Raw genomic sequence first — 72,089 nt, 5'->3', positions numbered from 1 at the left:
TGAGCCAATGGCATTGGTGTTCAATCTAGAACCATCCCATAGCACCAGCAGCAACAGCTCGCTTCATGAAAGCACAGACACCGCACTTCCCAACCTGGCAGACGGTACACAAGGAACCTTGTGGTGCACAGGAGGCATTCCAGAGGCTAAGACCACGTTCTTTAAAAGGTGTGTGTTCCAAATGTTCTCAGATCAGGGTTTGTTTATATTCCCACAGGGAGCACACTTTCCCCCGAGACAATGAGATGTTTAGGACCCTAAAAGCACCACTGCAGATGGATTGCTTTACATTTGCAATGTAAGAAGGGTAGCAAAGAAGGCGATTGCAAATGTATGGTGTGGTGTTTCAACCCCATAAAAGTCCTCTGCCCTAGTGACTCCTGGTTGGATACAAACCTCCAGTGGGCAGGCCTTTGAGGAGGAGGGGGACACAAGGGTGAGGCAGGGTGATGGAGAGGAGTGTCTGACAAAGCATAGAGCTTCTGAAGTCCCTGGAGGAAAGGGTATCGGTCCTTCACCCACACTCTCTGGACTTGTCATTGATACTGTCCCAGGAATGGCCCTCCTTTGAGGTGGGTGCCTTGGCGTTTGGCAGGAAGGGAGGGAGGGAGGGAGGGAGGGAGGGAGGGAGGGAGGGAAGGAGGAAGGAAGGAAGGAAGGAAGGAAGGAAGGAAGGAAGGAAGGAAGGAAGGAAGGAAGGAAGGTTGGTTAAAACAAGAATGCAGGAAGCATCCCTCCAGCTGTCCTACAGCTGGACAGCTGGAGGGGCCACAGGACAATGTAGTTTTCCTTCCTGATAAGGGCGCTAAGGCAATGAGGTTGAGAGAATGAAGAAGGAACCACATCTGGAAACATCTCCAAACTGATTCAGATCAGACCTTCCTCTCACAGCCCAGTTCCTTCTCCCAGCCCTGGCTCTCCCTAGGAGCTGGCTGGAGGCATTGTCTCTAGCTAGTATTTCACTCTTTCTCCGGAAGTTCAGTTAAGTGGAGCTGGCAGCCTCTCATGGAACTCCTACCATCTAGTCTCCAGGGAGATGCCTGCTGAATGAAAGGATCTAAAAAGAGATACACACATTTAATACACGCCCTCCTATTCTCTCAGGCACCAGAATATTTTCTGCTCTGGACTCCCACACTCAGCAGCCTCATTATCTTCTTTGAGATCTTCCTTTCCTTCCTGATACCACTGCCTCCGCCACCACCCCCACCTTACACAGACGCACGTACGCACATGCGCACGCACGTGCAGGCACAATGTATGTGCACTGTCACCTCTGATGGCTAGGAGAGCCACTGAGCAGAGAGGAGCATCCCTACAGCTTCATTTACCTCGCAATTTTGCCGCGAGGTGTGACGACTAAGAAAGCCGTTTCCAGAAGCATGGGAGGGCACATAGCTCTTTTCCCCCCTCTTGTTCACTGCCCGCAATATCACCTCCATGCATCAGGGCGCTCTCACTCATTCCAAGGCTTCAAACTTAACCTCCCTCAGCCAAGACAGCCACAGCAGCTTACGGCTCAGCCTCCACTCCTTCCTCTCCACTTGCTCCAACCTCCCATGGTCTGGGAGACTGTGTCTGGCTTTTTTATTTTTGCCATTGACAAAATACAACACTAAGGGTGTTCAAAACGTCAGGTAAATTTGTTTGTAAACAGTATTTTAGTTATATTTCCAAAGAATATGGCGAATGTCTTTCTTCAACCTCCAAATCTCTTTTCAAGTGAAGCATCTCTCAATGTAATACAGTGAGTCCGGTTGTACAATAGAACAGTACAGGAGTTCCTGAAAGTCTGGAAATATAAAGACAATAGTGTGTGTCTACTGTACTTTTTTCAGATTAACAATTAAAGCCACTGTCTTCAGATGAGAGATTCCCCATCTGAAATGTAGTCGAAAACCAAAACATATTGAACATTCTTCAACTGTAAATAGTGTGCTTTTAACACGTGTTTCTCCTATGTTTGGTGACTTTACCAGCACCCTGCATAATGCCCTGCAATTTAAGACACTTAACAAGTGCGCAATAAGATTAGTAAACATTCTCTGTTCAGCCTTCCAAGCTAATTGGTTTAATATAAGAGCCTACGCATCAACCCTTCCATGAGAATGACTAGTTCAAATTCTGAGTAAGCGTATAATATATTTACCAGAATATACAAAAACATGAGGATGATTTTGAGTTTTGCATTTTAATAAAATCCTGGGGCCTCCAACGAGAATAAAGGGTATAAAGGGTCACAGCACCCTATTTCTCCTTTTCTCTAAAAGTAGAATTCTCATTATATAAATATTCCATTACACCACAAATCTAAGTAAGTGAGAGAGAACTTTTACGCACCATCCCGTCACCTCAGCAGAGCTAACTTTCCATTGGACGCTGGGCCCTTCCAGCCCTCATGGGCAGTCGCAGTGAGCGCGCTCTCCTTTCTCCGTTAGCTGCATCTCAGAAGCGTGCTTCATGTTGCTGCGTAGTCTTTGTAATTTAAGTTTCAATGAGTACACCATGTTTTTGTTACTCCCCTACAGTCAGGCACTTATTTTGTGATATTTCCTACAATAATCAATGCAGCAGCTAAACTTTGTATACATTTACCTTTTTTCCTTTGTGGATTATTTCTTCAGAATGCATAGCAAGTGGCAGGATTGAAGGTCAATCTGGATGTGAGGAGGTTCTTTTTTGACCCAGTGACCATGGATCTCTGAGGACCTCGCCACAGCCTCCTGCCTTTTCCTTCAGAGACAGCCAATTCCCCACCAAAGGTTTACCCAACGGCTGTAGCCCCAACTAGCACCCCCACCAGAATGCTGGGACAGACTCAGAGTCCGTTTCGGGAAAATGTAAGCTTAAATACTATAACATTGAATCCACATGAGCTTGTTCTATCTTGTTTCCACATCGTTCTCACTTTCAGATCATTGCTTTTACCTTAAGATTTCACTGAAAAATAAAGTGTCTGTGGCAAGGTAGTGCCATTTAAAGAGTTGTATGTCCCTTTCATAAGTGTAAAGCAGTTCTCATTATTGTTTTAATTTGCATTTCTTTTACATTAGTAAGGTTGAACTCCTTTCTGTGTATTTGCTTAATAGTTATTTTTCTCTTGAATAAAGCATCTATTTCTTTCTGTGTATTTACTTACAAGGATCTAATATTTTTGTATGACAATTTTATATAATATAAATTTTAAGCCTTTTTAACATGTGCTAATATTTTCTAGTTAATTTTTTCTTTGTAATGTGATTCTAAGGCCTAAGATTGTCTTAATGAGCTATATCCACCTCCAATTCTCACAGAATTGCTTAAGAAAGCTTTGGATATTGGTTTTTCTTCATACATGTTTCCAGATATAATACAAAATTGTCAAATGTTGGGATTTTTCCAACATACCAGGCATAAGTGATGAAAATATCTTTGGTCAATGTCAAATGTATGTAGTAACTTTTTGTGGGGAGGGGGGAACTGTACAAACATAATAGTTGGTTAAAATAGGTTGGGATTTGGGGGAACCTCAGTGTAGATAATGGAGTTAGGGCCTTTGGAACATGGAGAAGCAGGAGCTGGGCTTTTGGGGGATGGTGTAAAATAAGGGTGTGTGGTATGGAATGGACAGTGAGGGTGGACTGGGAAGAACTGAGGTGAGAGAGGTTTCTCCTTCTTTCTCTGGCCTTCCCCATTCCCTTTTCCTTCTTCCTTTCTGATCACTAGTTCAGATTTCCATAGGAAGTAGTTTGCAATTATTTCTAGTATCTCTTTTCTCTGTTACAGTCCTTCCCCAACTCGACCACTCCTTCCTTATCCCTTTCTCTTAGGGCATTTACCACAATTACACTGGGATAAGACAAGCTAGGTCCAGGCCCTGCCATTGGTATCCCCTCCCCCCTTGTGTGTGGGGGATACATTCCAAGACTCCTAGACCTCCAGTGGATGCCTGAAACCATGGAATATATATATATATATATATATATATATATATATNCTGGGAAGAACTGAGGTGAGAGAGGTTTCTCCTTCTTTCTCTGGCCTTCCCCATTCCCTTTTCCTTCTTCCTTTCTGATCACTGGTTCAGATTTCCATAGGAAGTAGTTTGCAATTATTTCTAGTATCTCTTTTCTCTGTTACAATCCTTCCCCAACTCAACCACTCCTTCCTTATCCCTTTCTCTTAGGGCATTTACCACAATTACACTGGGATAAGACAAGCTAGGTCCAGGCCCTGCCATTGGTATCCCCTCCCCCCTTGTGTGTGGGGGATACATTCCAAGACTCCTAGACCTCCAGTGGATGCCTGAAACCATGGAATATATATATATATATATATATATATATATATACACACACACACACACAAAATACACATACCTAAAAATGTGTGTGTGTGTGTGAGTGTGTGTATATATATATATATATGTATATATATATTTCCCTATTCATACATACTTTTGCACTTAAAAGAAGCACTTTACATGTTCTTTTTGGCATACTGAATTGCCAGCATCACAACTCTTGTGCTTTGGGGCATTATTCAGTAAAAGTAGTGTTACTTGAACTCAAGCACTGCAATACCTGGACAGCCCATCTGATAACTGAGATGGCTACTAAGGGACTTAACAGGCCAGGAGTGTATACAGCGTGGATATGCTGAGCAAAAGGATGACTCATGTCTGGGCAGACCTGAGTAGAATGGTGCAAGATTTCATCATGCTACTGAGAATGACATGCAATTTAAAGCTTATGAATTATTTCTGGGACTTTTCATTCAATATATTTGGACCATGGTTGGCCACAGGTAACTGGAACTGTAGGAAGCAAAACTGCCAATGTTGTTTGACTTTTGCCAGGTTACTCCTGAGCCTCAGATGCTTCATCTGTAAAATGGAGACAATACTAGTACCTATTTCTAGAATGCTGACATGAAGATTAAAGAAGAAACTATAATTGAATGCTTAACACAATGTAGTAGACTATTTTATTCACAGATATTTGGTGCCCCTTCCTTGGGAAGGATGAGCTTTCCTTATCTTATTGATGTTAGCCTGGGCCATAAGATTTGACTTAGCTAATGAACTATGAATGGAAGTGTTATATGACACTTTGAGGAAAAGATTTAAGAGCCAGTACATCGTTTGCTGTGGTCTTTCTCTCTGCCATCACGACAAGGAATGTTCCAACAGTGACTGTTCCATCAACTTGAGTCTCAAAGTAAAGAAGGTGCATAATAGAGTCAGAGTCAATGGATAGTGAACATGTAGCATAAGCCAGAAAGATAATTTTGTTATTTTGATTTACAAGTCACTGAGCGGTGGGGGTTGCCTATTATCATAACACATCCTAGCCTAGACAGACTAAAAAATGCAGTATTATAGGAGTTTGTATAATGACTGAAGAGCTATAAGCCATTTCCAGTGCTCGCATAGGCCTGGCCTGGGACTTTCAGTTCTGATCAGCCCGAATGAAGTATTTGTGATGACACCTAATAACAGGGCTTCAAAATACATGAAGTGAAAATGAATAGAACTGTAAGAAAAAATAGATAAATCCACAATTATAGTCAGAGATTTCAATACTTCTGCCTCATAAGTGATTGAACAAGTAGACAAAAATTAACAAGGACATAGAATACTTAAACAGCAGCCAAGTTGATCTAGTTGACATCTATAAACTATTCCACCCAACGATAACAGGATGTAGATTCTTCTCAAGTGCACATGGAACACTCATCAAGAGAGACTGTTTTCTGGGTCATCACATAAATCCCAACTGAAATCATTCATGGGATAGATATTATCTGACTACAACCAACATCAGTAACAGAAAAAAAGCTGGAAAATCCATAAGTATTTGGAAATTACACTGCACATGTCTAAACCTGTACGTCAAAGAAGAAACACAGGAAAATTAGAAAACATCTTGAACAAAATAAAAATGAAAGCATAACATATCAAAATTTGTGGGATGTGGCAAAATAAGTGCATAGAGAAAGATTTATACCTTTAAATGCTTATGTTAGAAAAAAAGAAGGGTACAAAATCAATAATCAAACCTTTCAACTTAAGAAAGTTTACAAAGAAGAATTTAAACCAAAGTAAGCATAGGAAAAAAATAATGAGGATAAGAAGGATAAAAAGGAAAAAAATAATGAGGATAGGAAGTCAATGAAGTGGAACACAGACAGCACAGAAAAATCAATACAACCAAAGCTGTTCAATAAAGTTGATAGACAAGAGGAAAGAAGACACCAATATTAGGAACTAAAGTGGGGACAGCACTACCAGTTATATAAATATTAAAAGCATAATAAAACAAGGTGAACATATCTGTCAATGAATTTGACAAATTAAATGAACAAATTCCTTAAAAGACCTACATAATCAACAATGATTTAAGAAAAATAGAAAATCTGCTTAGTGTCATATATATTAAAGAAATTACATTTTAAAAATGGAGATCTTAACCTGGGCCTAATTCTAGACCCAGATAGCTTTACTGGTTAATCTCATCAAACATTTAAGGAAAAATAATATCAATTCTCAAAGAGCTCCTTCACAAAATCAAGCAGGAAGGCACATATCTAAACTCATTTATGAAGCCAGCATTACTGATACCAAAACCTGTCAAATACATTATAAGAAAAGAAAGCCATTGAACAATATCCCCCATGAATATAGATGCAAAGATTCTTTGCAAAATATTAGCAAATTAAACACAGCAATATTTAAAAAGATACTATATCATGGTCCAGTGGGGTTTAGCTCAGGAAAGTAACATTGATTTTAAATTTAAAAATTAAAACTAATATAATTCACTATATTAATAGAATATAGGAAAATACAGTACGATCATCTCAATAGACACAGAAAAAACATTTGGTAATGTTTCATTTATGATAAAATTTCTCAATGAATCATGAGTAGAAAGAAACTTCCTCAGCCTGAGCAAGGACATTTACAAAAGCCTGCAACTAACACCGTGCTTAACTGTAAAAGACTGGATGAGAAAACATGAGAAAAATCTTTCTGAACTTGGGATAGGCAAAAATTTCTTAAAATAAAAATAAGAGCAAATTGCTTAATGATAAATTGAACCTCATAAAAATGAAAGACAAACAAGCCAAAAACTGGAAAGAATATTTGCAAAATATACATTTGACAACAGACTGGTATTAAGAATATATAAAGAACTCTTACAACTCAATAGTATGAAGACAAAACACTCTGATAAAAAAGGGGGCAAATAATTTGAACAGATACTTCACAAAAGAAGATTTTATGAATGACCAGTAAACACACGAAAAGATGCTTTATATCATTAGTCTTCAGGGCAGTGCAGAGTAAAACCACAATGAGTCACCACTACATAACCACTGGAAAGGCTGAAATGAAAACGATTAAAATGCCAACTGTTGGAAAGAACAAGAAGCAATGAGAGCTGGCCTATTTTGCTGGTGGGAACATAAAATACTTCAGATGCTTTGAAAAATAATTGGACAGTTTCTTACAAAGCTAAACATACAGTTAGCATACAACACACCAATTCCACACCTAGGTATTCATCCAAGACAAAGGAAAGTGTAGTCAGTGTATATCTGTGCATGAATGTTTGCAGCAGCTTTGTTCATAGTAACCAAAACTGCAAACGACCTGGGCTCATCAGCAGATGAACTGATAAACAAATGATGAAATACCCATGCAATGAAATACTACTCAGCTACTAAAAGGAACTACTAATGTAAGGAACAGCATCAGTGATCTCAAACAGTATGCTGAGCAAAAGAAACTAGATGCAAATACTGTATGATTCCATTTATATGAAATTCTAAAAGGAAAAATCTAATCTGTGGTTACAGAAGGCACATTAAAGCTTGTCTAAACCTAGAGGTGGTGGGTCAGGGAGCATGACCAGCAAAAGGATACCAGGGAACATCCTAGGGCGACAAAAATGTGCTATTTCTTGACTATAATTATAGCATGGTTGCATTCACTTGTTAAAGCTCATTACACCATAACTTAAATTGAGTGCATTTTATTTTATGAAAATTACACCTGAACAAAATGTATCTGTTAAAAGTAGTTACAACTAGTGCTTTAAGGGTGTACCCTTTGGACCTGTCAGCCTGGGTTGGAAACCAAGCTCCAACTCTTACTAGCCATGTGACCTTGGACAAGTTACTCAATCTCCCTTTGCCTCAGTTTCATTACTTGTAGCATCAGGATAGTAGTAATAGTACCTGCCTCATAGGGTTGTTGTAGAGATTAAATAAATTAGCACACCTGAAGCTCTTAGGTCAGAGAGCAAGTATGAATAAATAGTATTGCTGATGTTTGTATTGCTTGCCTGGCCATTCACCAAAAGGCACAAAAATGTTCAAATATGGGCCACTTTGTGGTTCATGCTTGCTTATCGGTTGTTCATTGTTCATCACCAGTGTTGAGCACAGAATAATACATAGGGTGAGTCCTTGATAAATATGTTTTTAGTAGATGAACTACTTATTTAATGAATAAACACTTATGCCACATGCTACATAAAATATACCTACTGATACAGAGTTTCTGTTTGAGGTGATGGAAAAGTTTTGGAAATAGTGTTGATGGTTGAACAATATTGTGAATGTAGTTAATGCCATATTTTGGTTAAATGGCATATTTTATGTTATGCATATTTTACCACAATAAAAGAAAATTTGCATATGTAGAACCTACAGCCTTGGATTCCAGCTTTGCAGAGGTAACTCAGAAGAGTTACCACAGTTGTTTTTTTTCTGTGGTTAAAATGCAGAGGAAATTTTGTAGAGTCCTTTAAGGTCTTAAGATGAGGATGTTTCTGAACATCTTGACAGGAAAAGTTAAATTTTGGATCTATGGTGGGGTACATTAAGAATGAAAAAAGCTTGATCTATCAAGCGTTTGTCTAGTAAAATAAAATTTCTACCAACTAAAGTACAGCTTGCTTCCTACACAAAAGCTATTAAAATATAAGAGATTCAGCTCCTGCTAGCAAATCTATGAATTGAAATATCTTGACTTCCGGTGTTCAGTTGCTCAATGACTGTATGATTTACATTCTTCTCTAGAACTTATGTAACATGATTTGCTTGTATATTTTGAACACCTCTATCAAAGCACTGATTTTGTTGATAATGGTCAGATTTTAGGAAATGTTCTCAAAGTGTGGCAGCTCAAAAAGTATTAGTTTATTTTAGACATTTTTAAAGCACATGAGTGAGTGTTCATTTTTATAGATATAAAATATTTACATGTTCTTCCTTCCCTTGATGGAAATTATTTAGGAACTCATGGTGTCTAAAATGATTAAGATCACATAACAAGTACAGAGGAAAAATAGAGTTTTAGTGTTTGAATTAGCTTTAGTAGTACGCAGTGTTACTTCCTATCAAAAAGACAGGATAAAAAGATACCCCGTAGTTCCATTAAAGAGAAAACTTTTATTCATTTCTTTCCTCTCCGTTTCTCTCTGTACTGCTGCATGGCAACCATTGGAGAAAAGAGGAGGCGTGTTAGGTTCTATAGTGGCATCTGCCAAGATGTAGAGCGATGCTCTGCCGTCTGTTCATGTATTTTGGTTCTCTGGTAGACTGTCTAAATCTTGACTACCTTGTATCAAAATTCCACCATGATAAGTTTCTCTCTCCTAAAGAATCTGATTCACTTTACAGTTATTAATCAGTGAAGAGCTGCAGGGAGATGGTTATAAAGAGAAAGGATAAATGAACACTGTGTATTATTTTCTTTACAAAACACATATGCTAAAGCTTTGAATGGAGTATCAGGTGAAGGTTTGCAAGATATTTTAAATATTTCAAAAAGCCCAGTGAAAGTTCTATCTGTATTAAAACAAAGCCACTTATTAGTTAAATTCTCTAATTAGGGGTTATATGTGTCTAGGAATTTCATATGATTAAAAATGGGAAAGTAAATTATCATCTGATAAATGTAGTTTGTTTACCAAATAAGTGTTGTTTTTTTTAAAATATGAGGCCATTGTGGGAAAAGCATTATGAAACAAATCCTTATTGATGAAAATATTGGGAACCATGAGTCTATGGCAATCATTTGGCAATCAGTTGTCTTTCTAGACTGCTGCTGCCCAAGAGAATATTTCTCATTTATCTGAGACTTATACCCTACCTGTTTCTGAAAGCATTTACATTGTCTCATGCTAACTAAATATTATTCTTTCCCTATTTTGGTTATTCTCTTACCCTCCCACTGAGATTGTAGAACCCTTAAGGAAAAGGAGCACCAGGCATTTTCTGTACAGAGTGAATTGTTTCCCCTTTTCCTACTCATTGACCAGAGGGTTCTTGGTAAATTTTCTGGTCAAATCCATTTGGTGCCCTTAGTCAGCAAGAATACTTACTGAAAACCTACTGAGCCAATCACTGTATCTAATGTCAAGTGTAATTAGGCAAAGGGAATACACATAAAAGGAGTCGGCAGAGAGTGTTCAAGGAAAAGGGAACAGTTTATGCAAAACCTTAAAGCGGGAAAGAGCTGGGCTGGTCCCAGGAACTGAAAGAACACCAGGTTTAAGCTCTGTGGGCGAAGAAGAGAATGGAATGGAATGAGATGAGCTTGGAGAGGCTAGCAGAAGCTAAATCATGCATGGCCTTGGAGGCCATAGGAAGAAGTTCTTTAAAGTTTATTCTCTGTTCTGGGTCAAGAGATTGAGGTGGCAGTAAGTGGAAAGAGGTATAATCAGAGAAATCAATTTGGAAGCCAGGTTTTGGCTTAGACCAAAGTGATAGAAGAGGAATAAAGATAAGCACATTTGAGATGTTCTATGAAGGCAGAAACCATAGGGATTAGAGACGGATTAGATGTGGGCAATGAGGACAAGGAAAAGGTTCCTGGCTTGAGCAATTACCTGAAATGTAATACCATTGACTAAGTTGGGAATATTGGGCAAGGACTGGTTGACCTGATAAGTTTTGAAAGAAAATCAAGAGTTTGCTTGGGTCTATGTTATGTTTGAGATGCCTGAGAGACACTGAGAGAAAGACGCCAAGTTAGTAATTATGTTTACAAGTCTGGAGCCTCCTCAATACACGGTGGCTGAGCATATATTGATGGTATTTTGAGATGTATTAGAGGAGCTCTGTATTAAAGAGATGGAAGAGGAGAATGTGAAGAGGTGGAGAAAGAACAGGAAAAGGAAGTAGAAAGGAAACCAGGATGTGTAATGCACTAGAGGTCAAGAGAGAATGATCAGCTGAGAAGTAGGTGCTCGAATGCTGCTGAGAAGTAAGCAGGAGGAGAATAAAGTGACTATTGAAGAATAAAGTGACCCTGACTCTGCCAGGGTCACCAGAGGCCTACGCCAGGCTGTGTCAGGACTGTGAAGGGCCCTGAAGACAGGTTGGGGACTGTGGTGAAGGAGAGCAATTTGAGACAGTATAAGTAGATAACTCTTTTGTGGGGAGTTTAGGAGAATGTATAATAACAAAATTCAAGAGGAAGAGAAAGATTTGGGGCCAAGATAAACTTAGTTTTGGGGGATGGTAAGCTTCAGGTAGCTACAGAGTATTCAAGTGAAATTATCATATAGAAGGCTAGCTTACGAGTTGAGAGAGAACTTTGGAACCATGTATGTGCCACCAAAGTCGGGACAAGTCTCTAGGGCCCCGATGCCCTTTTAACATATTCCATCTCTTTTACAGCGCATGATCAAGGTCCTGATATAAGAGAGGAGCTGCAACACGTAAGTCCCTTTCCAGACGTAAGTCTTAGGCTACCCAGCTCAGCTAGTAACCACTGACTCCATCCTGTTCTAGAATCTATAAGCCACTTTAGATCTTTATAGGGCCCTTTGGTTTTTTCCTGTGAGGGAAATTTCTAGAAGTAGCATTTCTGGACCATGAGGTATGTCTTATTTGACACGTCAGAGGCAGCTGTGCACCTTCCAAGGGACTGTGGGACATGGGGAAAAGCTGCATGAGACCTGCTGTGTCTCTCTTCCTGCTCTGAGTAGCACTTTACTGCTTGGTTTTGGTGGCCTTTTCTAAATAAATCAGGAAATTAATCTTTCCCGGGGTCAGATAGTGTGGCCATTTGGGCAATTCCATAGCCCATGACTTTCTTTTGATATCAGGAAGAAGAGAATAGCTATGAAAATCAGGAGAGGTAGAAGGATTTGGGGAAGTGGAACACATTATGTGTGGCTGCTGAGAATTTTTCTCAGCACTTTGATAAAGACTGTTTTCAGCTTTCTCCTGGGAAGGCTTTTTTTTTTTTTTTTTTTTTGTGAGAGTAGCATGCAGGCATATTTTACAGGCTTTTTTTCCCTTTTTTCAAAATAAGTTTAACTTACACCTACTCAAATAAGTTACCAGTCTTGTATGAACTGACTCATTTGTCAATAATAACTCCAAACGCCAGTATGGGGGCCGACTACTCCATCAAGAACACAGAGTGTTTCAGCTTAAGTATGTCAAGTGAACTTTTTCTTTCTGTTCTAATGGCACCCATTGACTTACACATGGTTTCTTGGTGTTCTGAGAGAGACTGTAAGTTCAATGCAAAGGGACAGGAACACAACATAGGCAGAATGTAAGAGAGAGAGTTTATTGCACACCATAAAAGAAATATCTCATCGTATCAGTTATATCATTGTATTAGTTTCCTGGGGCTAAGCAAGTGCCACAAACTGGACAGCTTAAAACAACAGAAATGTATTGTCTCCCGGGGCTAGAGGCCAGGAGCCCAAAATCAAGGTGTCAGCAGGACCACGCTTCTTCTGGAACCTGCCAGAGGATCCGTCTTTGCGTCTTCCTAGCTCTAATGGTTGGCCAGAAAGCTCTGCTACCCCATTGTTTCCAGCTGCACAATGCTAATCTCTGCCTCCATCATCACACGGTGTTCCCTGTGTCTGCACATTGCCAGACATCTTCTTTAAGGACACCAGTTATATTGGGCGAGAGGCCCACCCTACTTCAGTATGATCTCACCTAAATCACATCTATTGCCAAGTTTTTGTGACTCTGTTTCCAAATAAGTTCATCTTCTAAGGTACAAAGAATTAGGACTTCAATGTTTCTTTTTTTGAGGAGACGTAATTCAATTCATAACACTCACTTTCACGAAGAGGAAAGGAAAGAGGAAATGTGGTGTTTATGGATAATGGGTTGGGAAGCTGGTTGTCTCTATTATTGTTTCCAGACCACTACTTTCCTACCCTCTGACAGTGAGAAATTGCTTCCCAGAGGTCCCCTCTATTTGGCTAAACTACCCTCTCTTTTTTCTTTTGATAGATACTGTTATGTACCAACTAGAAAGTTACCTCTCTCCGCTAAATAGTGAGCAGTGGTGCTCACACTTTGTTGTAAATTCCAGAGTACTTGGGAGCTTGGTAAACATAGACACAAGTTCAGGCCCTATCCTACTTCAGCAAGCCTGTCTTTATATCTTCCAATGGCTTTCTCGGTCATTCTAATACTCTCCAGAGTTTCAGAACCATTGGCCTTGGGCACATGGCTTGCAGCCTTTCCACCTCAACCTTGGTCAGCACTGTGGAAGAAGACTTCACCGTCCACAAAGATGACACAGCCAACACCCTATCTCTCATATTTTGGCCTCTTCACCCTCAATGACTCTCCATTCCAGTCCATCAGAGCCAACCACTCCCAAAGCCACACTCTGGTCCTTGTCATTATTATTTCACTAATTTGGAGTAACTGGTATTACAATGAATGGGCTGCACTCTACGGAACAGAATTATAAGGCAAGTTCTTTTTTTTCCTCTCAATTGCCCTTTCAATTCCTAAACTAGTTTTTGTTTTGTTTTCCTTGTCCTTAGGATAGACTGATAACTCTTTCGGCTACTTTAGGTCCTGGGAACTCTCAGTCACAAGCTTAGTCCCAGTTCAATCACTTAAGTGTTCAATAGAATTTGAACTACATTCAAAGCTCCTCTTTCCCCCCACTGTGTTACTGCTGCTGGCTGGAAGGGAGTACGGATGGCAGCATCTTTTTCTTTCCCATCCCTAGTTTGGCTACCTCTTCGCATTAGGAGGAGAGAGAAGAGGTTCTCAAGGTTTTACTCAATTGGCATAGAAACAACCCACCATGGCAGCCTCTGGAACGACAAAGTCCTACTGCTCACTCTTTCCTGCAATAAGTGCTTTAGTGAATTTTGAGGAGAGACTCCCTTCTTGAAACACTCCAGTAAGTTCCCAGGATGGAGGCGATGTTTCTTGCCTCCTCCTGGCTTCCTACGATTTCTTCCTCAGCCCCTGGCCATCAGGTGGCCACTCCCTCCAGAGCACCAGGGGGTCAGAGATGGCTCCAGGCGGGCTGCTCCCACGCCTGCGCCACTGCTGATGGATGCGTAGCTTGCATCTAATGAAGCCTTATATCTCCAACCCCCCACCACCTAATGTGTTCAGTTTCTCTTACCAGTCCTTAGACTCTTCCAACTCAAGGAGGCGCAGCTGAAGCTCTTCAAGTGGTTTCCCTGAAGTATCTCTCTCACTCGGTTTAGGGAGAGAAGAGCACCTCTCCCTTCGCCTTGAATAAGGGAAAGAAAAAGCTTCACTCCAGCAATTTTCCAAAGAAAACTTCTCTGTCGGTTTTTCAGCTCCAGTTCTTGTACACACTCCAGGTAGATGATGGATTAAGGGTTGCAACACCAGTCTGACCCTCTCTTTGCAAGTTCTGTATTAGGCGATATAGCCTCTCATTGTATTTTAGCACCTATTATAGACTTCCTGGTCTGGAGGGCCTCAACCAAAACTAAGACAGAAAGAGCCCCGATGGAACATCCTATTTACAAAGAACATGCTCTCTGATTTAGGAAATGGCTAGTTTGCTTGTTAAACAACCCTCACTAGGACAATTACATGCCCTCAGGAGGACCCTTCCTTCGTTCCCGGTTCCCTTTACTTCTCTCAACACTAGGCCTCTCTTGCCTCCCTCCTGTTCAGGTTAGGTTTCATGGTCCATACATTCTGCAATTCTCTTGTCAACATCATAAATTCCCTTGTTTCTTTATCTTTTCCTCACATCACTGGAAAAACCTCAATCTTGGATGAACTTAATAAACTGCATCCTCCAGGTCTGAACCCAGGCAGCTGGACTCCACAACCGAGAAACACAAAAGGACAAACTGATGTGATTATAATTTTAAGGTCACTGGCCTGGGGCCCTCAGCACTGCCAACAATCCAGTTACATTTCTTTGGCCAGCTCATGCTCTCTGTAAGGCCATTTCAAGTCTTCCCCACTCTCCTGAACCTCCAATCCCTGACCTTGCTACTCACAACCCTTTTATTTCTTGGAGAATACAGATGTCGTTACACTATAATACCTTCTCCCTAGCAAATTTACCACCCAACCGATACCTGCACCCATCCTGTTCTCTTTCCCTCCTGTTAACATAGAAATGTTCCTCCTTTAGTCCAAGACCACTGCCTCTGTTTCTTCCTTGGATCCCATCCCCTCTGACCTTCCTAGGGACCATATACCATTAATTGTCCCTTCTTCTAACTTCAACCTCTCTCTTTTGAATTCTTATCAGAATCTAAACATAATGAAGTCTTCTCTATCTTAACAAACCTGTAAAGCTTACACTTAATTACTATGTACCACTATTGTTCTGAATATTTTGTATGTGCAGCTTAATCATATTACCCTATGAAGTAGGCGGTATTTTATCTCCATTTTTGAGAGAAAACAAATTCAGAGAGGTTACATAACTTGCCCGCAACCACACAGTGGCTGAATGAGGTGGGACTCCAATCCAGGCAGCCTGGTTCCATTGCTTTTTCTATTCCCAGTTGGTCTGTTGTTATTAGCAACTGTTTCACTTGGTTTTTGATTGCATTGTCTTGTCTCTTCATGACTTCTTTCTCCACTCAAAGTTTTATGATAAATTTGAAACTGAAAGAAGAGTTGTAAGAATAGTACAGTGGACATCTATTCTATACACTGTATCTAAATTCACATACATATCTACACACACACACACACACACAGAGGCATGTGACATGACATTACCCAATGACATGATTCAAATGTCAGTTACCATGGCATATTAATTTTAATTGCATAAAGTACAAACTTCACCACCAGAACTTCTGTTTTCAAAGCACCAAGTAAATCACAGATGCTCACGATGATCAGTGACCCTGAGCCATCACCACACTTCTTTCCAAATGTGTCACTGACTGCTTGCCACATGTCCATTATCTAGTTCATGCACAGACAGCGAGGCACGCAACTGTGTTGGCTCTTTGTCTCCCAGTGATAAACTTACATGACATTTTATAAAAATGAAATTTTGAAAGAGGAATTTGGCCAAAAGAGATGAACATGCAGGAAAAACATTAAACGTGACAGTGCCGAAAGTGAAATTAGAGTCAAACATAAACGGAGTTACAGAAGAGACAGCTGGCGGGGTACCGACACCACCACCATTAGGGACACTGGCTGTGCGGCCAGAGGGACCCACAGTTCCCGTCGCTGTGCAACGACGGGAACTCACCGCGATCAATGAGGAAAGCAGATTCGACAAAAAGATTGAAGACGTCTTGGAGGAAGGGACACTGACAAAAACTTCACATTCAATAAACTTTTGGAGATACTGCATGACATTATAGGTGTGAATGATAAAATGGTGCAAGCTGACTCAAACTTAGAAAGGAGTATGACCATTTGCAAAGGCGTAGAAAAGATGCTTGATCCATCTAATTAGTTACACTCTCAGAGGAACTGCTCAAACTGTCCTTTAAGGTTTTACAAAGAAATAAAATACAGTAATCCTCAATGTCTCTAGTGTTTTAAATCATAGTGTACTAAATAAAAAATTGTTCTACTAGCTTTTCATTTTCCTGCATTTCTAACCTTAAGAGAGTTCATAATGTTTTAACAAAGATGTTTAAAGGTCATTCTGCTGCTTTTTTTCTCTTTTTCTCTCACGACACTGATATTTTTTAAAGAATGTCCCAACTATTTCAACTTCTCTGATTGGTCTTTTGTGCTTAGAGTTGGATAAAATATTATGTTGTAGAACTTGTTTCCCCTAACTGCCTTACTCCACCTCCTCAACCAGGGCCCAGGTAACTATATGGTAAGTTATGGTGAAATTTCTGTAATGTTCTTCTCTTACTTTCATTCCTTTTCTATCTTTTTAACCAACTTACAAACAAGTGACTAACCAATTCTCTTCTCTCCAAAAAAACAAAAAAACAAAAAACCACAAGCCAAACCCCACAGCTCTCTCAACCCTCCCACACATTCTTAAAAATGCCTGAAATTCCATCATCCATTTTCTTCATTCTGCTATTCAGGGGGAGTTCCTTCTTTTACCCCCGGGTGCCCCAATGCCCTCATGTTTTCTATCCCAATTAAAAACTCTCAAGAAAAAAAAATCAAAAACTGTAACACTAAAATGGAAATGGCTACCAGTGGTTTAGAAGACCTCTCCCAGAAGAGGATGTGCCTTCAGCAAAGTTCTGTGAAGATCTATACACGCCTGGATCCCAGGTCACCAGAGATTCTCCATTGAACTGAATGGACATATATGGGGATGGCCCAAAAGTCTGTATGGTTTTTTCCATAAAATGAAAGACACATTTTTCATGTTCACCAATACTTTATTGATTTAGATATTTTGAGTATGTCAGCTATCTACCACATGACATAATGTTGATTGTTCTCAATTAACGGTTTGATTTGATCGCTATCAACTTCACTTGGTCTACCTGACTGTGGAGCATGGTCCAGCCAGAAATCTCCAGCACAAAACTTTATGAACCACTTTTCACACATTTGATTAACCACAGCACCTTCTCTGTACACTGCACAAATCTTTTTTGCACTTCAGCTGCATTCTTACCTTTCTTGAAATAATAAAGCATAACACCCTCAAAATGTTGCATATATTAAAATGGCTACACAAAAATTCACCAATTTTGGAAGGTTTTTTTAAATGCACGTTGATATGACACCTATCACAGTACAATGTAACAAAATTGTTTCAAATGATGTTAAAGACAACTAAACTACTAGAACCATCTTATGGAAAAAAGCAAGTGAACTTTTTGGCCCACTCAATAGTTCAATGGTTAAAATCAAAGATTTCCAAGTCAAACTCTGTCTTCATTAAAGCACTGCTTTCAAAATGATAACTATTTTTACTGATAATAGTTCATGCCAGAGCCCTGGCTGGTGTGGCTCAGTGGATTGAGCACTGGCCTGCGAAGCAAAGGGTCATTAATTTGATTTGTACCTAGGGCACATGCCTGGGTTGTGGGCCAGGGCTCCAGTAAGGGGCATGCAAGAGGCAATCACACATTGATGTTTCTCTCCCTCTTTCCTCCTCCCTTCTCCTCTTTCTAAAAAGAAAATAAATAAAATCTTTAAAAAATAGTTTACTATAGCCAAGTACTGGAAGCAACCTAAGTGCCCACCAGTAAATGAGTGTATAAAAAAAACTATGGTACATTTACACAATGGAATACTACGCAGCAGAAAGAAAGAAGGAGCTCCTACCCTTTGAAACAGCATGGATGGAATTGGAAAGCATTATGCCAAGTGAAATAATCCAGGTAGTAAAAGACAAATGCCATATGATCTCACCTATAAGTGGAGCCTAATCAATAAAGCAAATAAGCAAGCAAAATATAACCAGAGACATTGAAATAAAGAACAAACTGACAGTAACCAGAGGGGAGGGGGAAGAGGGATAATGGGGAAAAACAGGGGAAGAGCCATCACAGAACATGTATAAAGGATGCATGGACAAAACCAAAGTGGGTAAGTTCAAGGGTGGATGCAGGGATGAGTAGGGCAGGGAGCTGTGATGGGGTGAAAATGGAGACAACTGTACTTGAACAAAAATTTATAAAAAATAAAAAACAAACAATTTCTGTCAAAAAATAGTTTATACCAGAAAGTGCTAGAATCTTGGATGACTAGGTAGAAGTTTGAAAAAAATCTTTGATTGAAATATTATTGTTTTAATCTTGGCAAATAAAATAACTCTTGTAATATAATTTTCATGGATGGCTTGTCTCACCAAGTAGTGTATAATGGTATTTTAAGGTCTTATTCTCCATAGCCCCTAGCATATGCCTTACCTATAATGAGTTCAGCAGATACTTGCTGAGTTTAAATACATATCTTTTTTGACTAGAGTGTTATATTAATGATGGTTCGCCCTCCTCTATTCATCATATCAGAAGGTATATAATGTCTGTTAGTGGGAATTTTAAGTTCAAACACTAAGTTAAGGTGACACGTATCAGGTTTTTCTCTAATCAGATTACCTCTTTGCTTTTGTTATAAATGAGTAATGCATAAGGAGATACTTGGAGATTATGTGAATATCCTGTTTTCCAACCTGTCCCCCAGTGGTGTTAATACCCATTGATAATCCTTGCCTTTTCAATTATTTTTGCTGGCTACGAAAATGATGATTTTGTGATTCCACCAGTGGATCCACCTTTACTAGCTGGCATTCTCGTGTGGAAAAGTCTCCCTTCTTCTGCACCCTCCCTCCTTTTTGACTCTTTTTATTGGCTCAAAGATTTTTTTTTCATTCAGTGTGTTAGAATGAATTACCATCATTTTTATCTTTCCCATTGCCCTATATTTGGCAGTAGGAGGATCTTTAGTCTGGTTCCTGCGTTGTTTCACATGCCCCCTCAGTTTGTGAATGCTTATCTGGTCGTTTTTAGTTGAGTACCATATACTGCATTCAGGTAATTGTGAAAACAATTTGAGGTCAAGGATAATATCATCTTTCTTCAGCGAAGATTTGCATTTGCTTCTGGCAAGAGGTTAAGGCTACCAGCAATTTTAGGTCACCTTAATCCAATTGGAGAACTTGAGATGATTTGAAACCTGGAGGGCTGGCCTACCTCTGGTTTGTCCTTACTCCCAAGGTAGTTATTTGGGTCTCAAAACCTGGATTCACTCCCCTTGACCTTTCTCAAACTTTATTTTTTTAAAGATTTTACTCATTTATTTTTAGAGGGGAAGGGGAGGAGAAAGGAAGAAAAACATCAATGTGTGGTTGCCTCTCAAGCGCCCCCTACTGGGGACTTGGACTGCAACCCAAGCATGTGTCCTGACTGGGAATCAAACCAGTGACCCCTTGCTTCACAGGGTCTACTGGTGTGGCTCAGTCTAGCCATACCAGAGAGGGCTCAAACTTTAATTTTATACCTCTATTCCTATTAGTTTGTCAAAAGGTCTGTTCAGCTTCCCAGCCACCTATTATAGAAGAGCAGCTTTAAATGTCCCACTCACCTCTTTGTGTTTTCTTCTCTCAGATTTTGTTACCTTATTCTTCCATTGTCATGTTAGCTCCTGGAGTGATTTCTAAAATATTTTGTCCGACTTCTGTGGGTTTTCTCAGTATAAGTGTTAGCTTGAATTACTCAATCCATTACTGGAAATGAAAGCTTTTCTTACCCCAGAGTTGACTTTTAAATGTGATATGGTTATGTCATTTTCCTAATTAAAACACTTCAATGACTGTCTGATTTTCTTCAGAATCCTTTACTGGGCATGAAGGTCTATATCCCCAAATCATCTCCGGCCATCCTCCTTCTCATTTCTACTTTCCAGACTCACTGGGTCTCTTCCGCATGCCACACCCTCACAATTCTGGCTTTGTACTTGTGGTTCCCATCTCCTGACTGCTGTCAACTTCTCCCACCCGTCTCCCTCTGACCTAGTTAATGCTTACTCATTGTCAGAGTTCAGGCAAATGTTCAGCCAGGAAGACGCCCCTGCCTTTCCCAGCCTAGGTAGGTCTCAGTCATTGCACCCTGTTCTTCTTCAAACCACTTACTGAAGTTTGCAATTATGTTGATTTGAATGGTTATTTGAATAATATCTGTCTTCTTCCATATGCTACATGAAAGGCAGGGATCATGTGTTCTGCTCACCATTGCATGCTCAGCAGCTACTTGTAACAGGTGTTCAATAAAATGTAGGAAAGAATAAAAATTATTGTTAATCAAAAATCCTTTTCTGGGTCACTTATCTATGCAGTTAGCCCATTTATTTCCAGCAACAGCTCCACATCGGGGGTTTGTAGATGCAGCTCTGATTTCCTGGATTTTAACTTTGAGGTCTGATTATTTAAAAAAAAGTTTCGGTTTCTATTTCTCCTATGGTCACATTGATTTTACATCAATACAGCAGTTATTTTTAACCAAACAAATGTTGCTTTTTGGGAACTTTGTAAAACTTTGGAACAAACCAAGAAGTTACCTTGGTTTCAATGTAAACACACTGGTCATTGAGAAAAAGCCACTCAGAGCCTGGATTCCCAATTTGGCTAACTGCTCAGAAAGTGAAAACTAAAAGACAGAGTCTCAGGCAGGTGATAGAGTCAAAATGACACAGCAAATAATGTTGCAACTATGGTATGTTCGTTTGCTTAATATAGATTTCCCTGGTAGAGTAAATGTACATCTGTTTTGCATTTGAAAATAAAAGATAGCTGGTTGTTCTTTAAAGTTTGCAGGTAAGAAGGCAACATATTATGGGAACTTTAATTCATACTATAGGTTTTTGACATTTGAAAGCTGTAAGGTTTTATTAACCAATAAGTTCAATTAAAAATGCTATATTTTTTGTTTTGAAACCAGATTTAGGCTTACATTGCTAGAAACCTATATAAGCCTGTACCAAATTTGTATTTTCTCTTTTGATACAATTGTCTTGCAGTTGGCTATTTTTCTTTCTCTAGGCCTGTAGAACACACAAACAACAACTGTTTCACTTCTGTAGCCTCAAAGTCATGTCTTAGTCAGCTTTCCTGAATGGGGTCTTCACGGACAAAGTTGGGTAATGGTGACTGTAAGTTAGCTTAGGTTTACAGGAGTTACAGTTTGCTCCTGCTGGAGAAATATGAAATGAGCGGACACACCACGGGGCAGTGCTTCACTTCCATGCTTTGTAAAACTTAATCTTCCTCTCCAAATGGTGAATACAGCTCACTACCCTTTTTTAAAAGAAACACATTTAAGCCCTCCTAATTAGCCCTCTTGTCAAAGGGAGGAAACAATATGTTTGCTGTATAGGCGTAGAAATGGGGATATTGTTAGACATGGTAACGAGCAGTCCCAAATTTTCCCCGAAGCTCCTGCCCTCATTATCCAACTGCCTACTAACCATCTCCACTTGCCTATCTAATATATCTCAATCTTATCATGTCTAAGAGTGCACTTGTTTCCCCTTGCTCTCAAAAGCCTGCTTCCTGTAACCTTCACCACCTCAATAAACGACAATTTCATTCTTCTACTTGCTCAAGCAACTGAGGGGCCATCCCTGGTTCTTCAGTTTTCCCAGACCCCGTGTCTAACTCACCAGCCAATCCTTTCAGTTCTTCCCTCAACAAGTGTCCAGAATCTAACCACATCTCACCATTGCCACCGCCATGCCCCGCCCCCAGTCCAAGCCACACAGAATCTCTTGCCTACACTATTAACTGATCTTCCCAGCCTTCACTCTTAACGTCCTACAACGCTCCTCCTCCACACGCACGCCAGAGTTATCCTTCCAAAATGTAAATCGTATAGATTTTTGTCTCAAGTTAGAAGCAAAGTCCTGCCCATAAGCCTAAAACATATGAACACCCTTTTTGTGCATTCCACTCCAATTTAACTGGCTTCTGTGACTTGCCTCTACCATACGCATCTCGCTCCTACCACAGAAACTCTGCATACGCTATTCCATCTATCTAGCATGCTCCTCCCTGAATAAGCTCATGAGCAGCTTCTTAATCTTCTTCCTCCAGCGTCTACTTAGATGTTCCCATTCAGAAAATGCCTTTCCTGAACACGCCATTTTTAAAAGCACCTCATCCGCTTACCCACAGGAGTCCTTAAGGCCTTACCTAGAGTAAGGTTTATCCTGGTTTCATCTGTATTGTCTTAACATAATAATGAGTAATTACCCTCAAAATATCCTTGTTTGATAAATCATGTTGTCGCACACCTTTGCCGTGTTTTATCTTTATAGCCGCCACCACCACCTGATGCCACCCGTTTGTCTCTCCCCATTTGAATGTTGGTGAGAGTCGACCATTTGTTTTATTTCCTGCAGCAACCCTATTACTTGGAAGTGCCTACAACACAAAGACTAGATAAATATGTGTTTAATGAATGGGGCCATTAGCTACCCGATCATGTTAATGGCTCTCCTGGGAACCAGAGAGAAAAAAATAAATGAGATACCCTGTTCAATAATACACAAATGATTTGATCGATCTTATAGAGACTGGAAACAGGGTTTCAAACAGGTCAGGTTGAAAATCTATGGTCCAGGAGCTATCTGCCTCATGGGGAAGTCAGAGATGAAAGGCAGGTGGGCACAGGAACTTCTTCCTCTTCTCTGGAATGACCAATCCGCCAAAGTAACCGTACTGAGTGTGCCATGTATATCATCCTGCCCAGTGTGGCTATCCAGGGCTAATGATGAATGAAATTCCTAAATTCTATTTTTGTCACTGGAAAAAAATTTTACTATAGAGTATTGACTTTGCAGAGCCTAAGCAACAAAAACAGGGACTACTTTGGGCCCCAAATGTCTTATGACAAGGTGGGAAGTGGAGGCAGGGAGGCTGTATCACAGAGAACTGAGCACTTGGACCCAAGTTATTTGCTTCAGGGAACAGCTTTGCAACCAAACTTGTGCAAATGACCCTAATTACATCCTTAGGATAATATCACACAAGTTAGAAATGCTATTAACACTGATGTTCTCTGCACATGATTTTCAAAATTATCTTTAACCACGTGGGAATTCATTTTTTTAAAAAGTGAGCTTTTCCCCCTATTAAATTTAGGTATTTTCAGTAGAAACAACTGAGTTACCTTAACATTCCAAGGAATAATAATCCTAGATACTTCAAGAAATCTGCTACACAATTCTCTCCTCTGACAACATAGAGTTACGCTTACTTCCTCCTCTCTATACTATATTCTTAGTGTCTTCCTGATATGCCTCTGATATAGTACTTACCATTCAATAGTGTATTTATATGTTTTCTTATTTGGCCACCGTCCAAGTTCCCTTTCCCCTCCCACCCTACCTCCAAGTGTTTTAAAAGATTGTGAGCTCCTAATGCAGCAGTACCTAGGAGACATCTTCAGAGCGCAGAATTCCCTGCCCTCTCAGATTTAATTTGGGAGGTCTAGGGCAGGGCTGGGGAATCTCTAGCAGGCTTTCCCAAGTGACCTTGGTGGTCAGTTTACAGAGTTCACTACAAGAAAATGACAGAAAGTAGAGACTATCCTAGTCATCATTGCACAACTAGTGCCCAGCACATACACACCCAATAAATATGTGCTGAATCAACAGAATGAATAGTCTGAAAAACATCTGGGGACTTTCTAAGAGAATCACTTCATACAGAACCAAAACCACAAAATAAACTAATGAGCAAGGTAGAACCAGAGGACTGGAAACAAGGAACAGAGTGGCAGTGACCAGAGAGGAGGGGGGTGGGGAATAAAGGTGGAAAGAAAGGGAAGGGACTGGTCAGGGAACATGTATGAATGACCCATGGATATGGACACCAGGGTGGGGGTTGACTGTGGAGGTGAGCTGGGTGAAAGAGCTCAAAGGGGGGAAAATTGGGACAGTTATAATAGAATAACAGTAAAATATGTTTTACAAAAAGAACCAGAAGACAGTCTGTTAGGGCACAAACCTGCTGTCCTCAGAATGCTAGCCATCTGGATAAAGCCTCCTTAAAGATGCAATGACTGTCTCTGCTTATCGGGTATGGCAGGCGGCAGGCAGTGCAAACACCAGCTTTTTCTGTTTCATATTTTGGTGACTCCACATCGGTACAGACTTTGGGACTCTCCGAACTCTCCCCTACAAGTCTGCTACGTTCTTCTGAGCCTGGAAATACAGTGCTAGTCAAACCTCGGAAGACGGCATCTCCAGAAAGCCACCTAGAACAAAAGGGACAGAACCTTGGGATATACGCATCACCACCCACCACCATGGTGAAGTTGGGCTGAAATAAAACCTTGCATTCATCACACCAGAGTAAAGAAATCACCAGAGCAACAATGGACCACCGAAACTCAAGAAGACCTGAACATCATCTTTCGAAAACAATGACATATTCTTTTCATTACTTTGTGTTTAACCCTGTATTATAGAGAACTTGTTCCTGTCACACAAGATAAAACTATTTAGATATACTTAGCAAAAAATGTTGTAAACATCTCTGAATTTTGTCTTGCAGGAGGAACTTATGTTGAACATGCTTTCACTCCATGTCTTATAGGTGTTTGTACTCCCCTGGGAAGCCTTTGGAATTATACTTTGTTTAAACATATCAGTAAGACCAAAAAAACCAACCAAAACCAATTCGATCAGACAGCACTTTGCTTATATGCCGTGGGAGTCACCCAACAAATGGGTCCAAAATAAGGGGGTTACAGAGCTATCTTGTCAAGATAAGAACAGTCCAGCAGATAATTAGGCAGTCTGCAAATGCAAATCATAGGTAAACAGAATACAGAGGGTCTCAATTTATGATGGTTTGACTTTTGATTTTTCTATTTTTATGATGATGCAAAAGCTGTCTGCATTCAGTAGGGACTGTACTTCGGATTTTGAACTTTGATTTTTTTCCCAGGCTAGGAAATGTGATATGTGGGTACGATACTCTCTCATGGTGCTGGAGAGCAGCAGCGAGATGATTTTGCCCACTTGTCAGCGAATGTAGGTGTTCTGAACATGTTTAAACTAGGCCACGAGAAGCTCCCATCTTACAATTTTTCAGCTTATGACAGGTTCGTCAGGACGTACCCCCATTGTAAGTTAAGGAGCAGCTTGAGTTCAGGATCTCCTCTGACAATACAGTTATAATGGCATAAGCACTTTAGAACCCACCCTACTCACATTTTATCTGTTTCATTTTCTACTAGGCCTTGTACCCTCACCTTTTCCAGACAGAAGCACCTTGTTTCTTCATCAGAGGCAGAGAAAAGTGAGTTTCCAGAAAGAGGAGTTTTTAACTGAGAAATGTTTTTAAAAGTCAGAAATGGTCTGCAAGATGAATGTTCTATCACTTTATGAAGATGTGACTATTAAGTTCACATTTATCAGAGTGTGTTACATCATGTTCTAAACCGACCCTCCTCTGAACATTTAATTAATTCACCCCTGATTCATGCTGATTAAATTTTCTACCATTTGTTGCTCTGACGTATTCTCTAGTGGCATTTTCCGGTCTTCTCCCGAAAACATCATATTTAAAACCCACTTGAAGTGAAATAAATTCAGCCATTTTTTTTCTTGCTCTAGAAACCCAAGAGTACAGAGCTCCCTCTCCAAGAAATAGGCAAATTTCTTTTAGATAAGTTCCCAGAGTTGGTCCAATAGTAACAGCATCAAGACAGAATTTTCAATTATAGATTGTACATGTTTAAAACCAACAGTCATTCAATTGCTTAGATAATAACAGTTGGACTTTTCCTTTACTTTGGATATATTCTATATGTGCACATATGAATTACTTTTGAGTTAAAGAATAAGTTGTCTTTATGTATATATAGTCAGAAAACATTATAGCTTGGACTTAGCACTCACTGATAAGGAATTTCAGCCTGCCATTTAGACAACTTGGCTACATTCTCCTTGTAATCTCAGCATAGCATTGCTAAGAGACAAAGCTTCCGTTTTAAAATCTCAGGTCTTTCACTGTGCTCTCTGAGTCACATTAGTCACTGTTTCCTTCTTGGTACAGTAACCAGAAATGATTATCCTTCCACCAGAAGAATGTTGGGGAAATAACTATTACTAATAATTATGAAAACAGAAAGCAACAGATATTGATACTTGCACTGTACCGCATGTATTCTGTGAATGAACATGAAAATGGGAGGCCTTGAGTCACTTGAAATCTCAAGTTAAGTTGTCTTGGCTTTGCATTGACAAGTTGTTCACTGGGAGTACCCTACTGCACTGAGCAGTGACGCTGAGGCAAATCCTAAGAGACAACAGAAACAGAAACAGCAATCAAAGGAATGCGTGCAGAGGAAACTAGAATATTTCAGTCCTATAAGCATATTTTAAAAGAATTAAATGGCTTAGGGCCACATATAGAAAGTATACATATGCATAACTATATACGTTGCATGTATATATTAGTACCTCTTATTGTTTTGAAGAGCAGAGAGGAGACACTTGTTCATGTATGAGTATTTATAATATTTTATCCAATTACTTAAGAGTTTCAGATACTCAGGGAATAAATGATTTTTAAAAAGTGAATTGATAGGTTCAATGACAAGGAACCAGTATAACTTGTTATATTTATTTGGAATATTCAACAGCTGTTTGTTAAAAAGACTATGTTAACATGGAAAGCTGTTTATGATATAATAAGTTAAATATGAATATACAGTGATGTTCTAACAATAGAAAAAAACTTTGAATAAAATAAAACAGACTGTAACTATAGAAAAATGCTAAAATGAGACTTTAGAAGTATTCTTATGTCTCCTCTCTACTTTCTATTTTTACTTTAATGAACATGTTTCTTAATCATATAACTTGGGATAACTGTGGAATTAGCAAAAAATGCTATAGGAGTTGATGTATTGCTTTATGAGAGTTCTGACATACTAGGCCATATTGCTATCCAACTGGTAGAGCCTGCAAGCAGGAAGGCTAATTAGAAGATAACTTATGGTGGTCTAGGTGTTAGCCAAAAAAATGTTTAGCTACACATAACAGAAAACCAGCTGGGGTTTTTCAGACATAACAGTAAGCCCAGATGTTGCCAGTCTAGGACTGCTACAGCAAAACTCCAAGATGTCAAGAATGTCCCAGACTTTTATCTTTCTGCTCCAGCATCCCTAGCTTGTGGATCCCATTGTCATGTTTTCTGCAGCATGCTCACCTTCTTTTTTGCCATGAGGCTCCATCTCTATCTTCATGTTAGTATTCTAAGAGAAAGAAAAAAAAACAAAATGGGAGGGTGTCTATATATTAGGAAAAGAAATGTTTTCCTGGAATTCCTCACCCTATGTCTAGAACTATATCCCATTAGATTCCAGAACTGTATGGGATCTAATGAAATGAGTTTTTTAGCTGGCTCATTGCCAGCCTTCCTACTCTCCCCCACAAAAGTATCAGGGTATTTCTAACATATAGGGGCAACAAGCTTTGTTGCCCTTTCTGCGCCTTCTTTTTCATATACAGAATACACTCATCCTCTCCCTAGAAGAAACAATCCCAAAGTCTCACCCACTTACTACAATGAACTCAGGTCTAGAATGCAGAAGTTCTGATGATGTAGGGTATTTCCCACTAAAAGTGTGGATTTTCATGTTCTGACAGCCAACATTTAAGGAAAAGTTATCTGCCTCAGTACTCCTAATAAGAGATGATAGACAGACAAGGTACAGAATGTCAGTAAAACTCCTATTCAGGAAAGGGGGAAATAGAAAACACAGTACTCTCTGTCCACAGAAATCTCAAATCCTACTGGATAATTATAGCAAGGAATCCATGCCCTTGGTCTGTCAGTTTCTGTTCTGTTTTGTAGGAAGATCTTTCTAGTCCATTGACTTCCAGGGGTCACACCTGAGTTGGCCATTGTGGAGAATACATTTTTGGAGCATTAAAGCTCCAGCAGTTTGAAGAGACTAAATCCAAGAGTGGTGAGTGAGTAGAGTCTGGTGCCCTTTTACCTTCGGAGGCAATTGGCATTCTGAAAATGCTAGTGGAGAGGATGCAAAGTTTTCAAGGGGCTGAGTGGGAAGTGGGGGGAAATTTTGAGATGAAGACCCAAGAAGGAAAGATTTTGCATTGGAATTCCAAAGATCTACACCCTGGAAGTAACTTTTAATTAATCCCTAATTGGATTAAGGTGATCTGTCCAGAATAAAAATGGCCTCCATGAACCGAACCTCCCAATATTCATGGCCTTGTGCCTTGGAATCTGTTAGTTGTGTGACTTGCTTCAGCCAGTGACACATTAGGAAGCAAAGGCTTGTACACTATGGCTTGTCTTCTTGGAATGCTCCCTCTTGGAACCCTCTTGGAATGCTCCCTCTTGGAATTACCATGCTGTGAGGAAGCCCACGTTAGCCACGTGGAAAAGCCGTGTAGAGGAAAATCCGGGAATCTAGCCAACAGCCAGGACAGAGGCCCAAGACATAAGACCCTAGTTGAACGGGGCTCCGGCCACCTGAACCACCCCAAGTGAGGCCCGAGACATCATGGAACAGACATGCATCACGCACTACAGTCTGACTAAATTCTTGAGCCAGAGAATCTGGAATCTTGAGCTAACAAGAGTTGTTTTAAGTCATTAAGTTTTGAGGTGGTTGGTACACAGCAATAAATAACTGAAATGCTATAAAAGATAAAGAATGTATGCCGAATAATCTAATTGTTGGGAAAAATACACTTTAAAATACTTAACCCAGAGGAAAGCATGAAAAGACATAAAACAGAACAGATAAGATAAATAAAAGGAAACAGCAAAATCAGTTTAAACTCAGATACTTGCTTCTAGGCAATTCCATGTAGGTATGAGTGGCATAGATGAAGGTCTTGTCTCAGTACAATTTTTATGCTAAAAAATTCTTGTCTCTTCTTCATTAGCCTCTGTATCCTGTTCATATCATTTTCACTTTAGTTTAACTGATGCAGTTTGAAATAAGCCTGCTGGGGAAATATTACTTTTAATCTACTCTCTGCTAAATAACATTTAGAAGACTTCAGTGGTCTCCAATCTGGTTTAGAAGATTAAGAAACGTTTGGAACCATTTATCTATTACAACCACCTCTCAATTTTATTTTGATAGGATTCCATGTCTAATAAGGTAATAGTTGGAATTTGGGGACAATCCAGAAAGTCCCCAGATTATGGAATAAGCCAGTTTATATTACAGGCCACACGCAGAAAGCATCTCTCTGCAAACGGCATTTTGTTCTCCCTGCCAGCAGTTGTAATAAAGCCATACTTAACTTCTTTTATTTTGATCGGGGCTTCGCCACCTCCCCCGCCCATAGATAGTGATTATTTGAACTTCTCATTTTCTTCCTCCACCACTGAAAAACTATTCAATATATGGAGTTACCCTAAAGACCTTTTACGATCCAGGAAATATAGCAAATTCTCACGGCCGTGGATTTTAGAGGTGAGTACGTGGTGGTCTGCACGCTTCATGGTGGGTTTCGGGACTGATCAGGGCTGTAGTAACACACGCCTGCCACGCAATTGGCGTTCATCAAGTATTGAGTCAATAAATCACTACGGTGTTTGTGGGCTTTAGAACACATCTGTAAGCGATTTTATCGCCAGAACCCCAAAGCTAGGTTTCCCCTGAAAGAGGGATGCCTGCGATCCGGTTGGGCAGATCGGGGTGCGCAGCCGGGTCGGCCCGTACGGTACGGGGCGAGCGACCCCGTCTGGCTGCAGGGGCAATAGCAGCTATTTGCCTCCTCTTGGGGATTCGCGGCGTCAAGGACAGGAGGCGTCTTTTGAGGAGGCAAGTAAACAAAGCCAACGGCACAGAAACGGGTCGTTCTGTTTCACATCCTCCTTCGGGAGCCTGGGTTTTCTCGGAACAAAGTGACCCTCCAGCTACCCGCAGGCAGGTGGAGCCCGCCCCACGGGAAGAGCTGCTCTCAGCCGCGCGCTTCCTGAGGCGCGCAGAAGAAGACCCTCCGGTCACCAGCTGGCCCGGGAGAGGACACGCCCCCGCGGGAGCGCGCGGCCGCCGCGCGCCTCCTCGCGAGCGCGCACGCGGGGCGGGTTTCTTTCTCGGCACCCAGTGAGCGCCCGGCCCCCTCACCCCACCCCACACCCCGCGGCCGAGGCTCCACCTCCGCGGCCGGGCTGTGGAGCGCAAGCGACCGGAAGCCACTTTAAAGCAGAGCTCGAGGTGACAGGCGGGCGATCAGGATCGGGAGTGCGGTCGCGGTTCTCTGCGCTCGCGGCGGCGGAATGGCCCGTGTGCTGCTCCCGTCCTCTCCAGCCTGCGACCCCTAGAAACCCAAGCCTGCCCTCCGCGCCGACTCCGGTGCGGACGCTGCCCGCGTATCGGCAGCGCCGCAACTCGGCTCCTGTGCTCGGTTCTCTCAGTCTGCCTGCTCAGGTAAAGGGCTCCGGGTGAGCTCGGGGGAGCCGGTGAGGGACCCTGGCGGGGATGGCGGGCGAGGAAGGGGGCGCCGGCCTCGCGATTCTCGCGGACCTAGATTGGTACTTAGTGCTTTTTTGTACCGAGTTCACTCGGATCCCTTCTCGATGGGGATGGAATTGGTTTAGACTTCTAAGTCACTTAGGGCCTCCGGCAGGTGTATACGTCGGAGTGAGGCACGGGAGGGTTTAGTTGGGGTCGCCGGCGCCTCGCCCACTCCCCCAGATCCGAGCGGACGCGGGGGAGCGTCTGCGCGCCCCCGCCCCCCCGCTCCCCCACGGGAGCCCAGCGCAGATCCAGGGGGAGCCACGGTGGCCCGGGAACCTTCCGGCCGCCCCGCGCTCCGTCTGCAGCCCAGAAGTTTGCAGGCTGTTCTCAGATGAACTTTAAGGGTGCAGAAGTCTTCGCTTGCCTCCCCGGCGCTCCGCCGCGCTGTTCTGCCACCCGCCGCGACTCGCAGGACTGTCCTCTGGAGGGTGGGCTGGGGCGGGGGGTGGAGAAGAGATTGTGGAAGGCGCCGTGCGGGGCGGAGGGAAGCCGGGCGGAGGCGCTCGCCGGGAGGACGCTGGACCGAGCTTTGGGGAGCGCCGCGGTGCCGGCCGAGGGAAGGCGGCGGGGCGAGATGCTCCGAACTCCGCGGCCGAACCGGCCGAGCCCCGCGGCGCCTCCAGCCGCGCTGCGCCCACTTGGCGCGGAGCTGCGCAAACCGCCGTGGCCCCCGGGAGGCGTCGCTCTCATCGGGTTCTGCTCTCGGGTGTCGGGCGCCGTGGGCCTTGGAAAGAGTCCCGAGTTTGGAGCCGGCGGTTACCAGGGACCGAGCTACCAGCCGGGAATGAGGGGTGGAGCGTTGGGTAGGTCGCCTGCGGCGGGGACCCCAGGAAGTCTCCTTCCAGTCTTTAGTTTTTGTTATGCAAACTAATTGAGGAACTGGGTTCTATGACTTCCCTCCCCACTGCCACCACGCTTCCAGTTTTCTGCCTCTTCCTCAGTTTTACTTCCGAATATGATCAAAGGGCAATAATGGGAAAAGTTGTAGAGTGTGTGTCGGTAAAATTGGTTTAGAGTCTGTTGCCTTGATGGGGTGTGAATAGGAGTGGTGTGTGTGTGTGCGTGCGTGGAGGGTGGCACAGGCCGGTTTGGTGTGGTGGAGAGGGAATACCACAATCTGTGCCAATTGTGCCTTGAGGCAAGAGCAGTGAATTATGAATAATAACGCCTGGCTTGGCCGCTTCCCAGTTGATTTATGTCTTCTGTCAAGTCCCTCCTTCGTGAAGCTTTCCATAACAATGGCAGCTCACACTGAACTCTCCCCCCCCCCACCTTTTCCTTTTGTACTTACCATGGGGGCTAATACCTTGTAGTTTTGTGTTTTATTTTTCTGAGTCTGATCATTATGCAGTTTTCACACGTTGATTGAAGTATCTCTCCAATTAGATCTTTAATATTCATGTTTCTGGGCACTCAATTTTATTTCCTTGTTGTTGATCCATAAAAAGTCATAGCATAAAACACTTAATAAGATTCTTTCTCCTCTGTAACTCAGCCAAAAAATGCCGCAGGGTATTAGTGTTCGCATTGCTAGACACTGTAATGGGTACCTGGGGTGCATACTTGTTGAAGTCATGGGCCTTTGCAGCAAATATCCTTTTCAGTATTTTGGACAAGAGAGAAAAGGATTAATTGCTCATCACCAATCCTTTCCTGCCTGGCACAGTGTTCAGTAAATATTTTCGGGATTAGTTGAATGCTAGGTTATGGAGGAGACACCATTTGTCATTTTGCAGAGTTTTCTTAGCTTTATGCTTTGTTCACCATTTGTCATTTTACAAAATTTTCTTTGCTTTAGGTTTTGTTCCCCTTTTTTTCCAGGGGCCTGATTCATTGAAGAAAGCACTTTTACTCTCTTTCAGTAGTTCATAAGGAATCTGAAATGGGGTTTGTGTTTTGTATGCTTGTGTTATTTTCTACAGTATGCCTTCATTTGCCTTTAAAAATGCATATGTGTAACTTTTCTGAAGACAAGGACAAGGAGGTGCTTTCTGTATTATGAAGTTGTGTTTGGTTTCTAAAACAGTGTGTGCTGCGGTTATTGCTTATGTAGCTTCTGTTGCTAAACAAGTCCTGGAATGTGTCCTCCAGCAGTGGTGATGTTTTGGGGATTGCAAAGGTAGACTCTTAACACCTTTGGGGAATATATTGGAACTTTGTGAGTGGACAGCAGGTCATCATAAATGTCATTTTCATGTATAGACTTAACTCTTGTTTATTAGCAATTAGCCTGTGGTAAAATTGGTTTGGTTATAGTTGTTTCCCTAAAGTCACAAATGACCTTAAGTAAGGATTTAACAGAAATGTTTTAACAGGCCCCTGGCTTTCTCCTCTGTAACATTTTGAGAGCCCCTGTTTCCTGAGTGTTCAGACCCCAGATTCACTCACTGTTTAACTTAGAAGTTTACCCTTCATTTGATGAACTTTTTTTTTACAAAGAAACAGTTTTTGTCACCTCGTGAAAAATGTGATACATAAACAACTGAAGAGAACCACAAAGCAGTGAAGATGTGGTTTCCCTGCTGTCATTGTTAGACGAACTTATTGCAACCCCTCACCCCCACTCCACCCTAGACTTACAGTTAAAATTTATACCTCAGCAGAATTACAAATCGTTGTGCATTAAGTCCACAAATAAATTTCAAGAGCCTATTGAGCCCATATTTTCTCTTTTACCTTTACTTGCTGTGGGCTTTTGAATACTCTTGGCTGCTTTGGAGCCTTGATTTCTCAATAAAATTTAAAATCGACCGTAAAGATGAAATACAATGTAAGAGAAGTGATTTCAGGGACTTGGTCACAGACTAAAACAAAACATTTTGGTGAATGAATGGGATCCAGTTGTTATCAGCTTGTAAGTGATCATCTTCTTTCCTTTCCTGGTAGGATTTTTTAGAGGCTGAGGAGCAATTGGAGCTAATCCACGGGGTGGAGATGGAAACCACCGAACCTGAGCCAGACTGTGTAGTGCAGCCTCCTTCTCCTCCTGACGACTTTTCGTGCCCAATGAGACTCTCTGACAAGATCACTCCACTGAAGACTTGTTTTAAGAAAAAGGATCAGAAGAGATTGGGAACCGGAACCCTGAGGTCTTTGAGGCCAATATTAAACACTTTGCTAGAATCTGGATCACTTGGTGGGGTTTTTAGATCTAGAAACCAGAATGCAGATGAAAGTGGTTTGCATGAACCAATGGTGAAAAAAACCCTGGAAATCAATCCATCGTGTCCGCCAGCAGAAGATAACATGTCTGTCCTGATTCCTGAGGGAACAAGTGTCGGGGACCAAATACCAGAAGCTCGTCCTTCCACGGATGCTCCAGAACAGGTGGTTCCAATCCAGGATCACAGCTTTCCAGCAGAAGCCATCGGTGGGACAGTGGCAGATTCTACAGGAGGGCACTTCCAGACTGCCCTTTTACACCCAGTTTCAAGTGATGTTCCTATTAGTCCTGACTGCATAGACAAAGTCATGGATTATGTCCCAGGGGTTTTCCAAGACAACAGTTATACAATCCAGTACATTTTGGACACCAGTGATAAGTTGAGTACCGAGCTCTTTCAGGACAAAAGTGAGGAGGCTTCCCTTGACCTTGTATTTGAGCTGGTGAATCAGTTACAGTACCACACTCACCAAGAGAATGAAATTGAAATTTGCATGGACTTTTTGCAAGGCATATGTATTTATGGCAGGGATTGTTTGAAGCACCACACGGTCTTGCCCTATCATTGGCAGATCAAGAAGACAACTACCCAAAAGTGGCAGAGTGTATCCGATGATTCCCAGGAGCACTTGGAAAGATTTTACTGTAATCCGGAGAATGATAGGATGAGAATGAAGTATGGGTACGTACTTAAAACTTCTTTAAAGCTGTTGTCAAATACTATAGAGAAGGTAAAGAGGTTAAAAGCTTAGTAGGCTGATTTCCTTTAGTAGTAACCTAATGAGTTTTATTCTTTTTTTCCACTGCTGTTCTTCTGGTTATGTGCTATACTGATTTTTCATGGTGGTTGAATGCAAGCTATTGCAGACAAGGAAATTTTTGTGATTTGAAAGATTCAAATGTCTCTCTGCAATATATTTATGACCGTGAAGTTACATATACGTTGACTGGTAAATCAAATACAGTTTTAGTCACACGGAGAACTTGATTTTGAAAGAAAATCCATGGTGAATCTTATAAATAATGAACACCTAATATATCCACTTTTAAAGTTATGCATGTTGAGTAGCTTATTTTTAAAGGAAAATAGTATTGTTTGGAGATTTTTGTGGCCCTCTTAATTTTGAATGGTACAACAGTCTTTTTGTGAATGATTCAGAAGTTCTTCCCAAACTTATGAGTCATGCCCAAACATGATTAAATATTTGTTTTAGGTTTCTTTAAAGCTTTTTAATTAAGTTAATTATTCTATTTTTCTTACAGGTGAAATAAATTGTTCAACAATTGAGTGTATTTTCTTAAACCTAAGAGTCTTTTAACAGTAAATGAAAGGAAGGTTTATGTTAGGTAATAGATATATTTATCATTTACATTAAAAAGTTATCCTTGTTTTTTTATATCCAAGACATGCATATAAATAATTCAGTTCTTTTAGTATGGATTCACTGATAGGATAGGGAACTGAAGTTTCCACATCTGAATTTTTCTTTACTTGAACTTAAAATGAGAACATGATAATTGCCACATACGAAATAGCTAGTGCAAAAATGGCTATATAATAATACTAAGCCTTATATTTCTAAGTTGTTTCTCCTATAGCATAGAGGGAGTTATAATGTGTGATATTAATAGTTATTTGTGTGTGACCAAAAGTAATAAGATTACTTGGGGGAGAAGAGCACTTTAATAATCCGTGTTTCCTGATTTGGGAGATCATGTGGGTATCCTGACTGCTTCACAGATAATAAATGGCTTGATGTGTGCGGTACTGAGAGGCATGGCCAGTAAGGAGGAAAGCTACCCTGAGATCCTAACCCAGAAGTCCAGGAGAAACACTTCCTTAAGACACATCTTGGTTCACAGAAAACTTGGGTTACTCTCTTCAAGTGTTTGGAGAGTCAACAAACAAATGGTGGCAGTGAACCATTCCCAAGTTGTTCAGTTCTTTTAGTCTTGCTGTTCACCTTCTGTGTTCTAATATAGTGCCCAGAACATTATTGGCATTGTAGAAACCTGGTCCTTTTTCTTTCCCCTTTTTTTCACTTCTCTTGTTCCCATTTAGTATTAGGTAAGTAGTTTCTTCTTAATATTTCAATATTCCAGTTATATAGTACACAGATCTGTGTCTTTTTAGCAACTCAATTATGAGACTAAACTATGCATCTTCTAAGATTCAAAGGGACATCTAAAGGGATATATGGAACAAGATGAGAAACAATATAAGGCCCATATTTAAAGCCATTATTATTTAGAAGACTCTTGAGATAACAGTAGGATTATATCAAAGGATGGAGTTTTCCTGATCATAAGTGTATTATCTTGATAATAGAATTCATCCGAGAGTCTATCTTGTTTGAGTAGTGAAATTCTTAGATCCTGTAATAATACTGAGTACTTCTAACTTTTTTTAGCCAGCATTGGAAGACAATGATGTTTTCCATTCTCTTAAAAATCTTTTTAGTAAGGAATTGTCCTAAATCTCTGTTGCCCATGAGCTAACAATTCTAATTGGTCAAGGGTAATTAATTTTACATACTCTCAAATCCTTCCATCTCCAGATTGCAGAACTGCAGAATAGTAGCCTCCCACTTCACTCCTATGAAGCACATTTCTGCCTGTTTGAATTAGCCAGGATTATTGTCCAACACATTATGTTCTATTATCATGAGCAAGGCAAGATGGGTATTTTGATTAAGCAGATCAGGGAACTCTTAGGTCAGCAACATATTGGGTGTTTTGTCCTTTGGTAAAATTACTTTGCTGAAGAATAGATATATTGTTGGATCAGTTATAAAGAAGTTGCAGTGAATGCTTGATTTCCAAATCAGTTTTACGGAAGTAATGTTTATTTTGATACTTGAGAAGACATTATTGACTTATTATTATTATTATTACTATTGCTGCTGATACATTGTTAATGGTAGTAAGTTGTCCTACCCTTACAAAAATAGCAAAGTACTAAGTTAATTACTAGTAAAGTGCAGGTTCTCCTTGGAAATGTTATAAAATTGTAGATAGCTAAGTGTCAACAATTAGGCTTTTGGGAAGTTGACCTGTGGTCATTGCAACCTGGTTTTCCTTGTATTCCAAAGCGATGTTGTGTTTCCTGGCAACAAGATGCAGATAACGGCATGTTGGGCCTTGCTGAGAGATTCACAAACAAGCTGGAGCAGCCCAGGTTCACATGGTTACCACATTATTTGGCTAAAGCTATTAATCTCTGTGGTCAGGCCTGTAAAGCTGGTCTATCTGTTCAGATTGCACATAACCAGGAAGTGTGTGTTCAGCTGTGTGTATGTCGAAGTCAGACCCAGCAGTCTTTGGATCCAGGAATAATGAATGACAGTTGTTTGCCCTACTTGTGTTCAGTATTTTATATGACTTGGTAAATTATAATTACGTACTACATACATAATACTTCATTGTATGAAACTTGGGGAAAGTTCATAGTTCTGGATCTATTGTGCAGATAACATTCTTTGTTTTGCAAATGTAGATTTAACATCTAAATCCAAATTGGATTTGCAGGATTCATTATTCTCAAGAATGAAATTGAAAAGGAAGTTAACTTAGATAAGTTCACAAGTCTTTTCCACCTCTTCACTCAAGATGCTTAGATACTAAAAACACATTTAAAAAAGAATTTCACCCCGGCCGGTATAGCTCAGTTGGTTAAAACATTGTCCTGTAAGACGGAAAGGCTGGAAATTGAACCAGTTGTAGGTTCGATCCCTGGTTGGACACACACGGGCATGTACAGGAAGGCAATCAATTGATGTTTCTTTCTCTCCCTTCCTCTCTTTAAAAGCAATGAAAGAATGTCTTCAGATAGGATTAAAGAATATTTTTTAAAAAGAGAATTTCAATAATAGTAATATGCTTATTTGGTTCATTATAATGAAATTATTTTAATTACTTTCCAATTTTGCCTTCCCCCCAGATTATGATATAATCGCACTTTTCCACCACACTCTGCTATTGTACATCTGCAGGTGTTCCTTGCCAATATCAACTGGAAACTAGTTGTATGTATGAACTCCCTGTATTTACATGCCGATGCTTCTTTTGCACACGGAATGGGTTTGGGATAATTTCCAAATTCCAAATATGAAGTTAAGAAAACAACATTGAATGTTGTGTTTTCAATTAAGGAAACATAGTCTCTGACAGTTTAGACACTCATCTTTTTTAGAAAATGATACTCAATGGCAGGTCTAAGCAGTTTTAAAAGAGCCTCACTAAATGAATGCTGTTGTGGATAATTGAAATTATGAAGGATATGCAAATCTTCCATTAGCAACTAAGATCGCCATTGGTTTTCCCATTACATCCACTTTAAAGTGTGCCAGAAGTCTTGCAGTTATTATCAACCATAAAGAAGAGGCACTCTGCAAACTTGAATATGGAGTTAATCTGTAGGTGAAAAATAGGACCAGTGGTTATTTCTAATTCTGATTTTTTGGAAAGAGTACAGGAGGGTGAAGTAGAAAGTTGCAAACCCCTGCTCCAGGGTTAATTTTTCTCAGAGAACAGTATTCTTTTTCTCCTCTTTTTGGAATTAAAGCATGCTGAGAAAAAAGGGAGTTTTACTTGATATGGCTTACATTTAAGAGTGCTGAATTGTCTTAGTTTTGAATGATTTCAATTGCCAGCTGTCCAAAGGGTAGTACCATTAGATGATGTCACAGGAACTCTATTAAAGAAGATAGAAGTGTTGCAGATTGATGATAACAAAGAGCATATGCTGTTCTTTTTTATGTGACTTGCAGAGTGGATTATCGATTATCTAAAATGGAGCAAGCTCCTGGCTGAACACTACTGGAATCGTTAAATTAGCCAAGCTAGCTCTGGCCTGTACAGCTGTGATGATGTATGAACTAACTCATTATGTGTTATTGATAACACTGGAGAGATGAGAACAGCTGAAACTTAACTATGACTTGTGACTTTTTGGTATTTCTTGAATATACACAGCTGGATGAGTTTGAATTTATTTTTAAAAATTTCTGCCTAAGAGAAAGAGAGAGCTCCAAAAGCAATAACTATTTGAAATGACTTTCAAAATGTGTGCCTGTGCTTTAGAATAAAGCAGTCCAATGAATTATTTTTTGTACCTCTTTATAATGCTATTTACATATGAAATAAAACTAATTGGCTTCTGTCTGTACTAATCCAGAGGAGTTACTGGGTCTATAGAGCTATCGTGGGAATCAATAGCAATCATTCATTTCTTCTGTTTTTTTATCAGTAAGCATATTAGACGTTTTGAAGCAGCTGTCACCTGGTTTAAGGTTGAGGTCAGTCTGTTCCTGATTTATTTATGGTCATGAAGATGAACTTAACGAAAAGCAAAGACATTTGAAGGAAGTATTTACAAGGGTATCTGGCAATCCCTCAAAATACATCATATATTATGCATTTTATTATTGAGTTTACTCTAAAGCTTTCACCTTTTATTGTAAGTAAATAGGAGAAAGTAATAACTCCATTCAACATAAAACTTTACTCTGAATATGTGTACGTGCAAAAAAGGCACCTTTTGACTAATTCACTGTACTGTATCCCTGTAAATCTGTTTTCTATTGTTACACTAGAATTTCTAGATTCTAGATCTGAATTTTACCATAAAGCAAAGGTAAATTCATAAATTCTGTCTGTGCATCTCTGATCTTAGCGAGTGATTCTTATCTAGAAGGTAAAGCAGTATATATAGCCCATATAAACCTTGACCATTCAAGGAATGCTACTAAAATCCAGCCATTTGAGATCGTGTTTTTCTATGTTCTTTATTTCTTTCTCCATGATTTGAGACCACCAGCTTCTGCATCCTTTTTGCCTGACGATAATAATTGTGATCATATTTAAATTAGAGCCTATGGTCCTCTTAACCTGGGTCAGCAACCTTGAATAATTATCAGTATCCTGGTTGTGAGTTGCAGCTGCCTTTTTGTGGAAAGAAAAATGAAGTGTATGTGTATGTCATTCTTGCAAAGAGAAAAAACCATATTGTGAGTTATAAGGTGACTCGATTATTCTGGCACAACTTCCTATGAAGCTGCTAAGTTTTATAAGAAACTCTCTTTGTTAAAAAGCAGTTGAGCTTCTCTTCTGAAATAAACATGGGAGTCTTAAAATAAAGTGAAGTGAATATGAGTGACCTTGTATTACTGGAAGACACCAGACTGCTGAAGGTTTCATCTGGGTTTGATGTCGTTAGGTTATAAGCTTAAGATCTTGGGTTGAACTGTACTTTGTAACACCATAAACACAAACTATACAAAGGAATAAATACTTATATAGTTTACCATTTTTAGGAGCAAACAAGTCACATTTTAGATATGAAGGGACTTCTTTAACAAAACCAAAATATTTTTATATGTATAGATTATTTATGATAGTGCTTTCTAGGGACCAGGAATCTAAGTCCCTGTGGTGAAACTTATCCAGCCTAATCCCTGACATATTAACTGAAAGTGTTGGATTTCTGATACAGATTAATTCCTTGTTAATTTGAAATTATAAGGGTTAGGTTCTGAAATACATTTTGAAATCTTTGAAAATAAAAGATATTATGTAAATTCTAGTTATTCAACATGGTAGTTTGTAAAGATTTATAGTTGCTCTGTACAAAAGACAGTATTGCAGTTTTGTACTAAATATACCCAATCCTGTGATCAGGAACTCAAATTTTAGAAGTTGATGATATATAAATAAGTTTCTAATTCTGAAATTGCCAATTTTCCTTGCTGACATAGTCAGTTGCTAAGGCAAGCATAAAGGGAGTTAACTAAGCATTCCTGTTTGCAGTATTCCTGTAATAAAATGTGCCTGTCTCCTCGATCTTTCTCTGCTATGTGCTGTTTACTTACTGGTAACACCCACTTGACCAGTAAAGAACCTTTGCGTGGTAATCACAATGAAAGGGTAAGCTATAGCACATGAGAGTGAGAGCACTAGAGCGACTGTTTCCTTTCACGTTCTCCAGAAACTAGTGATTTGTGAGTATGTGTGCCACAAAATGTTGTGTAAGGAGTGTATTAGAATCCCCCATGACTAAGTTGTCTGAGAAATATCTGTTCAGGACATTTGTATTCTTTATGCAAATGTGTCTCATTGCTTCTGAGCATAAGGAAGGCTTTGTGATTGGTGTTAATATTGAGACATAGCACTTCTCACAATGATTGGAAATATGTTTTGTTTAGGCCACACTTACTGGAATTTCTGATTACATGTATTTATTTTTCTTTTTGAATTAAGATATTCCTAAACTGTCCCTTCTTTTTTGACATACAGCCATTGACTTTAGGTGACCTTCCTTGCTCTAAATTTTCCCAGCATTACCTAGTAAGTGGAGAATGGCGGGAGTAGGGACCTACGGGTGAACTTTGGTCCTTGTGGTAGTGCATGTGCTCTCAGAATCTTGCCTGCACGCTGTGATCTTCACAGCTCCTGCAGGGCACAGAGAGGGCAAATGGCAAAAAATACTCTATATAATTTCCTGCTGTGGCTGGTCTCTGGTTTCGGACTGTCACCTGGCTTCTCTCTTTCATTTCCAGGCACTGAGAGAATAAAAATAAGCACAGGAGAAATACAGATTTGCCTTCCAAGTTAATACAAGAAATGAAAGACATCCTTAAATGGGGGTAGAATATATGAAACAAAAGGAACTTTGCTTGCTTTCTGAGGTTTGGATTGTCCAAATGTTGCTACACCTCAGTATCGCTGTGTAAAATGCTCTACAATTAATTTGCTACTAAAAAATAATGTAGATTCCCTTAAGTAATTGATGAAATTAAATCTTGGTTTTGTAGCATCCCTGTCCTCCAGGAAAAGTTGATTGACTTAAGACCCTGTGAAAGGTTTTGTTGTCATAGTTTACAAAACCTAGACTATTTAAAAAAACTCTCTGAAGATGTTTTCTAGAGGAAGTCTTTTCTTTTTCCTTTCAGAAATTTGCTTTAAAAACTCTCGGGGAGTGATGCATTCACTATATACTAGTTTGTATACAGTTAAATCTCTAGTGCCGAAAGAGTTTCTTATTCATCTCTGGGCCCTCATAACAAGCTATCAGTGATTGCATTTTTCATTTGTTCATTTATCAGTTATGTTGTCTGTACAAATTAGAAGAAAGAGACAAAGCTAACTTGAGAATGTTCTGGATAAAAACCTTTTTAAAGGAGTTGTTTGTCATTTTAAAAATTAGCTCAGAAATAAATGAAGGTAGTAGATTGTATCTTCCTGGGAGTTATTAGAGGATATATTTTATGATAATTATATTAGTATTTCATTTATGTTATTTCACTTAACAAAGGGAGTATTTACTCATCTTCATAAAAAGCAACAACTGCATAATTTAAGGTAGTGTAAGGCATGATACCCATTATTTTAATCCATTGTGTACTACTTTTTATCTCAGCTTTATATGGAAATTACGTTTCACTTTCTTTTCATGCTATGGTTGAGAAGTATGTCTCACTTCTAGGAGTCTCAGAACATGTGAATGAGCTTGGATAAAAGTTAAGGCTCTCTGACATTTCTAATGTCTTCAGGGTTCAAAATTTAGTTCCATGACTCCATAAATAGATAACAGTGAGAGCTTCTGAACTTTTAATATGATTTTTATTCATCAAACAGTTTTGGCTTATCTACATCTTAATAGAAACTTCTTTTGTATGCTTTGCTTTGATCCAGTATTTTTGTAATAAAAACCAAAAAGCGTAACAGTAATATTTTAGTAGATTTGTTTTCCTCAAGTGGATATTGTATTTTTTAAAAATTATTTATTTATTTATATTTTAGTGGTTGCATGAAGGGGACTTCAGTATACGATATTATTTCTCAGGGGTTTAGTAAACATTTAGATGTTTTCAAATGGCTGTGTCTTAGTACAGTTTTTTGACAGACAGACAGGCATCAGTTGGTTGCCTCCCCTACGCATCTGACTGGGAATTGAACCTCCAAGCATTTAGTTTGGGGATGATGCTCCAGCCAGCTGAGCCGCACCAGCTAGGGCAGGTAAGGGCAGATTGCATTGAGAGTCAACATTTGATTCGTAGCTTATGAGTAGATGGGCTACTGAGGGCCATGTGCATAATAATGTAAACTCCCAATTTTTATTTTTAGGTGTATCTGTATCTCCAATTATTCTGATACGAGGGAAAAGCCTAATTGTTACACTAAGACCCAATGTCATAGTGTAGAAGTTAAGTATAGAATTTTAACTTCTGGTAAATATTAAAAGATGTTGCTTTGTATGTAAGCATTTATAGATACTTTTTCATTGTCTCTTCCAATCGTTCTGTGCTATTTATTTGAGTCAATGTTAGCAAAAAGTCTTAATTAGTAACAGAATGAATGACAATTACTATGTTTCTAAAGCATGAAGTTATGAGTACATAGTCCTCTGAAGTTTAATAATTGTACTGCTTTTACAAAATATTTTTGTATAGTATATGCCATGGCTTTGATTTTCATCACCTTGTAACATATTTGAAGGGATATATAAGCTGCCAGATATTCTAGCCTTGCTAAATGAGTTCCTGGAAACATCAAAGACAGGTATCCAAAGCCAGCTATATTTTGTGCGCCTGTGAAATTTCTGTAGCAGCAGCAAACATACCCCATCTGTCATGCCTGTCTCAAGTCTGTAGTAGAAGAGCCTTAACACTCTCTTCATACTGCATTTGATCTTTATCCTTCTATCATTATGATTCTCAGTTTTGGGAGACATTTTCATTTGACATCATGGTAATAAAATAAGAGAACCTATTAATTATGTCTAGTTAGTCCAGCTGATTAGGGCAGGTGTTATTCAGGTCCCAGGTTTGTCCTTGTAGAAACCAGTTAACTTATAGGCAGGAAGCCAAAGTAGCCCATTTGGTTAAAACTGTACAGAGTAGGATCCAGTAAACTTTATACTTAATTGACCTCTGCTAAAGTATGGTTTCTATATTTTATTTTCATCATCTTCCCACTTAAATATGTTCCACCTCCTGCAATTCCTGTCTCATTTAATGGCACTGTTATCAGTCACCCAGACAAGAAATACAGGCTACATCCTGGACTCTCTACTCCTTTCAGCCCCACATGTAATCATCCTCCACTCATGTTCTAACCCTTAAATACCCCTCAGAGCATCCGTTGCCTCCCCCATTTTCTGTCATTTGGCTCATGTGTAATGTCAATACTTGTAGATGGCTAAGCATAGAATAGTAAATACAAAAGCAAATAAGTGCCTGTCTCTACCCTTCCTCCACTCTCCCCTATTAAAAAAAAAAAATCAGCCCACCATACTACTACTGTTGGGGAGTGACCTTTATAAAAGACAAGTCTGAACCTGGTTGAAAATCCACTGGTGATTCCTATTGCCCATGGAATCAAGTCCTAACCTCTTAATCCAGAATACAAAGCTCTTCATTATTTGGCCCCAGCCCACCTATCCAGTCCAATCTTCTCTCTTGTCATCCTCTTCACACACACACACACACACCCTGACTTCCCACATGAATTGCATGTGCTGCACGCTCTTGGGGTCTCTTCTGCCTTGCGTGGTTAGCCTCTAACACATGTCAGTTTGCATGTGGTGTCCTGCCCCACCATTGCCTGCCTGGTGGCTGGCCAGACTCGGCTCTCATTTCATCTACTCTGGGATGCCTACCTTGACCACATTTCCTGGCCCCTTTTTATTATGTCTTTAGTTGTCACATTCCTTCCTTGGTTTTAGACAACTTATAAATAGAGAAATTACCTCAAATGGTTACACTCTTTACTCAGCTCCCAAATGCATAATCCCAAGAAATATTTATCTAACAAAAACAGATCATGTTCTTACTCATTTCTAATTCATCCAGCAACTCTTTCTTTAATAGTTTTGGTTTATGTTGATTACAGCTGTTTATCATTTACTGTCGTAGGCTCTTTTTACTTTATTGTTAGTATCTGAAATATATATAAGAGAAGTGATGGTGCGTGGAGCATATTTTCTGACTTAGTGCGGGCATTGGTATTGCCAGTGTACGTTGGAAAATATTGGTTTAATTGGTATGTCAAGATATTTGTCGAGACCATTATAAAGCATCTAAATTATGAGAATGGGTGTCATTTTCAAAATTTTAGTTTCATATCTGGATTCTTACATTGGTATGTGTGGCGGTGTGTTTGTTGGTGAAACGTGGAAATAGAATTGTTAATATTTAACACAAGTTCATTCTTCCCTTTATAGCAAAAATTAGCAATCTGTTCACAAGGTTTTTTTCTCCTTGATTTATCATGAATGACTGGATTGTATCTTGGGTACATCAATACTGATTGATTCAGCCACAGGATATATTTAGCAAAATCTAAACTCTACTTGCACAGTGGGTGTCTTGAACAGGGTTATTAGCCACCAGGATATTGGATCCTGCTTTTACTAAGTTCCGTTCCCAGTCTCTTGCTCTCTGTCTGTTGCTCAATTTTTACACATCCTTTACTTCTTCAACCCTTTATCACCATCTATTTGATATTCTAAAAATCTCACCCGTATTTAAGAAACCCTGGACTTGCCTCATTAGCTAGTGGCCTGACATCTTTCACATTGCCTGTTATACTCTGGTTTCACATTTCTTCATCTCTTCTGTACCTCTGTTTTGAAAGTTTCCTTTTCCAGCTATCTGCACTGCTTTTGTCCCTACCCTTCTTTCAAGAATCAAGGTGCTTGAAGAACTCTTTTGTTGTTGTTTTCCACACCACCCTTTCCTTACTAGTAGTAATATTTCCTATTATTTAAATTGTTCCTAGCATTTTTTTCTTTTACAGAAAGTTATCTTGGGTTGGTAAAGTACAGCTTCTTCCTTTTTCTGACCTTTATCCATTCCTGAATGCCAGTAATCACCTCCTCTCCCATAATGCTGTATGGCTATACTTTGTCCTCTCATTCTGAGATTGTACTTGCCACTGATGAATTTAAACAGGCAGATGTATTGCTTAGTTGATTTGACCTTTGGTTTTTCATTTCTCTCTTGAAGCCCTTGGAAGCCAGGGACTATATCTGTTTGAATTCTTTGTGCATTGCCTAATACAGCCAGACATTTCTGTTACCACGTGCACACAACTTATAACTGCTTTCTGATAATACAAAACAATGGTTTGATAAAGAAGAGCAGTAGATGTTGAACATTTGGCATCCTTATGCATTCATGCTGATGCAGATTGAGGAGGGAAAGTACTCCTGGCTTTGGAGTGTTAAACATTGCTTGTTTATGGGAGAGCAGGTGGTAAAATTAATCTTATAAAAAGATAATTTAATGTTTTTCAGATTTGTTGTTTTGTCTCTGTCAAGCCTAGAAAAGCATATTGAAAATCAAATAGAGCTAAAACAGTACTTCGATAACATCAATCCAAAGAACATTTGATTGTAGTAAATTAGGATTTGTCATAGAAACTTCATAATGCCCAAAGGAGAATTATAGCAAAAGCTGCAGTTTTAGATGTCTTTCTCATGCAAATCATTATCTATGAAGTCTTAATAATACAGGCTTAAACAAAAATTGCTAAAGTGATGTCCAGAATAAAATCTGATACTTTACTAGCAAAAAGAATTGGCTGTGGCTATTATGATGCATGTTAACATAATGACTGCTGTTCTAAGACCCTTTTAAAAAATACCGAGTATTTATTAACTCATAATTGGAAAGTTATTGGGAAATAAAGATAAAGGCAGAAAATCTGTTTAGAAACTGGAAATGATTTTAAGAGGAAGAAAGAGTTAAGTATCTCTTGGCTCTGTGATAACATCAAATTCTCCAAAAGTTACGTGAAAATTGTTTACAGCAAGTTGTTGTGAAGTTTTAGGTATAGCAATTTCTTTCCATGTTTTTTTTTTAATTTTTAGGATTTCCCAGGAAAAATTTTTTTTGATTGAGTATTCCGTTTACCATAATCACTGTAATCAAAGCAGTGTCCAAATGTGATTTTAAACTACACTCTATTGTCTTATTCCCATTTCATAATGTAAATTATATGTTCTTTTTAAGATCACATTCTATTATCTACTAGTTCATACTCTTTCTGAGCAAGAAATCAGGGGTTTGGGAAGACCATACTGTTTTTTAGAAGTGCTTCATGGTACCATCAGTTGGGTTTATGGCTTGAGTTTGGTTTGTTTGTTTGTTTTTAATAGAAGCTGATTCACAAGTTGTGGACATTGGGGTGGTGGTGGGTAGAAAATAGATTTTCTTTCCCTAATATTTGTGAGGGTCGTTTATTGAGAGATGTTAACAGGTATTCACGGGGACCGGGGGGAGCACTGTCACAGGTTTGGAAGGATATTGTATAGACTATCTTAACATGTTAAAGGGACTGAGGAGTGACCACAGTAAGTAAATTGTTTAATTTTGTGTAACCAAGTTTTTTCAAGCATTTGACCGCAAAATGTTTTTTGCACAGAATACCTGTTTAACAATCCTTGAAACAACTTCTCTAACAGCAGAGTTTGGAAAGTATTACACTCACCAACCAAACCCCTAGGTCAAACTAATACCTTTTGCAAAACCCTAGTTTACAACAAGGGAATAATTACTGGGAATATCTGTCCAGGCACCTGGATTTCACATAAACTAGTCATCCTGCGCACAACTGTGTCTGGAGTATCCTGTGTGTTACAGATATCTACTTGGAAATCTGTGATATTAAGAGTAGAAAGTATATCTATAATGTTATTTTATGTTTAACTTGTTGTTTTCTTAGGGAAATTTTGAAACATACACAAAAAGAAAGAAGAGCAGTAAATAGTTTAGCTTGTCAGTTACTTAAAATGATTCAGATGTCTCGTTTAATGATTTAATGGAATTAGATGAAGATCCATTAAAAAAGAAACACAAATGTTTTAACTGAACCACCCTTTATAAATGAATTTCTTAAATGATTCTGATTCATACAGTGGGATTTTTCACCCAACAGTATTCAGATATTTTGTAAAGTGCTGGTTCAACAGCAGCAGACCAGAGAACAAAAATAGATCATAGCTAAACCACATAATCAAACCATTTTTTTCTTCATGTTTTGCCAACTATTTTTTCACCCGCAGGATAAAAGATAATATCGATGGTGGGTAGATTAGCGGTACTGGCCTCCTGGAGTCATTTTATTTTTCCTTTTTCTTTTTTTCATCAGACGGTATTTTATTGCCGTATTAGCTTATGTAAACTGATAGCTCTGAAAAAAAGGACTAGCTTCAAGAGAAGTTTCTTTTGTTTCCCTGTTTGCGTTGTCAGTGTTGTCTTCAGTCTGACTCCCTGATTGGCTGTAGTGGGAAGGCTGGAATTTTGTTGATTGTTCAGGCCTTTGATGCTGTGGGATAAAATCAATTCTGCCATAACTCCATGGCCTGGGAATTTGGGTCTTGCTAAGTAAAGGCATGTAGTAAGTGGGGAAACAATCAGTGATGACCTTTTACTCCAAATAAGACCAGCTTTAAAAGTTATACAACATCCTATGCTAGATATTTTTACTGTCATTAATGAGATGTTTAAAATTTTCTATTTTGTAAATATATTAATATTAACAAATCATTTTTTATCTTTTTAGAGGACAAGAATTTTGGGCAGATTTGAATACCATGACTGTATATGAAACAACTGAATTTGACCAGCTACGAAGGCTGTCCACACCACCCTCTAGCAATGTCAATGCTATTTACCATACAGTCTGGAAGTTCTTCTGTAGGGACCACTTTGGATGGAGAGAATATCCTGAGGTATTTACAGGTTTTCCTCCCCCCAAAAGTACATTTAAATATTTTTTGTCTTTCACATTCTTTTCTTCTTCCTTTCTGACAATGATTAGGCAGAACTACAAATCAGAGAGCTTATGTGTATGAAATTGGGTTTTGTTGTTATAAGTAACACTTTATTGACTTTTCTGAAAGTGTTTTTTGTTCCCTATTAAACTTATGGAATCCATAAATAGAATATCACTGTTGTCAGAAAGAGAAAATGTTTCCCCAGTATCTGACACTATGGAGAGGAAGTATTTACAGTTATAAGTACTCAGACTCATTACTGTTTTTGGAATAATTTTAATGAGATGAGCACTTGTGTAACTAACTTCTGTCTGTATCTGGCTCCTGGGCTCATGGTGATTAGCTCATGTGTTGCGCTTAGCATTTCAGAAGTCTCGTGGGAAGTAATCACTCTTAGGCCCTGGAAGAAGTACTTGAAAATGTTTATTGAGCTGTGGTTAGGAGCATTAGTCATTCAAAATTCTATCAAACATACACCTGCATCCTTATTCTAAGGTGGTAAGAATAGTTTATCAATCACAAAGCAAGGTTTTAAAATGATGATGATTTATTTACTTCCAAATAAGGATTCTAAGTCAGATTTAAACACTCTTAAATGGACTTTAGAAATTAATTTCACATTCCAAAGCTCTGACTTCAATTTGATCAAATTTCCAGCATTACAAAAGAGGGAAACTATCATATTTACCTTAGGGTTTCTTTTAAGGCAATAACAAAGGAAAATGGCATAATGTTAGTTGCTATGAAACAATACAAAATTTTTTGGTTCTCTTTTAAGTAATCATTAGTATCTAATATTTTCCAAAGAAAAGAGGCTGGTTAAAATGTATTCTCAGAATACTTGGACTGTCCCTTTGTTGTTCCTTTGAGAAGTTCTTTTAGGTTTGGAATTTAATTGATTTATTTGAACACTACTATCATTAATACTCTTCTGAAAATTCCCTTTATAAATATAAAAAATCATTGTTCTTCTTCCTAGGATGGTGTCTTCTGGCACTCAGAATAGTTCAGTGTGTGACATACTCTCAGAGACTGCCCTGCAATGCAGTCTGTAACAAAACTAGGCTGTCCTGAATCCCTGGTATTTGTTTACCTTTATACCAAGAAGGTTGGGAAAGCCCCAGAGTCTGCACATGGTGTGTGCCCAGGCCGACTTCAGGGAGTTTATGCTGTGAGACCTGAAGTTCTAATGGGGTTGTCTGAAATGAAAAAACATTCAACAGGACCTGTGGTGGTGGGTCCACACGTGTTAAATGTGTCCGTGACAGGTTCAGGTGTACTTTTTTCTTGAGGAGCAAAAAATCATTGTGAAGGCACAAGCACAGAGTCAGAAAGCTAAATTTAAAAAATGAAGCTTTTTCGAGTAAGAAAAACAATGAAAAGGCTAAAAAAAGAAGAAATATAAAAAAATTTCTAGGACATTGTTACTATCAAAGTAGAAGAGTAGTTCCCAGGCACTCGTGTTTCTTAAGGTTGAAGTCTGTGCTCTCCTAAACAGGTAGCATCTTTCTACCCTGCATCTTTGGCTACCGTCTCAAAAACAAAAAAGGGGGCGGGGAGAGGATTTCTATGTATAAAGGAAATTAATCGACTCACTGTACTTTATTGAAACTGTTCTGGTGTTAACAGCAAGGTTAACTATTTGTGGCTTTAGTAACATGAACATTTTTTTATTTCATAGTGATTGTTTATTGACTTGCTTTTTCTTTTTTCTTTACCTTCTGTTTACTACTCCATAGACTGTTATTCGATTGATTGAAGAAGCCAACTCTCGGGGCCTGAAAGAGGTCCGGTTTATGATGTGGAACAACCACTATATCCTCCACAACTCATTTTTCAGGAGAGAAATAAAAAGGAGACCCCTCTTCCGCTCCTGTTTTATACTGCTTCCATATTTACAGTAAGTGTCCAGTGGAAAGTCTCACCTTTACTCTAATTTTACAAAAATGTATAACCAAATGCCAAAAAAATTAACTAAACAACTAACTTGGTTATTGCTTCTGGAATGTGAAATTCTAAGTTATTCTTTGATTTTAATTCTTCAAAAAGTAGAATTCATATAAGCTAGAGTTTACCCAACACTAAAGTAGTAAGTGTTGTATTAGATTTTTTAAACTGAAAAGCACAGTAGCGTTAACTTTTTTCACACCTAAAGGTAATTATATTTGGAATGAGGCAAAGTTTGCATTTCCTCCCTCAGGGGAAGATTGCATTTTCTAATGATACCTTCTGTGTTATGGGGCTACTTCCCAGCCTAGGTAAACTTCCAGTCAGGTGGGAAGAATCCTTCAGGGTGGTTGTCTCCATTCTTCTTCCTTGAATGGATTTGCATGGGAAGAAGAATCTACATTTTCATTTGCTAATAATAAGTAAGGCTCATCTTGTAATGCTCACTAAAATTACCTGTGGCACCTTTAGGTTGAAATTGAACTCATCTTTGAGAATTATAGGTGAACTTTTTTATTTTCCCAGGTGCCATTTCTTCTTTCCCTTTCTAGGTAGCCTGGCCATCTTTGAAAGTATCTCTAGGGCACTGACCGGTATGGCTCAGTTGGTTGGGCATCGTCCCACAAAGCAAAGGTTGCTGGTTTCATTCCTGGTCAGGGGACATGCCTGGATTGCAGGTTCGGTCCCCAGTTGGGACACGTAGGAGAGGCAGCCAGTTGATGTTTCCTTCCTTCTTTTCTCTCTCCCTTCCCCTCTCTCTAAAAATAAATGAATAAAATCTTTTAAAAGAAAGGTATCTCTAGGGAAATAATTATAATACTCCAGTCAGATATACTATATTTAGAGCCTGATTTCTAAAAATGATACTAGATTTACTTGGTTTTATGAACTTCGGAGGTCTAGAGTGCTACTGGTTAGTCTCTTCTCATCTTTGAGGTGAAGATGCTCTTTTTATATTATTTGTTTTAGTTCTTTTTATTTGGGGCCCAAACTGTGTCTTTCCCAGATCATTATGACAAAACCTTAATGATTCTAATTCTGAGATTGCAAAGGGAACGTTAAAAGCAAAATCCCTGAAATTCTCGGTATCCAAAAGTACTGTATAATAAGTCTAGCTTTAGAAATCTGTATTGGCTTGGGGTAAATGTATGCTTTCTTTCTAGTCCAAGTGTAAAATATTTTACCTTGTAGGGTTTTTTGTTATTATACACTAATAAAAATGCCATTTCTGTGATTTTTATTAGCACAGCTGGAGATGGTGTCAGCGTCCAGTAGTTAAGAACATAGCGTCTCCCTAGTGAGAGTGTAGAGCTCATTAGTGAGAAGAGTCTCTTGCCATGCTGAGCCAGTCAAGTGAGATGTAGCTTCTGTTTGAAAGTGAGAATGCTCATTTGAGTGCTACATTGTTGAAGAATTCTTATAGAATGGTGAAAATTGCTTTGTTTCAATCCTAAGAAAAGTAATTATGAAATGTTACCTCCATCCCCTATTAAATTTAGGCTTATTTTGTAAAAGCATAAACTATAAAAATAATATAAGCAGTAGTAGAATTAATGCCACAAATGGCCTTACTATTTATAATTTAGGCTTAAAGAGAACAAAAGTCTTTTATTCCATTTCATTTTAGTGTTCTTGTCTAAAACAGTGATGACCAAGTATAGGATAAGAGCTTAGCAAGTCAAAGAGGTTGTGCAGACATTTCAGTGAGTGAGGAGCACAGCAACAGCAAGTTGACCAGGGTAGAACCAGTAAACGCAGGCTTTCCATTCCCATCTGCCTGAGTCTGGGCCTGAGGGGCACTGGGACTGGCCTAATGGAGACAAAGAGCATTGGGATTAGTTCTACAAAGCGATTTCAGAGAGACCATGATCTTAGCCAGAAAGTAAGTTTTTTGTTAAGTGTTAGTGGATACAGAAGATCAAAGAAAAACATAGGTGTCAAGAAAGCCACAATTAGGGAATCAGAGATGCCTGAGAATCGGGGATGCTAGAGGAGGAGGTGGTAAGATGAAAGGGGAGAGAGGCCGACCTAACTCATGAACTTAACTGCAAATTCGGCTCTTTAAATGAGAGTTTCCCTGCTCCTTTGTTTTTCTTCCAGTTTTTTTTGAGATAAAATTGACGAAACAACATTGTAAGTTTAAGGTGTACGGCATAATGACAACGTATGTATATATTGCAAAATGATTACCACAGAAAAGTTGGTTGACATCCATCACCTCATAGTTGCAAAATAGTTTTTCCTTTTGCTTGCTGTTTTTTAATGGGGCTCATAAAGAGGGGCTTATTCTGTAATACTCTTAGACTGCTTGAGCTGAGACTGTGTATAAGCAAATAAAACTCAGAATTAGAGGTTTGGAGGTTCATTTCAGCTGATAAGACATCTGTCCCCTGCAGTGACCTCATGGTCATGAGAAGGCAGCCTGATACAATCTCTTTGGCTTCTCCCTTCTAAAGGATAAAATGAATTAGTTTTTGCTTCTTTACAGAAGGTGGGTTAGGGAACATCTTTCAAAATGACAGCGGGCAGGAAGGTGAGTGATAAAAGGTGGCCTTGGATTCTAAAAATCTTTTTCAGAGGTTCTTGAGTACAAGCTCCTTATCCTTCAACTTTGCCTCCCTAGAGAAGGCTGGTACAGCACAGTAAAGCACACAGTATGTCTTGGGGATACACGTGAGCTGAATACAAGCTCAGCATTCTCAGCAAATAAAGCCCCATTTCTAACTGCTTAGACTATATTTTTAACCCACGGGAACTAGAGTATATCAGCCCATCAGGTATGTCTGTGTGCGTTTTTATGTTTTAGCCCAGTTAGGATTTGCCTTGTTAAAAGTAAGCATCTATTGGTAGGAATGAGTGCTAACCATACATATATAAAATATCTTATGGTGGATAAAATTTACTTCTACGGGCTCATTTTCAGGCAGGTGTGAGTAAGTAATAGACCTTGTCCCCCCTGAAAAAGGAAAGCACATTGGAAGCTTTCATTTTATGAAACTGGTTTTTAGGGAGGAATGGTATCAGAAAGAAAAGGAGCAGTGTCTTCTGTTGTTAGTGCCAGGTTTTCAGTACAGTTGTGATAGTCCGAAACCTGTTTTGGGCAGAATGCTTTGGGAGAGTCTTACCTTCTTCCCTCAACCTGAAACCTCCGTCAGTAACTTCAACCCCTGATAATACTGGAAAGCCTGGTGAGCTGCGATTTATCCTCTTTGCAGAGCAGAGGTAGAGGGGACAGCTAAAAAGAAAGAGCTTATATTCCGTATTTCCTGCCATCCTCCAGCACAGTGATGGTTTTTAAGGAGTTACAGACGTTTCAGGATCTGATTAAAGGAGTAGGGCCTCTCTCCAGAAAGATGTACTTCTATCTCTGGTCTTTGCTAGCTGTGCTAGCAGTTTTTACATGTGAGGAGTAGGCATACCCAAACCATCTTGCAGGGTGGTTATGACAGTTAGTGATACTTTATGCAAAATTCCTAGTCCCTAGTGTGTTCTCAGGATAAGGTAGCTATGATTGTGAGGAGGGTGATGGTGAGATACGCCCTTGGAGACTAGATGCATGTTCACTCCCAGTTGCAAACTCTGTGTCACAAAGCTCTTGGAATATTTCCCTTTCCTGATCCACGTGGCAGACTTACTGCTTCCTTGTGATCACTACATGCTGATGAGTGTTACACTATCCTGAGCCCGAATCTGGTCTCAGGATCAGGATTTCCTTTCTGCTGCTTCTCTTTTGCTCTGTTTTGAAAATGGCCTAGAAATATGACTGGAATTTAAGCATTTAATCAGGTAGGAATAAGTAACTGAGCAAAGTTGCTTCTTATCTAAGCTCATCCACCTAAGTAACAGGCCTGAATTTAAAGGTTCAAGGATATGCATTCTGGTGTCTAGAACTTAATTAGCACCATCACACCTAAAGTTGTAAAATTTGAATAATATTGGTGGGGTTTTTTGTTGTATGTGATAATGAAAAAATGAAGCAAATATCAAATGTCAGTTTTTAGTGCCTATGCCATGATGTTTATTTGATTTTATACAAAATTATAGAGGTTAAGCCTTTTAAATTAATATTTTGTCTTCTCCCTGTAATCTCCCATTTTTCTGCCTGCCTCACTTTTTTCTACCCTTCATTCTGCTCCCCTGACCCTCCATAGACTTTAGTAATGATAATGTTTTCTATTTAGTAAGGCAAAATTTGAAGAACACATGTGAATTACTCTTGCTCTCTTGAAACAAATCTTCTTATTTAAATAGGCAAAAGAGGAGTCCAGGGTTCAAAATGTATTTATAAATTTGCTTTTGCTTGCTTATTTGCTTATCTTATATATTCTATATTCTATACTATGTTCTATATATACTGTATAGACTATATATGCTATATAGACTATAAAACTATATTCTATATATACTATATACTATATAGAATATACAACAGTATATTCTATAGTTTTTTCTGTAAGGAGATGGCCAGGAGGAAGCAAATAATATCTGTGTACAGGCAGTTTTTGCTCTGAGATTTTTTCTTTAATAGATGATAGCATTATCTATAAATAAATAAATATATCTTTTAAGATTTTATTTATTTATTTTTAGAGAGAGGGGAAGAGAGTGAGGGAGAGAGGGAGAGAAACATCAATGTGTGAGGAAAACACCGATTGGTCGCCTCTCACGTGCCCCTCAACCCAGGAATGTGCCCAGACTGGAAATCAAACTAGCAACCCTTGATTCTCAAGCCAGCATTCTGATGCATACCAGCTATTGTTTTTTAAACAAACTTTTAAAAATTTTTTAATTTATTTATCTTTAGAAGGGAAGGGAAGGGAAGAGGGAGAGAAATATCAATGTATGGTTGCCTCTTTTGCGTCCTGTGCTGGGAACTGGCCTGCAACCCAGGCATGTGCCCTGACGGGGAATCGAACCTCGATCTTTTGGTTCACAGTCCCGTGCTCAATCCACTGAACTACACCAGCCAGGACTAAACAGACTTTTAAGCTATACAAATTACACCAGGTATTGCTGTAGAGCACTAGAATGTGAAATGTCTGAGGGGTTTTACCCTGGTGTTTCTGCCTCTCCCTTCTAGGACACTTGGTGGTGTTCCCACACAGGCTCCTTCGCCTATGGAAACAACCTCGTCATCACAAATCATCTGCCCAGACGGGGTCACCTCAGCAAACTTTTACCCTGAAACTTGGGTTTACATGCATCCATCTCAGGACTTTATCCAAGTGCCTGTTTCTGCAGAGGACAAAAGTTATCGAATCATTTATAATCTTTTTCATAAGACTGTGCCTGAGTTTAAATACAGAATTTTACAAATATTGAGAGTCCAAAATCAATTTCTTTGGGAGAAATATAAAAGGTGAGTCAGTAGTACAAAAAGTTCAAGAGAGCTTTTGTTATAATAACTAAGGACAACGGCAGAACCTAATAGTAGAGACTTGTGTAGAAGTGAATGTAGTTGTATTTTTCATATGTTAATTCACATACAATTCTTATAACAGATCTATAACTGGAGATACTGCAATCTATATTTTACAGAGAGGAAATCGAGTCACAGAAAAGTTTGGTCATTTGCTGCAGGAGTACAGCTAATAAGATAAGGCGCTGGAATTTGAACCTAGGCAGTCTAGCACCAGATGCCTTGCTCTTAATTACTTCATACTTTACTAGTGTAAACAAATCAACAAATTAATGTTGTACAAAAGGAATGCATGTAGGTTTAAGAAATCTCAGAACTAAGATACACATAGGTTGGTAGAATTAGACAAGGAAGGCATTCTGAGAAGGTGTAAAATGTGAGAACTAGTTTTGTGGAGGGGATAAAGGGGGCATTTCTTGTCTGAGTAGAAAAGATAGGTTTAAACTTTCAATATGATCTTTGACAGCATTTTGGTCTTCATAGCTACTTGAACATTTGCTCCCCCCACCCATTGAACCCGTAAAGAGAAGTTTATGACTATATCATGCCTATTGAATTGATCTATCCTTCTGTCTTCTGAATTCCCTCTCTACTCTTTGCATTAGGAAAAAAGAATATATGAACAGGAAAATGTGTGGCCGTGATAGAATAATAAACGAGAGACATTTATTTCATGGAACCTCCCAGGATGTGGTAGATGGAATCTGCAAGCACAACTTTGACCCTCGAGTCTGTGGAAAGCATGCTACGATGTTTGGACAAGGCAGTTATTTTGCCAAGAAAGCAAGCTACTCGCACAACTTTTCTAAGAAGTCCTCCAAAGGAGTCCATTTCATGTTTCTGGCCAAAGTGCTGACCGGCAGGTACACCATGGGCAGTCACGGCATGAGAAGGCCTCCGCCTGTCAACCCCGGCAGTGTCACCAGTGATCTGTACGACTCTTGTGTGGATAATTTCTTTGAGCCTCAGATTTTTGTCATTTTTAATGATGACCAGAGTTACCCTTATTTTGTTATCCAATACGAAGAAGTCAGTAACACTGTTTCCATTTGAAAAATCTTGGTACTGCTAAATTATTTGATATGAACTCAATCCAGCATTTGTAGCAGGTCTTGGATGGGTGGGACAGAGGGGGAAACGGCTTTGGACATTAATGGGGCACTTTTAAGACCAATTTTTTTTAAGTGCTAGAAAGTAAAATTTTTTTCAAAGAAAAACAAGTTTTAAAATGACCACTTATTCTTTAATTATTTACTAATTATTGTTAGTGTACTCAATGTGGGAAAGACTACAAATGGCATACTCATCATTTATACTTGTACATATAGGCAGCGATGTTATTAAAAAGCATTTTTTAAAAAAGAGAATAGCCTAACTAATGAAATGTGACTTAAGCCTGGTAGGAATTTGGCCAAATGAAATGGAAGCTGTGAACAAAGTGAGGATTCGGGATATTTACAATGATTAAACTGACTGGAACTAGGACTATCGTATGTCCACCCTGTCCAAAGCAGGGAGAAATGTTTCTGTCAGCAGGACTGAAATGTGTCACCCAACCAAAGATTATCAATGACTTTGACTTCTGTAGAGTTTGTCTAAAAACGCATAGACCTGTTCAGAGGAAGTTTAAGAAAAAAAATAATTTGAAATGTTTTCTCATCGAAATTTTTCAGTAATTTAGTTATAGGTGATTCTCATGTTATTAAACTTCAGCGTTGGAAAACTCGGTCTCTTCCGTTATCATCCACTCAGTTTGAAGACGTTGGGCTGCTAATTTGGTTAAAGCCAGTCTTGACGATTAGCAGTGTTGCTTTATTTTAGGGTTCCGGACGTAGGCCCTCACTGAAGGTTTTAAAAGAAGGAAGTGTATCTGTAACCAAATTGATAGGGCTTTTTACTGTGCTTTGCACAGAGAAGACTCTCAGAACTATCTGCTGACTTGGAAATATTGCTGAAGGTGGTAATCCCACCCGTATGCCTGCTTTGCCAGATGCAGCTGGGTTCCCTGGCTAGCTCTGCATTTTACACTACTTAATAGAAACACGAACTTGGAAATCATGCTACTGGCCCAGCTAGAGCAGTGTTAGGTAAATATGCTGACACCTCAGTTCGTAGAGGTAGCAGCTAGGTATACTTTGCCTTAAGCAAAGCAAACACGTGGATTTACAAAAGTGGAAGTGGCTGTTCACAAAAGAATTCACAGAATTCCTTCAGATACCCAGCTTTCCTGGTATGTTTGTCATCACTTCATTGACACGAACTTTGCAGGAACTTCTGTGTTGTTTAAAGCAAGGTATGTCTGTGCTGATGTTTTGGTGAATCAGTCTGTTTAAACACTTCTGGGCTTCCACACAGTTATTTATTTTGCCCTGGTTGATCTTGTTTGGTGCCATTGGCATGAAGCAGCCAACTGTGGCTGTTACAGTTGTTTCATTCAGTTATAACTTGTAAACCTGTGATTCCCAATCTTTTCAAGTTAAGATACCTTACCATTGCTTATTTGATTTTATGAAACTTGTTCCTTTTTCCCTCCATAAAAGAAAAAAGCTTTATGATATATTTATTTTTTTAATAAAACTAAGCAAAAATAAAAGTTCTGGTAATTCTTTAAAACTTTGTTTGGGTTCCATTTAAGATAACTGAATTTGACATGTAGTAGATGATCTGTAAATGCTAGTTGGTTGGTTGGTTGGTTGGTTGGTTGGTTGAATGACTGAATGAAATGAACGAAAGAGAACCTGCTGCTTAAAAAACACTTGTTCTGGGATTAAGAAAGTATATTATCTAGGAATTGACTACTAAGTCACCAGAGAAGAGTGAATATTTTATTTTGCAGGTAAGTCTTTGGGGTAAAGGGCCACATTTTATATCAGCAAACAGCTATAGTGCAAAATAAGAGCAGGTTGTCCCTTTGAACAGGGGCTGAAGGAAATACAAAAAGGAATTAGAGAAATTTTGTCAGCTCTCAACTACCTTACCCATTAGCCAACTTCGTCATCTGATTGGCAAATGTGACTAAGTATATAACCTCCAGTGTAATAAACTTGGAATTCCTATATATGGTATGTTTTAACTAAGCAAGAACTATGGAGTTGGTCTCAGTTTTGTAATGATACTGTGAATTTAAAACATACTGAAAGGCATTCAGTAAATCTCCTTACTAGCACAGCTATAGTTCACACCATTTCAGAAAGTTGGAACTTAATTAAATTGATTGTGCTTTCTAGGGAGCCCTGGCTGGTGTAGCTCAGTGGATTGAGCATGGGCCTGAGAACGAAAGGATTGTGTGTTCAATTCCTCACCAGGGCACATTCCTGGGTTGCAGGCCAGGTCCCCAGTGAGGGTGTGTGAAAGACAACCACACATTGATGTTTCTCTCCCTCTCTTTAAAAAAGAAAAAAAAGATTTCTAGGGAAAGTCTACCAACTCCCCAACATATTTCAGTGTCATACAATCCTATATATAGGAAGAATTTTTCCATTTGTGCAAAATTTATAAACATTGGATCTTTTGTAATTTTAAGTTCTAAAACTCTGCTTCTTGCTAGAAACCTGTTTATTTTAGTAAATTATTTAAATGTAAAAATAATCATTGAGGCCTGTAATACTGATACTTAAAGAAGAATTTTTATTATACTAGGTCTGCAAATGACTAAAAAAGAGAATACAGTCAACACCCAAACTAACAGTTTAAATCAAGAAGGGCTTTTTTCGTTCATTTAAAGGAAGGTAAGATGACCGCAAAATGTTTCTTCTAGATTTTTTTACTTGGGATCAAATGGTCAAAATGCATTCAGAAAATTGTAGCACTTTTCTAACATCTAGTAAATCTGCACCACTTATGTAGTTGCTATCATGTGATTTTTTTTGTAACTCATCTGTCTTTTACAAATTAACCTTTCATGTAGTTTCTCGCTTTTGAAATAGAGATTTTTTTCTTTTTGGGAAGACTATAAGTGGTAAAACTGTTTTCACTCTGGGACCCTACAATGCAAAAATTTCTTGTAAAGTGCTATAAAACTGATAGCACTTATTTACAAACTAAAAGCCAGACAGCCGTTTTTCTTAGAAAAGACAGTGTTCCATTATAAAAACAAGCCCATCTAACTTTATTGACTTAGGTACCACTTGTAGGCAAGTTAAAAAAAGGAAATGAAACATTTACCTTCTTTAGCTTAAACTTACTCTTAGTCTACATTGTAGGAAAACAATAGATGGAATTGAAAGCTTTCATCAGCATTTTAATTTACTGCTCAACTCATCATCTTTGGGGGAGAATCACTCTTGAATAGAACTGTCAGATGACAGCTCTTTTAAAGCTTTAATCATACATGAATGGAAAAGTTTGTGTGTATGAAGCGTTGCATGAACACTGCTGAATTCTCCAAGCTAGAGCAGAGGTGCCCAAACACTTTGAGGACGTCAGAATTTCAGACTTAATTGTACCTAGGTGCCTAATGATTAATAAAATGCAAAATGACCAAAAGCTTCTATGAAGTGAGTGGTACTTTAAGCAAATCTGTATTAATCACAACCGTATCAACATTTAATATCTAGGATATACTCTACAGACATTTGGTGCTCAAATGGATTATTGGGCTCCTTACAATAACTACCACAAGTTGCTAGAGTTTATAGCCCACAGGTTGGAAATTACTGGGCTTCAGGTTTTTATAACTATCTTAACTATATTCACAACCTTAAGATAGCCTTAAATAAGAAGACAGCTAAGAGGCTCGACTGAGTGTTCAAGAGCCTCCTAAACCCTCCTAATACTTCGGAGGTCTGAGGTGCCAAATTGTCGTTTGGGCCCTGTGTTTAGATACATCAGCTGCACTTCAAAGTGTTTCTCAGTGCATTAAGCACTGCATCTAACAAATTTGAGTGGCAAGAGTACATTAAACAGATGCTCCTCAACCACACGATATTGTGGGATTCTTCAATGCTAATAAATTCTTGTGTAGCCATCAGTTTATAAATTTGGTTTGAGCAGCAGTGATGGGTTTTGGGCATTAATACATGCTTTCCTTGCAAAGGTCCTCGCTGAAGGTTTGCATTTCATAGCATCTTGGTCAAGGGTTTAAGACAGTTTCTTAAGCTGAGTGCAATGAACTGTTCCACTTAGGAATAGCTATTATAAATTTAATTAGCATTGGTCTCAATGATCTAAGCTAACTGAACCAGGTAACTATAAGCTTTAGTTCCAGTCTCTCAGATGTAGCTGAATTTCTGCTAAATGCAAATTTCTACCCATATGACTGCATTTTTAAGTTTGTGGTCTTATCTAACTTATAGGCACATACAAGTCAGTGCTAGATAGGAGTGGGAGTGCAGATTTTGTATCATTGTTACTTGACTTTGTGATGAATTACTTTCATTATCAGCAATGGCTTAGTCACAAGCCAGTCTGAGAAAGTTACACAATCTTAGTATGTGCCTTATGAGATCAAGAATGTAAAGCAGTTAGCACAGTGCCTGGCAAATTTTTGCCAGTGGTAGTAATAGCAGAAGTCATAAGGTAGGCTGAATAAGGATATCCTACTATGAATAAAGATCTGGTATGCACCTAAAATATCCAAGTCCTAATCCCAGGAATTTGTGAATATGTTACCTTATAAGGCAAAAGAAGCTTTTCAGACTTGATTCAATTAAGGGTCTTGAGATGAGAACATTATCCTGGGGAGTCCAATGCAATCACAAAGTTATTTATTACAAGAGGGAAGAAGAAGATCGAAAAGCAATTGGATGATGCTATGCGGCTGACTTAGAAGATGGAGGGTGAGGCAATGAGGTAAAGAATGCAGGTGCCCTCTAGGAGCTAGAAATAAGGAAACATTCTACCCTGGAGCCTCCAGAGGAACACAGCCCTGCTGCCACCGTGATTTTAGGACTTCCGACCCCCAGCACTGTAAGAGAATAGACTTGTGTTGTTGTAAACCACTAAGTATGTGGTGATTTGTAACAGCAGCAATAGGAAGTATAGTGAATACAATAGAAATTATATTGAGTCTTCAAGAAGCTGTTTTAATGTAATAATTTTTATAAAGTATTACAAATAAGAAAAATTCAAATGCTTGTTGGAAATTTTAAGACTTTACATGAAATTCCAGGAGAGTAGACCACCAATGCCTTTTCAAGAGTGGTGTGTATATCCATACATGCTAAATACAAGCTTCATTTAAATAAAGTTTTTTCAAAGAGGTACTTAAATACTGAATAAAGACAAGCACTATACTTAGCCCACCCCTCTTGAAAGACAGAAAAAGCAAATTGCTTTAGAGAATTGATCGGTGATACAGGGAAGGGAAATTTGAGCGTTTGAGGTTAACAGTGTATTTGCTTATTCAAGCCTCCTTTGAGCTGTCTCTGATTCTTGCATAGGAAAGAGCACACAGCTATTTGAGAAAAACCATGTGTTGACTACCTCCTAGAACCCCTTGAAAGGGCACTGTGAGTGGGAGGAAGGTAGGTTACAGCAACTCCTGGCCTGGTTGTGGGTGGGGGAAAGAATGGGCCCTCTGTTTCCAGGACATAGATTAGCTTCCTTTCACTTGGCAAGGTATAGGGTTCTCCTTAGCTCTGCTGTTAAGGAATATTAGAAAACGCTGTCCTTTGTAGAGACCTTGTTAAAAGTCTCAAAGTAACTCCACTCCTAACCAGCTTCTTTTTTTGTAATCAGGAACTTAGCAGAAGACCTCATTTGAAGCTTTCCTTTGAGGAGAAGGGAAATCCACTTAGCTTTGCTTTTCTTTTTTCTACCTTACTCAAAAGAGTCTTATAGAGAGGGTCACAGTAATCCGATTGTTTTGGTAAATAAGGTGTCATAATAAATGTAGTGAATTCTTTATCTCTTATAACAGAAACTGAGAACAGATTATTCCAACACTGATTAATTCAAAGGTGAAACATTTCCAAAGAATTTGTATGATTCTCTTGTTTCTCCAGTCATGATTACAAAATGACTGCTCTGGCCCCAAATTCTACATTTCATTTGCAACATCCAGAAGTAGGAAAGAATGATCTAAATCTAATGCCTTTTTTATCTTTGAAGAGCTAGAAAAACTCTACAAAAGCACTCCAGTGGACTACCATTTTTATCTTACTGTCCTGGTTGCATTACATGACCATGCATAACCAGTCCCTGGCAAGGGAAAGAGAATCATGAATGATTTGGACTAACCAACATTAACCTTCTAGGTAGTAGTCCACTAAGCAAGTAGCCAACTAGTTTAGTCACCTGAACAAGATCGAGGATTGTTTGGAACAGGAAAATGGCTTTTGGGAAGAAAAAAACAGCAATTACCTGTCACACATGTTGTTTGTGAAGTCCAATAAAGGGACTATGGATGTCTGGTCAAGATGGCGGTATAGGCAGACATGGTTCAACTCTACACACAACCACATCAAAATTACAACTGAAATATACAACAACCATCACTCAGAACCATCAGATACTGAGTTGAATGGAAGTCTGACAATTACGGAATTTAAGAAAAAATCCATCCAAGATGGAGGAGGGATGCAGATGCGGAACAATCGGGTCCCATACCCACGTATAGTGGATAAAAATTTGGGAGGTATATCTCGGTAGTGAGGAATCTCAGCTCCACAACACACCCCTCAGCCAAAGTTCCAGTGCCAGGAAGATAAGCACCCACAACTTCTGGCTACAAAAACCAGTGGGTATTGACTTGTTGGAAGAAACTGCTGGAGCCCCAAGCAGTTCCTCTTAAAGAACCCACACATGGACTTACCTATTCAGACTCCTCCCTCTGAGCTTCAGCACTGGGACAGCAGCTTGAAAGGCACCAGTGACATACAAGAAGGGACTGAAATGTCTGGCATCAGGGCAAGTAGAGGCCATTGTCCCTTTTCAGAACCATCCCCTCTGGTCACAGAGCCACCAACCAGGTGCCATATCTGAGACTCCATCAACCTGGCTAACACTGTTTGACCTGCCTTGTAGATCCCTAGAGTCTCCACCCCACCCAACTTATGGGCCAACCCAAGCTACTTTTCATATGAATAGCTGGTCTTGGATCATACTGCACAACTTCCTAAATCCTGTCAAACAACCAACAGCTGGTCTCAGTGAGGCCAAGGCCCAGTACCAGCAGTAGCCAGCCTAGATTCATAGCTTGGCCCCACCTCGGACTCTCCAAGACCAGCACAAGTAGCAGCTATCGCAGATTGATTCTTAGCTCAACAGGGTGGCCCTGGGCAAAACACAGATGGATGCTGACCTTGGCCTGCAACATCTGGAAAATGCCAGGGCCAGCACACTCAGTGACAGCTACAGACCACACCCAAGCACCACCACCCTACCCCTGTAGAGCTGTTCCTTCACGGAGGGCAGAGGTTTGGTAGTAAGTGGTCACAGCCAGTCCTTGCAGCTGACTGATCTGACTATATCCATCCCATTGATCTGCCAAAGCAACCAAGGCTCACTTACAAGAAGAAGATGTACTCAGCCCAGATGAGGGGCACAGCTCAAGTACCCAGCTTGGATGACAGGGAAGGCTGTGTCACTGGACCCTACAGGACACCTACTCCATTAGGCCACACAACCAAGTCACAAGAGTCAAAGCAGCTCTACCTAATACATAGAAACAAGCAACAGAGAGGCTGTCAAAATGAGCAAAGAAACATGGCCCCAATGAAAGAACAGCTCAAAACTCCAGAAAAAGACCTCAATGAAATGGACATAGGCAATCTATCAGATGCAGAGTTCAAAACACTGGTTATAATGATGCTCAAGGAACTTAGGGAGACCTCAGCAGCATAAAAAAGATCATTCAGAAACAAAGGATACACAAATGAAAATAAAGAACCATTTACAGGGAAACAACAGTAGTGTGGATGAAGCTGAGAATCAAATCAATGATTTGAAACATAAGGAAGCAAAACACAACCAGTCAGAAAAACAAGATGAAAAAAAGAATTCATACAAATGAGGATAGTGTAAGCAGTCTCTGGGACAGCAGGCAGTCCAACATTCTCATCATGGGGGTGGCAGAGGTGAAGAGAAAGAGCCAGAAATTGGAAATCTATTTGAAAAAAAAATGAGAGAAAATTTCCCTAATATGGTGAAGGAAATAGACATGCAAGTCCAGGACGCACAGAGAGTCCCAAACAAGATGGATGCAAAGAGGCCCACTCCAAGACACATCATCATTAAAATGCCAAAGGTTAAAAATAAAGAGAGACACATACAAGCAGCAAAAGAGAGGAAGTTAGTTACCTACAGGGGAGTTCCCATAAGACTGTCATAAGATTTTTTAAAAGAAATTTGCAAGCTAGAAGGGACTGGCAAAAAATATTCAAAGTCATGAAAAGCAGGGACCAACAGCCAAGACTGCTCTCCCAGAAAAGCTATTATTTAAAATCAAAGGGCTGAGAAAAAAGCTTCCCAGATAAGAAAAATGAAAAGGAGTTATCAACACCAAACCATTATTATATGAAATGTTAAAGGGACTTATTTAAGAAAAAGAAGTTCAAAACTATGAAAATCAAATGGCAAAAATACATATCTATCAACAACTGAATCAATAAAACAAACTCAGCAAACAAGAAGAACAGACAGAATCATGGATATGGAGAATGTTTTGATGGTTGCCAGATGGGAGGCGGGTGTGGGGGAATGGGTGAAGAGGCGAGAGGACTAAGAAGTACAAATAGGTAGTTATAGAATAGCCATGGGGATGTAAACTACAGTATAGGAAATGGAGTTGCCAAAGAACTCATGTGCCTGACCCATGGACAGGAACAATGATGGGGGGATTGTCTGAGGGTTGGGGGGCATCCTGGGTGGAGAGGAGCAAAGGGGGAAGAAATCAGGACAACTATAATAGCATAATCAATAAAATATAAAAATAAATAAAGGGATTGCATTAAAGGGCACTCCTTGAGATAGTTTTTTGATCTATTTTCACAAAGACCCTACATAACCATTTACAGAACTTAAAAATCAAATGGTTATGGAAACAAAAATTATGTTTCAAGAAGCTTATAAACTGACTTAAACCTGGAGTTACTGCTGTCTGGTTGATGAACCTTCCAGATTCTAAGTGCAGATGTTTTTAATGTGAAACTTTGGCCCTCCTATGGACTGACAGATACTCTGCCCCATGGAGTGGGGGTGGGGGACAGGAACAAAGACTCTGTTTAGATTACTTTGTTTGAAATCCTAGCATCATTATCTCCATGTGGGGTCACTTGAGCAGGTTAGAAGCATCTCCAAGACTCAGTTTCCTTATATATAAATAACCTCAAGGACCTTATAAGGATTAAAGGAAAATTCATGTAAAGCGTTTAATCTAATAGTAATGATGCTGTCTTCTTATTACTTGAGTCCAAGGGCTCTAATGTGACCAAATTAAAGATTGATATTAGGGAGTAGGGGTTAACCCCTATAAAGTGAAATCATCCAGTTTCCTTGTATTTTGAGCCAAAAATCTCTTACTTCTCAACCACAATTTAAAAATTTATAAAATACAGAGATGATAAAATACAGCTAAGCATAATGTAGTGAAAACAAAAAGTTAATTATGTTCTACTACATCTCAGCATCAAAGCCGGCCTCCCAGCTTCATGGAACTGCAATGAAAGGCTAGTTCTCACTCAGAATTTGGGAGGATAGATGAGATTGGCAATGAGAAGCATCAAATATGGACTTCCACCCCTCAGAATTTGCTAGGGCTGGCTTTGAGCTTGTGGAAAGAAGCCTACTTGAAGATGGTAAAGTTAAATGATCTCATTACCAGATAGAAAACTCAGTTTTCTCCAGGAATGCAAACCAACGTCTGATGGAATTAGGGTGTTACCCAACGGGATTCTGACTGAGAACCTCAGGAATACCCAAGTCTGGGTGTATCCAATTCTGCCTTGGACCAGTCACTACATCTCTGAGGAGGTATTTTCCCAAAGGAAGCAAAGCAAAGAGTCTGTGACTAGAGACTCTACTAGACTGTGACTAGTAGAGCTGGGACTTGGCTCTACTCTCAAATAAAGTAAATTAACTGAAGGTGTGAAAACTACATCTTCTATTATTGGTTAGGACCAAATACAACTTCCTACTTCGAATGCTTTAACTGGACCATCAGCCTTCAGGTCTGTGATATAGGGAAAGACAAGTACAACTCACATTCCTGCCAGTTCCAGGAAGAGAAAAGTATTTGTGATTTAGAGCAAGGATTAACAAACTTTTTCTTAAAAGAACCTGAGGGTAAATATTTTAGACTTGATAGGTCATACAGAATCTCACAGCGACTGCACTCTGCCATCCTAGCACAAAAGCAGCCATAGACAATCTGTGGGGGTACGAGCCTGGCTCTGTTTCAGCAAAACCTTACCACCTGTGCTATATACCACTTTCATTCAGTCTAAATAATTGAACCAAAGTTAGTTTATTTGTTACTTGAGATGTCCAGGCACTATATTAAATGTTTGATTCTTACTCTTATTATAGCTGTACTCCTAATCAAAGGAAAAACATTATTACTACTTTTTAAAATCCAGTTTCCTTTCCCTCCCTATTCTTTAACAGACCGTATTCAATTCAAAAATGAAAGCCTTTAAGAAGGCTATGCTGTGGTCTGACATTGTTTGTGAAGGCAGACTCACTGCTTACATCCTCCACTCTGGGGGCAGTGGTGAACCAGGAGGCCTCTGAGAAGGCTTCCACCTTTGCTCTGAGACGCCCACCAGCTGAAAAACCATCTCATCCCTCTTTTGGTTCAACAGAAACCTCACATCAGAGAGCAGAGTAGATGAGAAACCAACTGGCTCCAATAGTAGCAGATTATCTCTTACTGGGGTCTCATTTAGAGGAAAAGCTTTTATGACATTGGGGCTTTCTGTCATAGGATGGCCAAGGGCTTGGAGAAGCTCCTAAAGGCCAGGGGTCATGTCACACTCCCCACCCCTCTTTTTTAGTAGTTAGAGTTCTCTGGATGGTGGGAGTACTCTCCAGGGCCAAAAAATAGAGCAGGGAGATTTCTCTGAAGACAAATAGAAACAACAGGATGGAAAGCATAGGGAAGTATTACAGAAGCATGACCATATGTTTGATAAGGCTCAAGATCAAGTGTGAAAAGGCTAGTGTTAGAGCCTGCAGTTGAGTTTGGCTGTGCGGAGGCAAGAGATCAGGAGCGGGACATGGGTTTTGTTCTATTCAATTCTCCAGCAATGCGTGGAAAGGGTACCTAGTGAGCAAGAATAAAAGAAGTTGGAAGCCGTCAAGCTGGCAGACATGTCTATGGACTTCCCACAATAAAAAACTCTATAGAGAGTTTTCACAGCTTTTCACAGAACTGCCACAGAGCCTCAGGAAAGCCACAAAGAGGTGGTGATGGCTATGGAGGTGCTGAGCATGATCACTGAGGCGATAATAGTGGTGGTCCTTCCTGCTGATGTTGACTATGATGTCGGTCATGGCAGCAGTGGTGATGGAGAAGATATGCGGGTGGTGATGGTGGTGGGGAAGATAGTCACGTTCATGGTCATGGGGTCATGTAGGTCATAATGGTGGTGATGCTAATGAGAGTACTGTTGTTATTTATAGAGATGGTGGTGGAGAGCGGAAGAGATCAAGATGCCTAGAACTTGATTGCAGGGAAAGAAAATGAAAAAAAGATGTAGAGAGAAAGTAAGGGTAATAAATTTTTTTTTATTGCCCAGCTCTGCTATGAAGATGCGTAGAAGAAGGGAAGTACAAAATTTTTGACCTTGAGCCCTGTTTCAGAATTCAATCTGATAATTTTGGAGTCAGGAAAGACTCCAGGTTTTTTTATGTAGGCAGTTATGTTAATGGCTTCTTGATTATGAAAGCCAAGTTTTTTCACCTTCCTCCACTCCCGGTGGAAAAGGGGAAGGCTGTCTTACTGTAGGACTTCAGGGAGCATTATTCACTCAACAAACCCTGTCGATGGCATCCCCAGGTGAGTTTAATGCTCAGCCTGAAGCTCTGCTTCAGGCCTTGGCATAGCAGAGTGGGCAGTAGTGGTCTGAGACACCAGGGCTGGACCCTGAATTCAAGGGACAGCTCAGAAGGCAGACAGTTCTCTGAAGGGACGGAATGGTGCCGACAACAGGAAGACAGGCCAGGCTACCTACGGCTGTACAGAACCAGGAAGACATTCCTGCAGTGGGCAGCACTCCATGAACTTAGAAAGGGCATTGTGTGAAATTTAAATTTTAAGTTGCTTACTGTTCTGAAATGTATTTACCCTGTTTTATTCCTAAATCTTAAGTAAAGTCTCACAACAGCCTTGAGTCTTAAGGAATGCTGGGAAGGACATGTGTCCCCTCTTGGGGATCCGTGAAGGAGGACTAGAACGGAAGCCTGCAGGTGATGGACAATGAGCCAAGAGAGAAGCATCAAGCAAACACCAGGAAAAATAGTTACCACAGAATTTAAGCACCCTCTGTAAAAATTCAGGAACATGCGCTGGTCTTCCCATAAATAAGTGAGATGAGGGGACTTGAGTCATTTTATTGGGATAATAAAGAAAAGGGTGACCCTGGAAAGCTGGAGAAATGCAGGTATAATAATAATGTTTACTGATGTTTATCAAACATTTACTGATAGTTATTGAACATTTACTATGTGTTAAGCTCTGTATTAAGTGCCTTATAGGCTTTATCTCAGTTTCACAGTGAGAAAATAAAGTTTAAAATAAATTATTCTGATCAAAAGAATGCATTCAGTGAGTGGCAGAGCCCAATCTAAACCTGTCCCCCAAATTCCAAATTTACACTCAAAATCAATGGTCTCCAAACATTGTAATGATACATTTCTATTCAAAAAAATTGGGGGTGCATGCACCTCAATGTATGTATATTTACTTATTCATAAATTGCATATATTTTTTCTCCACTAATAAATTTTATGCACTATAAAACCAACACAAAAGTAGAAATGAAATGAGTAATAAAAATATGAAGTAAACAATATAAAATAAAAGATTTAAAAATTTCAAAACAAGAAATGTACTGCTTATGTATTTATTAAATGTGCACAAACATTTTTTTCTCACTAAAAAATAGTTATTATAATAATGATATTGTAACAGGGTGCAACCAAGAGGGGGCCCCCAAATGGGGATTTGGAATGGGGTCCTGAACTCAAGGTGTCCAGGAAATATTAGGAAAATATTTAGGATGTCCTCCCCCGCCACCACCGCCACAGGGTTGAGTTGGGGGAAGGAACACATGGAACATTGTTCCTGTATTTTGTACAGCAGTGGCTTTGCAGCTAGCCTCTGGCATGGTCATTGAACACATCTATGACCTTTAACTTGTTGCATAGATGTGTTAAATAGCTTTGAGTGCCCATGCTTTGAGCCAGGGGGATGGAAGTGACCTCCACTGGAGATGTAACTGGAGGGCAGTTCCCCCTGGTTACAGCACCTGCGTGAGAGCTTGGAAAAGATTGGCTCCGTGCCATAGGCCACACCTGCCCAGACTTATGATGGCAGCCCAGTAAAGCTGGAAGAATACGAGAATGCTGGCAGGTGTAACTGCTTGTAGGAGGAGTCAGAAATGGGGGTGCAGAGGAAGGTCGGCATGGGGATTTAAACCCAGACTCCGCAGCTATGCGAGGGGAGAACCCTGGGTCTTTGGTGAGAGTGAGGACTATATGGCTTTGAGGTGCTCCCTTTTGTCATGTGGCTTAGGAAGCAGGAGAGACTTTGCCTGGAAGAAAAGGGGTGAAAGAACTCTTGCTGGTGGGCTGTGAGAAGGTGCCACATGGCTTTGGATTAACTGGAGATCCTGGCAGTGACACAGCTGATGGTCCTGGGAGCCTGAATCATGGACTTCTACTTCTTTTCCTGAGATATGGTACCCCAGATTAGGGCAGAGGGAGAAGGAAGGACTGTGTGCGTCTGTGGGTATCCTAAAGGACTTTAATATTTTAATGAAGACATTAAGTCACTACTCTATGTCTGTAGAGCTTTAAATAAATATTTCCTTTCCTTCTCACAAATCTCTCACATTGAGAGATGTTGTTCCTCTGGCGGCGGGCATAGCAAACCTAGTGTGGGGTCCTTCTGGTAATAGTATATCGTACTCCCCCCTTGAGTCTGTTCTATAACAATATCTGGGAAAAGTATATCACAAAGACATATATCCAAATGGGAAAAAAGTCTACCATTGACTTAGCTTACTAAGTCACAATGCTCATTTTTTCATTCTTAACCTACTTAGACAAAGATTTCTGTTGAAATTCAGCTAGTAAATAACCATATTTCAATCAGTCATTCTTGCAAACTAGTAGCCAAGTGTTGTATTTTTATATATTTTAACATATGGCTTCAAATTCTATTGAAACTCTTCATTTAGATATCTTTTAAACAGAAAATTCTGCTTCCAAGTGTCTCTAAGAATATGCATGTGAACATTAAGTGATACACTTATTTTTTTTAGAAACAGAATCACATCAAAATATTCTGTTTCAAAATGTTCTGTCCATAGGACATTTCTTGTGAGATACGTAATCATTCCTCACACATTGTTCAACAGTGACATGTGTAGGGCTTTTTTTGTGTGCGTTTTTTTTCTTCAAAAATATTTCCTTGGT

The 72,089-nt window shown here is 39.5% G+C and overlaps 1 protein-coding gene and 1 pseudogene across 1 annotated transcript; both read left to right on the top strand.

Moving 5' to 3' along the window:
- The first annotated feature begins 29,005 nt into the window (after positions 1-29,005).
- On the top strand, positions 29,006-58,149 carry TIPARP (TCDD inducible poly(ADP-ribose) polymerase). Its single transcript, XM_037046706.1, has 7 exons — positions 29,006-29,208; positions 30,599-31,112; positions 34,089-35,047; positions 48,931-49,099; positions 50,884-51,044; positions 56,172-56,450; positions 57,116-58,149. The coding sequence occupies exons 1-7, from the start codon at positions 29,006-29,008 to the stop codon at positions 57,561-57,563; spliced, it is 2,733 nt and encodes a 910-aa protein (XP_036902601.1). The 3' UTR covers positions 57,564-58,149.
- LOC118987491 (60S ribosomal protein L34-like) lies at positions 50,075-50,537 on the top strand (annotated as a pseudogene).
- Positions 58,150-72,089: the final 13,940 nt, after the last annotated feature.

The sequence above is a fragment of the Sturnira hondurensis genome, unplaced genomic scaffold (genome assembly GCF_014824575.4).
Source record: "Sturnira hondurensis isolate 20B ecotype Veracruz unplaced genomic scaffold, ASM1482457v3 Scaffold0005279, whole genome shotgun sequence".
In the NCBI taxonomy this organism is placed as follows: domain Eukaryota; kingdom Metazoa; phylum Chordata; class Mammalia; order Chiroptera; family Phyllostomidae; genus Sturnira; species Sturnira hondurensis.
Note: the sequence above shows the minus strand (reverse complement) of the source record. Positions and strands in the feature narration are given on the sequence as shown.

What these genes read in the sequence shown, in the direction of transcription:
- TIPARP (XM_037046706.1), top strand. Translation starts at nt 29,006, where the DNA reads ATGGCTTGTCTTCTTGGAATGCTCCCTCTTGGAACCCTCTTGGAATGC. An exon ending in GATGGAGAGAATATCCTGAG is followed by an intron (nt 49,100 to 50,883) that starts GTATTTACAGGT and finishes ACTACTCCATAG; the next exon opens with ACTGTTATTCGATTGATTGA. An exon ending in ATACTGCTTCCATATTTACA is followed by an intron (nt 51,045 to 56,171) that starts GTAAGTGTCCAG and finishes TCTCCCTTCTAG; the next exon opens with GACACTTGGTGGTGTTCCCA.